We start from the raw sequence: 72,089 nt of genomic DNA, 5'->3' as shown, positions 1-72,089 counted from the left end.
GGCTGTCCTTCCGGTAATTATACATACACTCTTTATCTTCCATGCGGTTACTTTATCTGATGTTCCTTCTTGCATCCTCCCTGGTCAGTAATTACTTGTTTGTACAGCGTCCTTTTGCTGAACAAGACACAATATACTTAAGTCTCTGGTTCTTCTGACCAGGACTTTCTTTTGTATGGTTACATCGCCACCTTGCGGCCGTGTGAGAATATGCACTTTAAACTTTATATTTATACTTTTATCCCAATAGGTGTTTCTATGCCACCTAGTGGCTTTTGAAGCTATTGCACTCTCATAATTTTTTCTCATTCTCCACTGACACCTGGTTGTGAATCATATGCATTGCACTTTATTTTTTCATTCTTTACTATCTATGGCGCTCTTTTCCACTTAGTGCACATGTTAAAGCCTCATATTGTATTTATCTTTTACCCTGTAACATTACGCTTTACTGACACTTGGTTGTTATATGCATTTGCATTTTATGTAACCATATTTATCTATTTTTCCATGGAAAATTGATAGTATTTTATATTTTGTTATCGCTTGGACCTTTTTGATCTGGTGTCCTCTTCTCCCTTTTTAAGTGTTTTTATTTTGAGAATTTAATAAAAATACAAATGATTTTATTTATGTGTGGAGTTTTTCATGTAGGCTTTAATTGACACTTTTTGAACTCCCTTACTTGTTCAGTGTTGGTATATCTATTGGAAGTAGCAATCCTAAAAGTCAAAAGTGGCCTTCTGACAAGCCTTTTCATATGACTTAGGATATACAGTTAAGTCCAGAAATATTTGGACAGTGACACAATTTTCGCGAGTTGGGCTCTGCATGCCACCACATTGGATTTGAAATGAAACCTCTACAACAGAATTCAAGTGCAAATTGTAACGTTTAATTTGAAGGTTTGAACAAAAATATCTGATAGAAATTGTAGGAATTGTACACATTTCTTTACAAACACTCCACATTTTAGGAGGTCAAAAGTAATTGGACAAATAAACCAAACCCAAACAAAATATATTTATTTTCAATATTTTGTTGCGAATCCTTTGGAGGCAATCACTGCCTTAAGTCTGGAACCCATGGACATCACCAAACGCTGGGTTTCCTCTTTCTTAATGCTTTGCCAGGCCTTTACAGCCGCAGCCTTTAGGTCTTGTTTGTTTGTGGGTCTTTCCGTCTTAAGTCTGGATTTGAGCAAGTGAAATGCATGCTCAATTGGGTTAAGATCTGGTGATTGACTTGGCCATTGCAGAATGTTCCACTTTTTTGCACTCATGAACTCCTGGGTAGCTTTGGCTGTATGCTTGGGGTCATTGTCCATCTGTACTATGAAGCGCTGTCCGATCAACTTTGCAGCATTTGGCTGAATCTGGGCTGAAAGTATATCCCGGTACACTTCAGAATTCATCCGGCTACTCTTGTCTGCTGTTATGTCATCAATAAACACAAGTGACCCAGTGCCATTGAAAGCCATGCATGCCCATGCCATCACGTTGCCTCCACCATGTTTTACAGAGGATGTGGTGTGCCTTGGATCATGTGCCATTCCGTTTCTTCTCCAAACTTTTTTCTTCCCATCATTCTGGTACAGGTTGATCTTGGTCTCATCTGTCCATAGAATACTTTACCAGAACTGAGCTGGCTTCATGAGGTGTTTTTCAGCAAATTTAACTCTGGCCTGTCTATTTTTGGAACTGATGAATGGTTTGCATCTAGATGTGAACCCTTTGTATTTACTTTCATGGAGTCTTCTCTTTACTGTTGACTTAGAGACAGGTACACCTACTTCACTGAGAGTGTTCTGGACTTCAGTTGATGTTGTGAACGGGTTCTTCTTCACCAAAGAAAGTATGCGGCGATCATCCACCACTGTTGTCATCCGTGGACGCCCAGGCCTTTTTGAGTTCCCAAGCTCACCAGTCAATTCCTTTTTTCTCAGAATGTACCCGACTGTTGATTTTGCTACTCCAAGCATGTCTGCTATCTCTCTGATGGATTTTTTCTTTTTTTTCAGCCTCAGGATGTTCTGCTTCACCTCAGTTGAGAGTTCCTTAGACCGCATGTTGTCTGGTCACAGCAACAGCTTCCAAATGCAAAACCACACAACTGTAATCAAATCAACCCCAGACCTTTTAACTACTTCATTGATTACAGGTTAACGAGGGAGACGCCTTCAGAGTTAATTGCAGCCCTTAGAGTCCCTTGTCCAATTACTTTTGGTCCCTTGAAAAAGAGGAGGCTATGCATTACAGAGCTATGGTTCCTAAACCCTTTCTCCGATTTGGATGTGAAAACTCTCATATTGCAGCTGGGAGTGTGCACTTTCAGCCCATATCATATATATAATTGTATTTCTGAACATGTTTTTGTAAACAGCTAAAATAACAAAACTTGTGTCACTGTCCAAATATTTCTGGACCTAACTGTATGCCAGATCAGAATCCCAATTTGCAGACACGGAATTTCGGGATGATTGTCCCTCATCAATGCAAAATATGGGTAACTGATCTGAATAATTCCCAGAGGGGCATTGCAGCTATAAGTCCCCTTACCACTGACAGCCAGACTGGTTTGACAGGTGTCCATAAGGAGAATAGTCTTCCCCCGTGGTTCCCCATTAGCTTCTCATAAGCCAGATCACTTACCCATATTTTGCACTGACGATGGGCAGTCACCCCGAAACACCGTGTCTGCAAATTGGGATTCTGATCTGGCATATATCCTAAGTCATATGAAAAGGCTTGTCAGAAGGACACTTTTGACTTTTAGGATTGCTACTTCCAATAGGTGGTGCTAGAGTTTGTCTCCTTTCCTGGAGAGACAATTTGTATAATTCCCAGAGGGCCATTGCAGCTATAAGTCCCCTAACCACTGACAGCCAGACTGGTTTGTCAGGTCTCCATAAGGAGAATAGTCTTCCCCCGTGGTTTTCCTAATGTAGAAAGTTCTTATGATTTATGGGCCACTCACAGATCTCCCTGAAATTTGCCTCCAGAACCTATTTATCAATGTAAGATATGTACATCAGGAGAGAAGACTTTCAGTTATTACAAGTTTTACACTGGTAACACCCATTTTTATTGAAAATATGATCTGAAGGCTTATTCTGAGGCAGATCTGCATGCCCATATAGATGGTTTAGTAGGAGTTATCTTATCCTACTGACATAATTCATGAGGCCAAAAAAGTAATAATGATACAGTAAATTATCTATGTATATAGACTGTTAAGTTATATTTGCCTACACATCTGTTGCATTTCTGCACAAGAACAGGATAAAAGTGATTCAGTGGCCAAGTATGAAGCCAATGGAATGGGGAGTTTTGAAGAAACAAATTGAGCATCACTCTCGATCCAGTATCCAGGCTCTGAAAGAGATTGTACTTTGTAGAAAGTAAAAAGATGTTGTAATATGTTAGCAACTTGTACATTCCACGCCTTGAAGGCTTGATGGTCATGCAAAATACTAGATGTAGTAGTTTTGATGTGGGATCTATTAATTTTGCATCAACTATTTTGTGTAAAACTGAATTTTTTTTTAATGAAAATTGTGTTCCTAAACTTAATTTCATGTTAGGGGTTAAAAAATGTTCTATGAAACACTTTGGAAATTGTTTCTGTGTTCAGTGAGATATTGATTAAAAGCTTACTTCTCAAAAGGTGTGTACTCATTTATGCTGAATGCTGCATATGTTAATGTGTTGCACCACTTTTTGGCCCATTTATTATGAATGCTCCAGTCTGGCATCCATTTTAGTACTCCCTGCTTACTTCTTCAGCCAGTGCTTTAATGCTGGTATCCTGGGCATCTCTTGTGTTTACTAGGCCCTGTGATATGATGATGACTAGGCCCCCTAATGACTAGTGAGAAATCATGACCTCTTCAAAGTCTAGTAATCACCAGAGCTAGCCAGAATACGAACATCCCTGTAAAGGCTGAGGAAGGTTACCATGCAGTCTCAAATTAGACCGTTTCAGGACAGCTGACGGTATATAAACGTCCGGTTGTGATGGGCTTTGGGCAGAGCCGACATTTATCAACGGTCTGCATTCAGGAGGGGATCGCGACCCCCTGCATGCTGCAATCACCGAGTTTACGGTGCAGAACAGTAGTTCTGCCCGGAGACATCACCAGGATCTGATTGGATCAGGTCCTTGTGATATTAACCCTTTGTAATCATCTATCTGCTGTGATCAATAATGATCATGGCACATAGAGGTTTCTGCTTTTCTTACCTCTCCCGGGTCTCCTGTGTTACGTTCACAGAGGACCTGAGGTCACATGAATCCGGGTCTGCCATGCATGGTGGCCTGTGAGACCCAGCAATCAGCAGGATCTGACATGCGATTTGCAACCTGACACTGCCAGTATAATGCAAAAAAAATTACCCAAAAATACATTTATTTGTATAAAAACAAAAATAAATAGAAAAAAAGCACGTTTTTGGTATTGCCGCGTCCAGCCCAACCTGATCTATAAAACTGTCACTCTATATAACCCCTTCGGTGAACAGTTTAAAAAAAAATGCATGAAAAAAGATTTTTCATCATACTACAGAAAAAAAGTGGAATAAAATGCAATCAAAAAGTTGGACATCAACAAAAATGATATTACTGAAAACTACGTCTTGTCCCACAAAAAACAAGCCACCACACAGCTCCATCAGTGGAAACATAAAAAAGTTATAGCTCTGAGAATACAGCAATGCAAAAAACATTTTTTAAATTTTAAAAAGTTGTTTTTATTGTGTAACACCGGCAAAACATAAAAAAATGATATAAGTGGGGTATTGCTGTAACTGTACTGACCTGAAGAATAAACCTGCGGTGTTAGTTTTACCATACAGTGAACGACACAAAAAAAGTCCCAAAAAGGAATTCCTGAATTATAGTTTCATGTTAATACTACCTAGCGAAAATGAGTATAAAAAAACTATCCAAAAATGTTATGTGCTCGAAAATGGTACCAATAGAAATGTAAATTTGTCCTGCAAACAACGAGACCTCACATGGATGGCTCTCCAAATCTGACGTGGCATCCACAGTCTATTACGGACAATTTTGCCCTCTAAAATTCAAATGGTGCTCCTTCCCTTCTGAGCCCTGCCGTGTGCCCAAATATTAGCTTTCCACCACATACGAAGCAACTATGCGTACTCAAGAGAAATTGCACAATAAGCATAATAGTGATTTTTTTTTTCCTGAAATCCTTGGGGAAAAGAAAGCTACCTTGTAAAAGTAACAATTTTGTGGTAAACATGTTTTTTTTTTTTATTTTCATGACTCAACATTACAAACTTCTGTGAAGCCCCTAGGGATTCAAGGGGATCACCAAACATCTAGATATATTCCTTGAGGGATCTAGTTTCCAAAATGGGGTCACTTATAGGGGAACTCCACTGTTTAGCTACCTCAGGGGGTATCCAAACACAGCATGGCGTCCGCTAATGATTCCAGCCAATTTTGCTTTCAAAAATTGAAATGGCGCTCCTTCTCTTCTGAGCCCTGCTGTGCGGCCAAACAATTGATTTCCACCAAATATGAGGTATTGGCAAGCTCAGTAGAAATTACACAATACATTGTGTGCTGTATTTTCTCCTCTTACCCTTGTAAAAATGCAAAATTTGAGGCTAAACTAATATTTTTGTGGGGAAAAAGTAAAATTCTCATTTTTTCCTTCCCCATTACTTTAGTTCCTGTGAAGAACCTAAAGGGTTAATAAACTTCTTGGATGTGGTCTTGAGCCGTTTTAGAGGTGCAGATTTTAAAATGGTGTCACTTTTGGGTATTGTCTGTCACCTAGGCCTCTCAAAGTCACTTCAAATGTGATGTGGACCCTTCTAAACGTCCTAACAAAAAAAAAAAAGTTATGTTTCAGAAATTGTGCTGATGTAAAGTACACATGTGGGAAATGTTATTTACTATTTTTTCTAACATAACTTTCTGGTTTAACCCCTTCACGACCATGGACGGATCTTTCCGTCATGGATCGTGTCCCGGTAATCCCCGCCCCCTGCCGCGGGCAGGCGGCGTGGATCGGCACACATATCAGCTGTTTTCAACAGCTGACATGTGTGCCTACATGTTCCGAGTGGAATCGCATTCCACCCGGAACATTAACCCCTTAGATCTCGCTGCCAAAGTCTGGCAGCGAGATCTATATGCGCGCGGCCATCTATTTTTCTTACCGCCGCCCCCTCCGGACGTCACGTGAGTGATCACGTGACGTTCGGTGGTTGCCATCGTAGCACAGGGTCATGTGATGACGCCTGGTGCTAAGAAGTTTCACTTTCATTCTTCCTCGGCACGGAGCAGAGGAAGAAAGAAAGTGACTATTTCTGCTGTTTACAGCGGAATAGCTGTGATCAGCAGATAGCGATCAGCAATCGGATTGCTGATCGCTATAGCCCCCTAGGGGGACTAGTAAAATAAAATAAAAAAAGTAAAAAAAAAGTTTTAAAAAATTAAAAAAAAATAAAAAAACCTAAAAGTTCAAATCACCCCCCTTTCTCCCCATTGAAAATTAAAGGGTTAAAAAATAAATAAATATACACATATTTGGTATCGCCGCGTTCAGAAATGCCCGATCTATCAAAATATAAAATCAATTAATCTGATTGGTAAACGGCGTAGTGGCAAAAAAATTCCAAACGCCAAAATTACGTTTTTTGGTCGCCGCAAGTTTTACGCAAAATGCAATAACAGGCGATCAAAACGTAGCATCTGCGCAAAAATGCTACCATTAGAAACATCAGCTCGAGACGCAAAAAATAAGCCGTCACTGAGCCACAGATCCCAAAAAATAAAAACGCTACGTGTTTCGGAAAATGGCGCAAAACGTGCGCCACTTTTATTGGACAAACTTGTGAATTTTTTTTAACCCCTTAGATACAAGTAAACCTATACATGTTTGGTGTCTACAAACTCGCACCGACCTCAGGTATCATACCCACACATCAGTTTTACCATATAGTGAACACCGTGAATAAAACATCCCAAAAACTATTGTGCCATCACACTTTTTTTGCAATTTTTCCACACTTGGAATTTTTTTGCTGCTTTCCAGTACACCATATGGTAAAACTTATGGTTTCATTTAAAAGTACAACTTGTCCCGCAAAAAACAAGCCCTCATATGGCAAGATTGACGGAAAAATAAAAAAGTTACGGCTCTCGGAAGAAGGGGAGCAAAAAACAAAAACGCAAAAACGGAAAGTGCCCCGGGGCTGAAGGGGTTAAAGGCATAAAAATTAAAATTTTCAAAATTGCAAAATTTTCAAAAATTTTCACCAAATTTCTGATATTTTCACAAATAATTCCAAAATAAAAAAGCTTAATTTTACCCCTATCGTGAAGTTGAACATGTCACGAAAAAACAATCTCAAAATCACTGGGATGCATTGAAGTTTTTCAGCGTTATAACCTGTCAAAGTGCCGCTGGTTAGAAATTAAAAAATATGCCCGGTCACGAAGACAAAAACAGGTTCTCGTGAGAAAGGGTTAATACTTTTTCTTGAAATTTTTACCGAAAGAACATGCATAATATACTTCTTTACTTTTTCCAGTAAAGTGAAGGACATCCAGCAACATATTTTGTCACCATCATTTTATGGTTCCTTTCTTCATGAATTTCCTTTTTGTTTTCAGAAACAGAACAGAGAAATTAGAAATGAGGTGAAAACATATCATTAGCCATATTTCTCCAATGTGACTTTTTGGACACTTGCAAAAACTCATATCTGCATATCCTCAGCCGGATGGAATAAAATATAAGCCACAAAAATGTTTTCTCAGAACATGAAGCAAAAATGATTTCAGGAACACATTCACAAATACAAAGTCTCAAAGAATTAACAGTAGTATTGTTGATTTTGGCAAGTTAGAAATTAAACAAAATGAGATTAAACACACACATATTAAAATATATGATACATGATGTTACTTTCACAAAATGCATTGCACATATGTCAAAAACTGGCTCTGTACAAATGTATTTAGTTTAGCTGTAATACACTTACAAGTTGGCATCATTTATGCATGTGGTATACCACAGAAGGTTAAAAATGTGAGAAGACTCCCTGCTGAAGCGATTACACTTCTGCAACGACCATGTTTATCTAATGTAATGTTGTATCCCATAGAGTAAAGAAAACACCATCTGTGCTATGAACAAATAAAATAATGATAATACAATTTCTACTAGTAAGACAAAGCAGAAGCTTCTGTCCTTAGACACTTGCAACTTATTTTGATCCTCTGAATCAAACGATTGTTACGGTACAGTAGTTAGGGTTTGATATAAATTCACAAGTGTGGGCAAACGTGGCTGTAGAGCGCTTCTAACAAACTTACAATTGATTACTTTTTATGACTTTGCCGCAGATCACAGTAATTTCTAGAGACTTTAATTTTGGACAATTGCTTTCAGAGCTCTATTGAAATTCACTTCAAAATGATTGAAACCTTATGGTTGCAGGAAAAAATTTCACATGGAATCAGAACAATAGTTATTTAGGTTGGAAGTGTTGGGCAGCAGGGGTTACAGATTGCACAGTATAGCCGACATCTATTTTTACAAAGATGGCACTAATTTTTCTCACTAATACAATCAAATTAATCCGGTAAGCCCTCACAAACAATTTTTATTTGGTCTTTGACTGTCAAACAGAAGCATCAGCTATACAATTTTATTTGTTATTAATTTGTCTGTATATTTACTTGACTGTTTAATTACTAAGGCTGAGAAAGTACCGTATTTTTCGGACCATAAGACGCACTTTTTTCCCCCCAAATGTTGGGGGAAAGTGGGGGGTGCGTCTTATGGTCTGACTATAAGGCTGCGGGGAATGAGGGTGCCGCGGTGCAGCGGGTCATCGGCGGCACGAGCAGGCTGTAACAGCCTGCCGTGACCACGTGGGCCCGCTCATTACATATGCACGCCCATCCTCCCGCCCATCATCTCTCAGCAAAACCGGCGCTGACAGGTGGGCGGGGTGATGGGTGGGGGGGTGCGTGCATAATTAGCACCCGGCCGTGATCACCCCTGGCAACTACAGCCTGGAGTGATCATGTGCGGCTGTATTCACTGCCCCCCATGCATCATTATCAGCGCGGGGTGCAGTGAATCAGTGTACTCACCCGTCACCGTGTGTGGAGCCGCCCCCCTGCAGCATCGCGTCTTCCTGTCTGTGCCGGCGGTCAGCTGATCTGGACACTAGCGGCGCGCACCGCGATGACGTCATCGCTGTGCGCGCCGCTAGTATCCACCAGAATCAATCAGCTTACCGCCGGCACAGACAGGAAGACGCGATGCTGCAGACAACGGTGACGGCTCCACACAGCGGCGCTGCAGCTGAGACAGAGATCGGTGCTTCAGGGAGTGAGGAAGGGTAAGTATAAACGTTTATTTTTTTTTTTCCTGTGCCACAGGATACACGCCATTTACCAGGATGGGGGCATTTCATGAGCAGGATGGATGGGGGTATTTCATGAGCAGGATGGATGGGGGCATTTCATGAGCAGGATGGATGGGGGCATTTCATGAGCAGGATGGATGGGGCATTTCATGAGCAGGATGGATGGGGGCATTTCATGAGCAGGATGGATGGGGCATTTCATGAGCATGATGGATGGGGGCATTTCATGAGCAGGATAGATGGGGCATTTCATGAGCAGGATGGATGGGGGCATTTCATGAGCAGGATGGATGGGGGCATTTCATGAGCAGGATGGATGGGGGAATTTCATGGGCAGGATGGATGGGGGCATATCTTGAGCAGGATGGATGGGGGCATATCATGAGCAGGATGGATGGGGGCATATCATGAGCAGGATGGATGGGGGCATATCATGAGCAGGATGGATGGGGGCATATCATGAGCAGGATGGATGGGGGCATATCATGAGCAGGATGGATGGGGGTATATCATGAGCAGGATGGATGGGGGTATATTATGAGCAGGATGGATGGGGGGTATATTATTAGCAGGATGGGGGGTATATGAGCAGGATCATATACAAGGCAGGAGGATCCTTATCAGAATGGGTTACCTTAGTAGAGAATTTGGGGACATTACCCCCATAACAGTCTCAGCAGCAGATCCTCGCCCCATAACAGTGTGTCATGACCATATTTTTTGGTTAAAATTTTATTTTCCTATTTTCCTCCTCTAAAACCAGGGTGCGTCTTATGGTCAGGTGCGTCTTATAGTCCGAAAAATACGGTAAAACTATAGGACAACATTTGACTAAAGGGGGCTTTACACGCTGCGACATCGCTAATGCAAACTCGTTGGGGTCACGGAATTGGTGACGCACATCCGGCCGCATTAGCGATGCCGTTGCGTGTGACACCTATGAGCGATTTTGCATCGTTGTAAAAACGTGACAAATCGCTCATCGGTGACATGGGGGTCCATTCTCAAATATCGTTATTGCAGCAGTAACAAAGTTGTTCCTCATTGCTGCGGCAGCACACATCGCTATGTGTGACGCTGCAGAAACGAGGATCCTGTCCTTACCTACCTCCCGGCCGTTATGCAGAAGGAAGGAGGTGGGCGGGATGTTACGTTCCGCTCATCTCCGCCCCTCCGCTTCTATTGGGCGGCCGCTCGGTGACGTCGCTGTGACGCCGCACGGACCGCCCCTTTAGAAAGGAGACGGTTTGCCGGTCACAGCGACGTCGCCGGGCAGGTAAGTATGTGTGACGGGTCTGGGCGATGTTGTGCGGCACAGGCAGCGATTTGCCCGTGTCGCACAACAGATGGGGTTGGGTACTCACGCTGGCGATATCGGGACCGATATCGCAGCGTGTAAAGCCCGCTTTAAACAATGAAAACTGTTTGTCTTTTTAGAACCCTCATATGAACTGATGTGAATAATAGTTTATGTAGTACATAGTTACTATTTCCTTTTTGGAAATATTGCAGTGAGTTGCAGGCTGTATTGTATCTTTAACACTAGAAGTCCCAGAGAGGGGTCATTTAACATTTCTACCTTTTGAACCCAGAGATGGGTCGAATGACCAGAAGGATTTTAGCTAACATCCTATAATCACCGTCTTTTGTTCTGTAATTAAGGCCATTACTGTCGCACCACAGGAGGTTGTTGTTTTCCATTGAGTTTAGCCATTTAGTTTCTAGTTAGTTAGGTCAGTTTGGACTAAGGATCATTTGACCCTCTTTTGGGACTTCAGGGGGGAGCTCAAAATTTCTGGGACTTCTAGTGTTAAAAGGGAAAGTAAAAGCAAATTAAATGAGTTTGCCAGTCTTTTGGGCCAAACTGTGCTTTGACTTATATGTGGGACTTGAGATTCACATACACATGACTTTGAATTCAGGATGTTTGGAAGGGAGTGACATCTTGTAATTTATTGATTGTATTTATTTATGTATAAACCTGTGTTTTTAATCAGTGCAATCCCTATTAAAAAGTGAGCTCCCTCATTGACAGTGTCAACCAGGGAACATCTTGATGTATGTATGCAATCTTTGAACCGCCAATTGAAGGTGACAATTACTGTGAAAGACGTGTGCACGTTCAGTGATTGGAATCCAAGATACTATGTTGCAAAATTAACATCCATCAGGGAGATCAGTCCTGTTCTGAAAGATCCCAAATTGTGATGGGCAAAACCGCAGAGATCCAGGATCAGCGGGTTCAACCGTATTTTTTTTTTTTAAAACCCTGGTTTGGACTCAGAATTAAACCTGGATATCTGCCCTGATGCCGCTCCCCATCAGAAATCCATGGGGACCCAAATCATGTGCTTTAAATTTGTGGTAGAAATGGCTAGGGGGGTTAAAGCAGGCACATTATACTTATCAGTTTCTATGCAGCTGTAAAACTACTTCCGGGGCCGCTCAATATCCCTCATGCATACGCACAGCTTCTTTCGCCCACCAGCAGTCACGACATCTGTGATTGGCTGCAGTCAGGCTGCGCACCCACCCTGTGTGACAATGTGTCTGACTGCTTAGAATCACAGACGCTGTGTGCATGTCAATTGTGGTGTAAAAATAGATAAATAAATTGATGTAGGGTCCCCCATATTATGATACCAAGCACAGATAAAACACACGGCCACAGGCCGCAGTCCCCTTCAATTTTGATGCCCAGCTACATACATGTTGAAGTCACAGTGCATGGGAACAGACCATTTTTGCATGCAGTGGGCTTCAGGCAATCACTTAGATTATTTGCATTTTTTTACTAAGAGATGCAGATTTAGGCTGAAATTTATAAACCATATTCCTGCACCCAATATGCATCTCCTGGCAAAAAATCGCATCAAAACCGCATCACAATGTGGTTTTGGTGTGATTTGTTTTGCCAGGAGATGCAGATTAGGTGCAAGAATTTGGTGTAATAATTTCAGCATCAAATCTGCATCTCTGCAAAATAATGAACGCAAAATAATGCACAGAAACCGTTTTGAAACTGTTTTGGTGCTATTTTCTGACAAGAAATTTGGTGCAAAAATCTGGTGCAGACATTTTAGCACCAAATTTTCATCTCCTGGCAGAACTGCACTGAAACGACGTCAAAACTGTTTTTGTGCATTTTTTTGCTAAGAGATGCAAATTTGGCGCTGAAATTTATTTACCAAATTCCTGCATCAAATCTGCATCTCCTGGCAAAAAAACTCACATCAAAACTGCATGCGTTATGAAAAGTTTTGATGTGATTTTTTTGCCAGGAGATGCAGATTGGGTGGAAAAATATAGTTTATAAATTTCAGCACCAAATAGTTGGCTTTGTCATTCCTGTTTATCAAAATTATGGGGACGTAACGCCGTTTTTTAAAAATATTTATTTACATAATTTGAAAAAGATACATGGGGTCTGTCTTATTTTGATACACAGCCAAGATAAACACACATCTGGGGGCGGCACCCTGTAGCGTTATGCTTTATCTGTGCTGGGTATCACAATATGGGGGACCCTATGCCAATTTTTTTTATTTATTTATGTTTACACCATGAAAGAGATGAACACAGCATGTGTGATTTCAAGCAGTCAGACATGTGGTCACATGGTGGGGGCGTGGTCTGACTGCATCCAATCACAAACACCAGGACTTCCAGTGGGAGGGGAAAGCATTGTGTTACAGCAACACGGAAGACTGGTAAGTTTAAAGGGCCATTTACACTCTGCAACATTGCTAACGATATATCGTCGGGGCCACAGTGTTTGTGATGCACATCCGGCGTCGTTAGTGACATCGCAGTGTGTGACAGGCAGGAGCAACCTTAAACGATCGCAAAAGAGGCAAAAATCATTTGGCTCAGAAAGGTCATTTATTTATGAAAAATCGTTGTCTGGTCGCTATGTGTGACACCACTTGAGCGACGAACATCTCCTTACCTCCGTCCACCAGCAATGAGGAAGGAAGGAGGTGGGGGGCATGTTCCAGCCGCTCATCTCGGCCCCTCCTCTGCTATTGGACGGCTGCCGTGTGACGTCGCTGTGATGCCGCACGAACCGCCCCGTTAGAAAGGAGGCTTTTCGCCAGCAACAGCGACGTCGCAGGAAAGGTAAGTCCATGTGACAAGTGTTAGTGATGTTGTGCGCCACGGGCAGCAATTTGCCCATGATGCACGACCAACGGGGATGGGTACGCTTGCTAGCTATATCGGTACTGATATCGCAGCGTGTAAAGTACCCTTTACGTGCCTGCTTTCTTCCCATTTTCTTTCTTTTTCCTTTATTTTTTTAAATTATCCGGAGAGTTACCCGGAGTTCCCTTGTGGACCAAGGTTGGTGCATGGATACTTGTTATCCTGCATTTTCGGACTTTTACAGTTTGGGTTCGCCCTTCAATAATCCCAATAAATGTATTTTTTTTAAAATACCTTTTATGCTATTTACCTAATTTTTTTTAAAAAATGTCAAAAACTAAGGTCAGAAACTATAAGCTTGTAAGTTTGTTATAAATAATGGGAAAAATATTTGAGAATTTTCTAAGAGATCCCATCCTCAAAAAAGTAACTCTATAATCTAGCATCAGTAAGCGTTTATGAGGAATTTGTCACTTAAAACTTATCATTCTCTATAAGAATATACACTCCAGACTGGAAAAGGCTAAGAACATGAATGTTCTCTATCTGTATTTAGACTTTTAAAGTTAGTTTGTTACAGTGCCACATAATAGGTTGGTACATAAAATGAAAACAATGGAACTAGGGAAAAGTATGTGTAATTGGTTTAACAAATGACTCAGTAATAGGAAACAGAGGGTAGGTATTCATGGAGCATACTCTGAATCACATTTAGCAATGGAGTACTACACGGGTCAGTATTGGGCCCTTTCTTTTAAAATATTTATTAATAACCTTGTCAAAGTAATACAGAGCAGAAAATCAATATTTATAGATGATACTTAACATGTCCAGGTAATAAACATAGAGGAGAATAGTTTAACCCTTTTACGACAAATGATGTGCTATGCATGCCATGAGTATGTGTCGCTGCCTTTGATGCAGAGTCACATGCCAAGTTCATATCTTTCCCTGCAGATGAAGGCTGAATCAATTAACTTTCATCGGCCTCTAACAGCCAGGAGTGGAGTGGAAGTCGTGGGACACCAGAGTTGTCATAACAGCCAGGGGTCAGTTGATGACCCCTATGTCTTTCACCACAGTACATTACACAGTACATCACACTGTGATTTCTGCTATATACAGCAATGCTATGGTGCAAAAATGAAAACTCACCCTGTCCTTAATGGGTAAATATTATAATGAAATTTTGGGAACTGGCGTCTTGGCCCCCAGAAATAGGAATTGAGCCATAAAGTAGATAAGTATAAGGATATGCATCTAGGCCACAGGAAAAAATATACAATTATTTTCTAAATGGCAACAACTTGAATATATTAGTTGTCAGCAAACCTTACTTTAGGAACCAGTGCATTTAAAGAGGTATACATTTTCATGGCAAGTATATTGTTTTGCCTCTATACATGTCAATAGTCAGACAACTCTTACAATACTGTGTACAATTTTGGGCTTTAGAGTATAAAAAGGGCACAGCTCAATTGAGAGCAGGCACAGAAATGAGTGCCCAAGGTTAGAAGGGCAATGGTACTGGTATGCCAAGACAAGCTATATTATCATAATGTACAATTGTATGAATGGACAGTACAGAAATCTTTCTAATGATTGTTTTACAACTAGACCTGCAAAAATGACAAGGGAGCATCCTATATGTATAGGGGAAAGAAGATTAACTCATTATTACAGGCAGTGATTCTTTCCTGTATGAGTAGTAAGACTATGCGTAGACAGAGACTGTGGAAGAAGCGCAATAGGATCTTACCACAATTAAAATTAGGAGAGTAATATGGTTTCAACTCACCTGAAGAACTTGTGAGAGTCACAACCCCTATAATAGCCAGACATAAATTATTAATACATTCTGATGTGGTGAAAGTGCGACTGGACTCCCGGTTTCCTCTATCAAGTAGTAAGACTATGGAAGACTCTGCTACAACATGTTGTAATGGTTAATTCACTAAAAGCATTCAAGGATAGTCTGGATACCTTTCTTAAAAAAAATAATATTACAGGTTATGAATACTAGATTTTGGACACGGTGATTTAGTCTGATTGCAATATGAGTCGTGAAGTAATTTTACCTATAATGTGTGGCAATTAACATTGGTCTTATGGGCTTTTTGCCTTATTTTGGATCACTATGTTAGGTTCAAAATGATGGACTGGTCTTTGCGTGAAGTTAATTGGTGCTGGCAGACTTGGGCAAATTTATTTGAGAGGAATTGAATACCTCACCACTCAACTCTATGGCCTTCCTACCACTCCCGGTGTGCATCCGTCATTATCTCTGTTGCACTCTATCTCATACCTGGTGTTCACTCTAGGCCAGAGATTCCTGCCGTGAATAGACCCTGGAGTTTAGAGCTCTGGAAACAATTCACTGTTGAAAGCCCTGGTCTGAGTGAACCCTGGTCTGGAGCGCCGATGCAATGAAAGTACAGAGTCCCAGATAGCAGTCAAGAAGCACTGGGCTGGACAGTTGAGTGGTAAATTGAGTATAAGAATTTTCTTTGATTTTTACATCTTATGTTTATTATCCTCTGGGTTGTTCATCAGTTGATTGGTAGTCTCTTTACACTTGCAAATTATCAGGAAACAAGGGCTCAATGTAATTAACTCTCAGTCCTTGCAATGGATTTGAATCTCTGAAACTAGAGCTCCAACTACAAAAAATATATTAAGAAATAAATTAGCAGAAAACTTTAGCCCTAAAATGAAATGATGTTAATGTGCTAATTCTCTTTAATCTATCCTTAAGGCCGCTTTACACACTGCGATATCGGTCCCGATATCGCTAGTGTGCGTACCCGCCCCCATCTGTTGTGCGACACGGGCAAATCGCTGCCCGTGCCGCACAACATCGTCCAGAACCGTCACACATATTTACCTGCCCGGCGACGTCGCTGTGACCGGCGAACCGCCTCCTTCCTAATGGGGCGGTCCGTGTGGCGTCACAGCGACGTCACTGAGCGGCCACCTAATAGCAGCGGAGGGGCGGAGCTGAGCGGGACGTAAAATCCCGCCCACCTCCTTCTTTCCGCATAGTGGCCGGGAGGCAGGTAAGGAGAGGTTCCTCGTTCCTGTGGTGTCACACGGAGCGATGTGTGCTGCCGCAGGAACGAGGAACAACCTCGTTACTGCTGCAGTAACGATTTTTGAGACTGTACCCCCATGTCACCGATGAGCAAATTTGCATGTTTTTGCAACGATGCAAAATCGCTCATCGGTGTCACACGCAACGGCATCGCTAATGCGGCCGGATGTGCGTCACCAATTCCGTGACCCCCAACGAGTTAGCATTAGCGATGTCGTAGCGTGTAAAGCCCCCTTTAGTATTCCTTTCACAAGATATTTCAGTATGTTTGTAGTGGTATTCTACACATCAGTATAAATGAACTCTTAGAATTGCCAACTGCAACGGATCTGGATCTTGAAAAATGTTCCATGTATTTTTCCGGTTAATCATTACAAAATTAAAATATGAATATTATTTTTGGCCTATACCTAAAATAATAAATATTAAAAAATTTTAATATAAGAAAAATTCCCTTTTTTATATTCAACTGCAAACCTCTTGTTTTGTTTGTTTTTAAGTGTCCTATGGCATTTATGTGACACTTCTCTACAGCACAATATGTTTACCGAGTTTTACTGCTCAGCAGTAGGTTAAAGCAAATCCTTGTTAGTCCCTTTATTCTTCCTATGACATAATACAAAGAACAGTTCATAAACTCTCTCAGGACTGCAGTTCTATGCTGAACAATCATAAATCTAGTGTGGTTTCATAATTCTTATTACTGCACTGCTATATGTATAGCTTGCTCCTGACAGCAATATCTCCTTCTACAAGCATATATCACTAAAGTAAGAAATATATGGCAGCTTGACTGGTGAGATACTGGATATAAATGTAAATGACTTTCTATAGAACACAGAATGTTGTGTTGATAAATCTGTATGACTAATACCATTCTTTCATGACTTAGTGTACAGTACTATAGTGCTCTGCCGTGAACCTTTTATATGTAGATCACAAAAGAAATGTTCCCATTTTTTTAAGGCAATCGACGTACTTACAAAGACACATTTAAAAAAAAGCGTAAAAATGTTCTACAATAATATATTAGAACTAAAATATGCTTAAATAAAACATTATACAAATGCAATTTTCACTGGCATAAAATCTAACTGCTTAGATTGTCTTTTTGTAATATTGTGGATAATGCAACTCTTATATTAGAATTCATTAGGTTGATGATAAAAATAATTTCTATGAATTTAGTGTTTTATCCTTTATGTAAATAACAAGACTGAACCAGAATATCAATTTGCAACCCACCAAGCACTTTCCATGTGCAAATGATGTCTAGCTAGAATGTAAGCTTTTAAAACAAACCTGTCAGGTCCAATATGCATCCAGAACCACGAGCAGTTCTGGATGAATATTTCTAATCTCTACCTAACTGTCTCAGCATATAGTAGCATACATAAAGAGATCTTTAGAAAAAGTATTTCTACAGATCCTTTATGAGATGCAAATGAGCACAGGGATTAGTTGCAAGGGCATTATTTCCCCCGACTAGTCTGCTCTCTCAGCACGTTAGCATGCTCTTGTGAGCATGCTAACATGCTATTCAATGCCCAGCGTCATCAGCATGGACACGCGTACCTGTCTGTTGTCACTGCCTCTGACGCTGGGTTTAGGCTCAGTGCTCATGATCAGAAGTCCTAGCACTTCCAATCATGCACACTAGAAAGCCAGGTTTATGCTTCCCGGCTTTATAGAGGTCTAGTGTGCATGACTAGAAGTACCGGGACTTTTGATCGTGCACACTGAGGCTAAACGCGGCATCAGAGGTGGTGACAATGGACAAATACCTTTCTCCTTGCTGATGACACTGGGCATTAAGTAGCATGTTAGCATGCCCACTGGAGCGTGATAACATGCTAAGGGGACAGACTAGTCAGGTGAAATAATGCTCTAGCAATTAGTCACAGCCCTTATGTTTATCTCATAAAGGATCTTCAGAAATACTTTTTCTAAAGATCTCATTCATTATGTATGCCAGGATATGCTGGGACAGTTATGCAGGGATTAAAAATATGTGCCCAGAACTGCTTGTGGTTCTGGGTGCATTGGGGACCTAACACGTTCCCTTTAAGCAATGTATTCAATACATCCAAAAACAAGATAATAAATTAGAAGGCAAAGTTGGTGTTGGTCATTATCTAATCAAAGTAGGAGAAGAATAATTGACATCAGAAATAAAGCCAGTTATGAGAGGAGACTGGAGTCATCAAAACAAATCTGACTTAGAATTAGACTGACTTAGAATTAAGGCCCCGTCACACTAAGCAACATCGCTAGCAACATCGCTGGTAACGAACAACTTTTGTGACGTTGCTAGCGATGTTGCTGTGTGTGACATCCAGCAACAACCTGGCCCCTGCTGTGAGGTCGTTGGTTGTTGCTGAATGTCCTGGGCCATTTTTTAGTTGTTGCTGTCCCGCTGTGAAGCACAGATCGCTGTGTGTGACAGCGAGACAGCAACAACTAATGTGCAGTGAGCAGGGAGCCAGCTTCTGCTGAGGCTGGTAACTAATGTAAACATCGGGTAACCAAGAAGCCCTGTCCTTGGTTACCCGATATTTACCTTTGATACCAGCCTCCGCCGCTCTCACTGCCTGTGCTGCCGGCTCCTGCTCTGTGCACATGTAGCTGCAGCACACATCAGGTAATTAACCCGATGTGTGCTGTAACTAGGAGAGCAAGGAGCCAGCACTAAGCAGTGTGCGCTGCTCCCTGCTCTGTGCACATTTAGCTGCAGCACACATCAGGCAATTAACCCGATGTGTGCTGTAACTAGGAGAGCAAGGAGCCAGCACTAAGCAGTGTGCGCTGCTCCCTGCTCTGTGCACATGTAGCTGCAGCACACATCAGGCAATTAACCTGATGTGTGCTGTAAGTAGGAGAGCAAGGAGCCAGCGCTCAGTGTGCGCTGCTCCCTGCTCTGTGCACATTTAGCTGCAGCACACATCGGGTTAATTAACCTGATGTGTGCTGTAACTAGGAGACTGGGGGCTGGTCACTGGTTGCTGGTGAGCTCACCAGCAACTCGTGTAGCCACGCTCCAGCGATCCCTGCCAGGTCAGGTTGCTGGTGGGATCGCTGGAGCGTCACAGTGTGACAGCTCACCAGCAACCTCCTAGCAACTTACCAGCGATCCCTATCGTTGTTGGGATCGCTGGTAAGTTGCTTAGTGTGACTGGACCTTTAGGCTGACCATAATTAGAAAATGATAACATCATTATACAATAACATACAGTAGATTCTTTACATTATATTACTTACTATTCACTGAAAAAAGATAAATAAAACTTAACTTTTACTATTTTCAGATACTAAAATTCAAACCTACAAAAGTCTACGAAATAATTCACCCATATAGGAGTGACTAATAATTTGAATAAAATAGTCTCAATAGTCTCAACGCGTTTCTTTGTCTCTATAACTTTAGACACTTCATCAGGAGTATAATAATAATATAGTAGGACTTTATTCTAAGCCTCACTTCCAAAATATACTCTACCAATTGTGAGATCTTGGTGGAAGGTAGAAGGATTTCAAAAATATATTGAGTGTGAGATCATCCCACGGAACCATGGAATTAATCTCGTAACTTCTAGAAGGGTTCATTCAACTAAATTTCAACTTACATGCAAAAATTTAGGGACAGAGAGTTCCCTAAGATTTTTAACTCTGCTGTACAAGAAAAGAAATTTTGGCAAGGAACTCAACTAAACTAAAAGAGTATATTGAGCGGGTTAAGACATTTGCAGGAGATGCAGATTTTGATAAAATAGAAAAAACAATGCAACTAGCTATTGAAAAATATTTAATGGATTTAAAACATCATAAACATGTTCAATTTGCTAGGGATTTGGCAGACTTTAAGGACAATAAGGAATATGATCAGACTCCTTCATTTGCTAATACTGACATGGATGTTAGCTCATTGGATGCAGAGGTGTCTGGTTCTGAGACACCTACCCATTTGTTTGGAGGAAGGACAAATAGAAGATATGGAGGAGAGAATAGATATAGAGGGAGACAACAGCGTGGTTCGAGATCATGTGGGAATGACAGACGTCAATGACCCCATAGGATGAACACCTACCAAGACGGTAATAATAGCAATACTCCAAAATCATACCTCTTTTTTAACTCAGAATCCACCCTTTCTGAAGTACAGTCTGAGGGACAGAAGTGGGAATTGAACATTGAGAGACATGATCTAGGTAATGAGTTACAGGTAATTAATTTATTGGACAGAACACTAAATGAGAATGCGATATCACTGTTAAAAAGGGGGCCATCTTTCGTTTTCACCACTTCATTTGATGAGTTCACATTGGTTAAAGACATCTTTGTTTGTACTTGAAAAATAAGATGGGCTAAGTTTGAGGAATAAGGATAAAGGGAAGTGTAGGGAATTAGGGATTGCAGAAAGTGATCTACCAGATTTGAGGCTCCTCGAAGAACTATGGGAGAGGGGTCAAAAAACATTGGTTACGAACCTAAGGCCGAAAAGCACCAAGTGTTCACCTGCAGCAGGAACTGATTGCATTGACATATTTAAAAAATCTGTGTTGCAAAGTCTATCTGAAATCCAAAAGAGGAGTAGATGGAAGGGAAATCTTGATAAATCAGAGATGGAGACTATGTTCTCTCTTGAAAAAGAGGAGAGCATAATTATAAAAGCGTCTGATAAAAGCAGCAATATTGTGGTCCTAGATAGGACACAATTCAAAGAAATATGTTTTCACATTCTTCTAGACCCTTCCAATTATGAGATCTGGAGGACTGACCTTACTCTTAAGTTCAGAGAGAAATTAAGTTGTATTCTTCTTGATCCTAGAGATTAACGCCTTATCAATGAAAAATAATTTTCATTTATGTTACCCAAATGCTCACAAATTGTCACTTTCTACTGTCTCTTAAAGATACACAAGGGGTATCTCCCTTTTGAAGGGGAGACCTATTGTAGCTGGGATTGATAGCCTTACACAAGTGTATATTTGGACAAGACATTATGACCCTTAGTTTTGAGTTTAACATCTTATGTTAGGGATTCAATGGATGTATTGAGAAAACTGGAGACTGGAGGATGTGCAGATGGAGAGGATACTTGGCTGGCTATCCTAGATATTGAAGCTCTTTTACAGTTTTATACCCCATGAAAAAGGATGTTGCACTGTGGAATATTTTCTACAAACAAGGGCTAACGATCTACGTTTCCATAATACTCTGGTCACAGATCCTTTGAAATTTATTCTGGGAAGGAACTACTTCTTATGTGTCTTCCACCAACTCAGGTGTACAGCTATGGGGAACCCTTGTGCTCCCACATTTCATAAATTATTCCTGGGCTGGTGGGAGGAAAGAACAGTTTTTGCAGAACATCATTCCAAATAGATGGAGAATATTGCATTGTGGATCAAATACATAGATGACGTGCTGATTTTGTGAACATGGGCAATAGATCAATTTTCCAGCTTTGTAGAAGCACTTAATAGTTATGAATTGGGGCTAAGAGTAACCTCAGATATCCAACTCAAAGAAATTTTGTTTTTGGATTTGAAGATTATAAAGAATGTAGAAGGAACTCTGAGAATCATGACCTTTAGAAAAAGAAAAAGCGACTAAGAACCTGTTGAGTTGGGCTAGCCACCATCTTGCTCACCTCGGAAGAGGAATTCCAAAAGGTCAACAGTTGAGAATGAGTTGAAACTGTTCTTCACGTGATGGGGTGTCTCATAGACCCTCCCCATTACTAATCTAGGGCTGAGTAGTAGCTATGGGCTCTTATTAACCTCTTAATATCCCAATTGCCACTGCACAAAAGCAATCAGGAAGAGCTGGGCAAAGTGACAGGCTTGTTGCATCTAATGGATGCTATTTTTATGCTGGGGGTGCCCTCATAACCGTAGGCCTCCCCAGCCTGAGAATAGCAGCCCCCAGCTGTTAGGCTTTATCTTGGCTGCATACCAAAATTGTGGGGGACTGCATGTCATTTTTTAAAATTATTTAGTTAAAGCGAAAAAAAAAATAAAATAGCCGCATGCGGTTCCTCTTATTTTGAAACACAGCCAAGATAAGCGCACTGCTGGGGCTACAGCCTGTAGCCAAGGACTTGAACTGTGCTGGGTATCAAAATATGGGGAGACCTTACACCAAATATTTTATTTATTAATTTTTTTTATACCATGATAGACACAGACAGCATCTGTGATTGGTTGCAGTCAGACAGTCTGGGTGCGTGTCTGACTGATACCAATCATAGATGCCTGAACTGCTGGTGGGTGGGGAAAGCAGTGCATATGGATGAGCCTAATGAGCTGTCCAGAAAGTGAAGTAGAGGCCATGGGAGTAGTGTACTGCTGCGACAGAGACTCGGTAAGTTTGAAGCATATGCTTCATTCTTACTGTTTGTATTTTTCCTTTTTTATTAATTTTCTGAGTGCCAGATCCATATCAGCACCCAGAATCCTGAGCCTGGGCCCAGCATTTGGGTACGTTTGAAATAAACATCTACGTGCAAAAAATAGCGCAATTAAATCTAAGTACAAAAAATGGTGCAATAAAGGGCAATTATAAACAGTGCAATATATATCTAGGTGCAACCAATAGTGCAATAATTATTTGAGTACAATCAACAGTGCAATGAATATGTGCATTTGGAAAGGCAAATGTAGAAAGGTGATATAGGACTATTGGAGAGTTGTATCAAACGTGCAGTTTATTAATATCATATCCTTGTTATGTGAAAATAATATTCAGACTGACCTCCAAAGAGTATCTTTTTAAAAGACAATTGTTGAGGTATATTTTTGAAGTGAGACTTGGAATACAGTGCTATTATTGTTAATCTCCTGATTAATTGTCTAAAGTTATAGAGACAAAGAAACGCATTGAGACTATTGAGACATGGAGACTATTTTAATCAAATTAGTTACTCCTATATTGGTAAGTTACATGCACTTTTGTAGATTCAAATTTTTGTATCTAAAAATATTAAAAGTTAAGTTTTATGTGTCCTTTTTCAGTGAATATTTATAATTTAAAGGAACTATTACAAGTGATTGTTTACTATAGTGTACACCAAATGCCTGTTTCTGCCACAGCATTAATAACTATCCCCCATTGAGTTATGGAGATGCATTACTAAGAAAATCACTATTGTATTTGGCTGCAATTTGCTTGATTAGACACACCCAGCCAGTAGCATGCCGGACCTCATTTCGGTTTCAGAAATGTAGCAATTCATTATGGTATAGATTTCATTAGGTGTTGACATCATACTGTAGGAATATTGTCCCATTGGCACCAGAAAGTTTTTGCAGTTGCTGCAGTCTGAACAATGTGTTCTTTGTCCCATAGATTCTCTTTAAAAGCCAGGGAAACAAGAAAAACTCAATGTCACTTTCCTGGGACTAATCCATAACTTCACAAACCTTATTGCACGGTACATTTCCTGCTAATTAGTGTCCTTTTGCCATAGCCTAAGCAGCTGCCATGATGTAACGGAATTTGTCAGCCACAAAGCTTAGCTTAGGTTAGCCCATTCATCTGAAGATTTATCCATCGATATTAGAAGACCCACAGTATGCCAAGAAAACATCCCCCAAATCAGTAATCCATCTCCTTTAACCCCTTCACAACCGAACGATTTTGCGCTTTTTTTTGCCTTCCTTCTTCCGACAGCCGTAACTTTTTTATTTCCCAGTCCATCTGGTCATGTGAGAGCTCGATTTTTGCTAAACAAGCTGTACATTTACATGAAACCATGAGTTCACGGACTGGAAAAGCGCAAAAAAATTCCAAATGCGGAAAAATTGAAAAAAAAAAATGCGATTGCACTATAGTTTTTGAAATATTTTATTCACTTTGTTCACTATATGGTAAAACTGATGTATGGGTGTGATGCCTGAGTTCGGTGTGAGTTCGTAGACACCAAATATGAATAAGTTGACTTTTATCTAAGTGGTTAAAAAAACAGACGTTTTTCCCAAAAAAAAAGTGGTGTATGTGTTGCGCCATTTTCTGCGACCCATAGCGTTCTCATTTTTTGGGATCTATGGCTCAGTGATGGCTTACTTTTTGCATCTCGGTCTGATATTTCAAATGGTACCATTTTTGCGCCAATTAAACATTTTGTTCGCCTGCTATTGCATTTTGCGCAAAATCTGCGGCAACAAAAAACATAATTTTGGTGTTTGGAATTATTTTGCCACAATGCCGTTTACAGATGAGATTAATTGGTTTTATTGTTTGATATATATATATTTTTTTAACTCTTTAATTTTCAATGCGGTGAATGGGGGGGTGATTTGAACCTTTAAGTTTTTATTTTCTTTTTAATTTTTCAAAACTTTTTTTTAACTTTTTTTTTAAAAAATTTACTAGTACCCTTAGAGGGCTATAAGGATCAGCAGTCTGATCGCGCATTAATTTCTCCCAATCAGGGCAGCATCGCTCAGACCGGGATAAATGATCATTTCTTGTAAGCTACAGTACTCGGCTTCATCTTACAGGACCTTTGTCATGTGAGCTACAGGAGTCATCATATGACCCTGTGCTACCAAGACAACCACCGGATCCACGTGATCACATCACTTGTCTTCCGTTATCGGTCAGTGAGTAAACTTCTACCGCAATCACCGTTAAAGGGGTTAACAGGAAAGGGTTAATAGCGATTCCACTCATACCTGCGAGGCACAGATGTCAACTGTACAAATCAGCTGACATTTGCGCGGATCCCTGCCTGCAGCCCACAGCAGCAGGTGGGGCCTAACACTATGATCGCAGGGATGTAATATTACTGCCTGCGGTCGTTAATGGGTTAAACTTAACTATTGATGTTTTATAGGCATGATTCCTTCACTCATTTATTGATTTTTGCTGCTTCCACCAAACTGTCATCCTCCAATCAGTTTAGTGTAACACAAATCTGCTCTAATTGACCAAAGTTTTTTCATTACTTAGCGATGCAATTTTTGCCTTCTTTAGCTCACTGAAAAACTGGCCTTTTATTATTATTGCTCAGGCATGATAACGAACAACAAAGTCTTAATAAACAGCATAAGATGAACCTGATTTATTAAGAGATGCATTCCTCTTAATATTAGGTATATAATATGCTGTACATGGTCTGGGAATACCGATTTATGGCAGACATAGACTGGCATAAATGTGCTCTGTAGTTGAAGATACCTGCTGATGTAAACTAAAACTATAGCAAATGATAGCCTCTGCCCACTTTTTTAAAAGTCCCATACAAGACAGAAAAAGTTTTAAAAGTAGCAAATCATGGTATGCAAATGATGTGCACCCTACTTTGGGACCTTCTTGTACTGCCAGTTCTAGCATTACTGCATTAATAAATGTAGGTATATATATATGTGTGTGTGTGCGTGCGTGCGTGCGTGCGTGTGTTTTTCTTAGAGGTCCCCTGTTGGATTTAGCTGAAATTTGCTTACTAGTGCACTGTCTGTTCAGAGCCATTTGTAGCATTTTTGTTGCTTGAGGCAGAAATTAAAGATGATGCTCCCAAATTTAAAGATGATGCTTCCACACCTTGCTCAATTATTTCCACCTTCCCTATAGTTATTTATTAGAGTGGCAGGGCACATGCACTATTTCTGCTTTATTCAAACTCCTCTTCACAATGCAGAAATGAGGAGCTGGCATATTATAATGTGGAGGAATGGGAGCACATGATGTCAATTCAAGAGCTTATTGGTCTCATAGAAATCAGACATTTATCACCCATACTACACATTGGGGATAAAATTATTTTCTGGGATAACCTCCTTTTTTTGTATAATTCATTAACATAAACTCTGTGGCTCTGATGCATATACCTTGTTGTACACCTCTAACTCTAGTTGCTACACAGACAAGTCATGAGGCTGGGTAGTTAAATGTTCCAGGCTCAGCTTCCAGGAGACCACATCAAAGATTAAGGGGATAGACAGAGACGTAGTTAGGCCATGAATCAGAATACCTGGAATACAGTGGAACAAAGCAAAGTGACATGTCAAATGGAAGGTTAGATGAGCAGCAATAGGTCAGAACACTGAGCTCAGATTACCTAGGCCAACAAGTACCACTGACCAGAATACTATCATTAGCAGTGTTCTTGAATTAATGGCTCAGTTAAGTAGCTGGGCAATCACAGAAAGCAGGAAATGAAGAAACCCAGCTCCTCTCAAGATTGGAAAACTGAATTGGCAATCACCAAACCAACAGCTCAGCAAGCCCCGGCACCAGATTGAAAGACTGAGCAGTCACTCACCAATCTGACAGCTCAGACCAACCTGATTTCATAGTACAGCAAATAGTTACTCACTGAGTCTAAAATGAACTGAGTGGAGGAATCATAACATTACCCACTCTTCTATGGGGGGCCACCAGATGCCTAGTTTTCCCAGGAATCCTACAAGGGAAAGCTCCGACCAAAAGATCAGCCTTCACAGAACAAGCCAGAACCCAGTATTTCTCTTCGGTTTCGTATCTCTTCCAATGAACCAGATTTTGGAGGGAATTCCAGATCCACAATCCTCTGTACCTCATACTTTAAAGTCCCATTAACAGTAATAAGAGGAGGTGGGGATGAGAGAGACAGCACTGAAGGGACAATGTTTTTTAACAGGGGTCTGTGAAAAACGTTAGGGACACAAAGAGACTGAGGGAGTTTCAATCTAAAGGCAACCTCTAGAATCTCGTATAGCCCAAATAATTTAGGACCCATTTTGACACCTTCAGCTTAATATTTGTGGAAGATAAGCAGACATTTTCTCCAATTTTGAAGATGAGGCCTGCCGAACGCTTCCTGATGGCCTTCTATTTTCGATACAGTTGGAACACCTGAATATTCTTTTGAACGTCCATCCAGTTTCTGTATGGCTACCTCTACTGCAGAACACCCAGAACTCATCCTAGAAAATACACCAAAATGAGGATGAAAACCATAATTACAAAACAAAGCCGAGGTTCCAGTGGTCTGATTGTCCCAAGTGTTAAAGAAGAACTCAGCCAGAGGTAAAAATGATGACCAGTCCTCCTGCTGAGCAATAATGAAACATCTTAAAATTTGTGCCAATGACTGATTGGTTTTCTTACTCTGACCATTGGTATCAGGGTAATAAAAAGAGGAAAATGACAAATCAATCCCCACTTTTCTTGCAAAATGCTTTACAAAATTTGTAGACAAATTGCACCAACCTATCAGATACAAGGTTCAAAAGGATTCCATGCAATCTTACCACATGATTGATAACTTGTGAATTGTTTTAGCATTAGGTAATCCTGATAATGGAACAAAGTAAGCTTGTTTACTGAATCAGTCGACCACCATCCAAATCACTGTTTTCCCAACAAAGGCAAATCAGTAATGAAATCCAAACAAAGCATCACCTTTTACACTATATGTGCAAGTTGCGTAATTTCATCGTTTACGCTGCATATTGCACTGTAACGTAAATACATGCGTCCTACGTCCCCAGCACAAACTATGAAGATTGTACATAATCCATCCGCACGTTGCGTTTGAGAGCGCAGTGATTTGCATGTTGAAATTTTGATCCAAATCACTGCGCTCAAAAAAGCAGCATGTTACTTATTTGGTGCGCTTTGGATGCTGCTCCCACTCGGTCTATGAGAGAGGCAGCATCCAGAGCGCATGAAATCGGCATGTATTCTGCAGACAAACTGCATCCATTATGCAGTATTTCTGCAGCAATTTGAAGCGCACATGCATTGCCAAATCGCTGCAGAATTTTCAGCATGGACACTACTCAACGTGCGCACATAGCCTAAGGAAGACACTGGATACAAAAGCATCAATACTTGGCAGCAATAAAACATGCTTTGTAACTTTTGATAGTACTAGGGAGAAACATTACAAAATGTAAGCATTTAGTTAAAATTGCTTCCTTGTTAGAGATGAGCGAACCGGTCCCGGTTCGGCTCGAGGTCGGCTCGCCGAACGGAGGCCCCGTTCGAGTTCGGTTCGTCGAACGTTCGACGAATCGAACTCGAACCGCATAGGAAACAATGGCAGGCAATCACAAACACATAAAAACACCTAGAAAACACCCTCAAAGGTGTCCAAAAGGTGACAAACAACTCACAACACAACACAAACACATAGGAAAGTGACAAGGACATATACTCATGCGAAAACAAAGGAGCTGGACAAGGAAAAAGAGGAGGAGACACAGATATGAGTATATGCAAGGGAACGTCGATGCCATTACTGAGCAACTTGAGCCCTGCTCATTTTAGGCTTCCAATCTGGATAAATTGCCTGAGCTCGCCACGTACGCCTTGGGGATCTTGTTGTGTCCTGCAGCCAGCGTTCTCTCGGAACCTGTCTTCAGTGCTGCTGGGGGTCTGCTGGCAGATAAGCACACGTGTCTGTCCACTGACAATGTGGACATGGCTCTCAGAAGACTTTTCTTCCCCTGGGTCAGCCAGGGGACGGGAAAGGCACGCGTATTTTTGAGAATGCTTCATGCAAAGCATCTTTTCCTTTTTCAAAAGGGGGGTCAACTGATGCCAGTCAAGTGGGGTGTGTGTGGCCCAATTAGTGGCAACGAGGGAGACTGTGGTTGGAGTCCTCTCGCTGTGTTTCTAAAAGAACCAAGATGAACAAGTCATGGCTTTCAGCGGACTTTTCTTCCCCTGGGTCAGCCAGGAGACGGGAAAGGCACGCGTATTTTTGAGAGTGCTTCATGCAAAGCATCTTTTCCATTTTCAAAAGGGGGGTCAACTGATGCCAGTCAAGTGGGGTGTGTGTGGCCCAATTAGTGGCAACGAGGGAGACTGTGGTTGGAGTCCCCTCGCTGTGTTTCTAAAAGAACCAAGATGAACAAGTCATGGCTCTCAGCGGACTTTTCTTCCCCTGGGTCAGCCAGGGGACGGGAAAGGCACGCGTATTTTTGAGAGTGCTTCATGCAAAGCATCTTTTCCTTTTTCAAAAGGGGGGTCAACTGATGCCAGTCAAGTGGGGTGTGTGTGGCCCAATTAGTGGCAATGAGGGAGACTGTGGTTGGAGTCCCCTCGCTGTGTTTCTAAAAGAACCAAGATGAACAAGTCATGGCTCTCAGCGGACTTTTCTTCCCCTGGGTCAGCCAGGGGACGGGAAAGGCACGCATACTTTTGAGAGTGCTTCATGCAAAGCATCTTTTCCTTTTTCAAAAGGGCGGTCAACTGATGCCAGTCAAGTGGGGTGTGTGCGGCCCAATTAGTGGCAACGAGGGAGACTGTGGTTGGAGTCCCCTCGCTGTGTTTCTAAAAGAACCAAGATGAACAAGTCATGGCTCTCAGAGGACTTTTCTTCCCCTGGGTCAGCCAGGGGACGGGAAAGGCACGCGTATTTTTGAGAGTGCTTCATGCAAAGCATCTTTTCCATTTTCAAAAGGGGGGTCAACTGATGCCAGTCAAGTGGGGTGTGTGTGGCCTAATTAGTGGCAACGAGGTAGACTGTGGTTGGAGTCCCCTCGCTGTGTTTCTAAAAGAACCAAGATGAACAAGTCATGGCTCTCAGCGGACTTTTCTTTCCCTGGGTCAGCCAGGAGACGGGAAAGGCACGCGTATTTTTGAGAGTGCTTCATGCAAAGCATCTTTTCCATTTTCAAAAGGGGGGTCAACTGATGCCAGTCAAGTGGGGTGTGTGTGGCCCAATTAGTGGCAACGAGGGAGACTGTGGTTGGAGTCCCCTCGCTGTGTTTCTAAAAGAACCAAGATGAACAAGTCATGGCTCTCAGCGGACTTTTCTTCCCCTGGGTCAGCCAGGGGACGGGAAAGGCACGCGTATTTTTGAGAGTGCTTCATGCAAAGCATCTTTTCCTTTTTCAAAAGGGGGGTCAACTGATGCCAGTCAAGTGGGGTGTGTGTGGCCCAATTAGTGGCAACGAGGGAGACTGTGGTTGGAGTCCCCTTGCTGTGTTTCTAAAAGAACCAAGATGAACAAGTCATGGCTCTCAGCGGACTTTTCTTCCCCTGGGTCAGCCAGGGGACGGGAAAGGCACGCGTACTTTTGAGAGTGCTTCATGCAAAGCATCTTTTCCTTTTTCAAAAGGGCGGTCAACTGATGCCAGTCAAGTGGGGTGTGTGTGGCCCAATTAGTGGCAATGAGGGAGACTGTGGTTGGAGTCCCCTCGCTGTGTTTCTAAAAGAACCAAGATGAACAAGTCATGGCTCTCAGAGGACTTTTCTTCCCCTGGGTCAGCCAGGGGACGGGAAAGGCACGCGTATTTTTGAGAGTGCTTCATGCAAAGCATCTTTTCTATTTTCAAAAGGGGGGTCAACTGATGCCAGTCAAGTGGGGTGTGTGTGGCCCAATTAGTGGCAACGAGGGAGACTGTGGTTGGAGTCCCCTTGCTGTGTTTCTAAAAGAACCAAGATGAACAAGTCATGGCTCTCAGCGGACTTTTCTTTCCCTGGGTCAGCCAGGGGACGGGAAAGGCACGCGTATTTTTGAGAGTGCTTCATGCAAAGCATCTTTTCCATTTTCAAAAGGGGGGTCAACTGATGCCAGTCAAGTGGGGTGTGTGTGGCCTAATTAGTGGCAACGAGGGAGACTGTGGTTGGAGTCCCCTCGCTGTGTTTCTAAAAGAACCAAGATGAACAAGTCATGGCTCTCAGCGGACTTTTTTTCCCCTGGGTCAGCCAGGGGACGGGAAAGGCACGCGTATTTTTGAGAGTGCTTCATGCAAAGCATCTTTTCCTTTTTCAAAAGGGGGGTCAACTGATGCCAGTCAAGTGGGCTGTGTGTGGCCCAATTAGTGGCAACGAGGGAGACTGTGGTTGGAGTCCCCTCGCTGTGTTTCTAAAAGAACCAAGATGAACAAGTCATGGCTCTCAGCGGACTTTTCTTCCCCTGGGTCAGCCAGGGGACGGGAAAGGCACGCGTATTTTTGAGAGTGCTTCATGCAAAGCATCTTTTCCTTTTTCAAAAGGGGGGTCAACTGATGCCAGTCAAGTGGGCTGTGTGTGGCACAATTAGTGGCAACGAGGGAGACTGTGGTTGGAGTCCCCTCGCTATGTTTTACATGATTTTCGAAGGGCATGACATGCCTAAGAGGTTGAGTTTCATCATCTGCAACTTGTTGGCAACAGAAAGGCTGCCTTTACACCCTTTTGAGACCGAGGATTTTCGAGACCTTATGCCCATTACAGTGCCCCAAGAGCCGATGGCCAGTCGTCACTCCTTCTCCAAGAAAGGCGTGCCCGCGCTACCACAGTAGGTCGCACACAACCTCACTGATTCCTTGAGAAACTCTGTGTGTGACAGGGTGCATTTCAACACAGATACTTGGACCAGTAAGCATGGACAGGGGAGTTACATGTTGCTGACTGGGCACTGGGTAACTATGGTGAGAGATGGAGAAGGGTTTGCTGTACAAGTCTTGCCGTCCCCACGACTTGTGTGTCAATCCTTCCTCTGTATTTACAAGTTCCTCCACTGCTTCTGCCTCCTCAACCTCGTGTGGGTCCTCCACCTCGGCCCAAACCCTGTGTGGTCAGGCCACCCTTCCTTGTAACTGCGCCCAAGGAATCCCACACACCTCCTTACTATGCTGGCAGCATAGCTCAAGGCAATCAGGCGGTCAAATGTTTACTTTGAAATGTAGGGGAAATGTGAGACACCGCTGAGGAATTGTGGACGGTTAGCTCTGGAGAGTGAGACCGAGTTTCATCAATGGTTGTCTCCACTCAACCAGCAGTCAGGGAAGGTCGGGTGCGACAATGATGCAAGCCAGTCTGCGACCTTTCTTCAGGGCAATGTGACACACGTGCCTTGTATGGCTCACGTGTTGAACCTGGTTGTCCAGCAATTTTAAAAACACTATCCCGGCCTACATGGCCTTCTGCAGAGGGCACGGTGTAATGCCTGCCTGGATCGACACACTCAGATGGGCTGTAAAGGATAGGCTAGAGGCAAGCCACTCACCAAGCTGGACACCCAGAACCCTGAAACCCTTTAACCCCTATACAGTGATTTGGAATTACACAGGGCCCAAGTTGATCAATACCTGTGGAAGGCTGCAGTTCCAGAGAATAGTAGTCATTCAGGGTCAAAAACATTAATTGAGGAAGAGGAACAGAATGGGATGGCCAGGACTTAATCAGAAAACAAGCAGAGGTGAAATGCGGATCGGCCAACGAGGTACATAAACAGCAAGCAGGAAACATAGTCAGGTAACAAGCACACAAACTCATAAAACTGAACTGGGGGTAACAGTAACAAGAGGTTCATAGCTTTGTCTGGCAGTGGTCTGCAGACAGGAGGGGCCTAAAAAAGGGTGTGGTGTCTTCCCATTGGGACCAGAGTACAAATTGATTGAGTGGACTACGTTGGTGACTTAACAGCCATGTGCGGCAATGACGCAAACCTGTCTGCGGCCCTTCGTCAGGGCAATGTGACACACGGGCCTTGTATGGCTCACGTGTTGAATCTGATTCTCCAGAAATTTTTAAAATACCATCCCGGCCTACATGGCCTTGTGCACCGGGCACGCTGCTATGTGGTCACTTTCATCCTTCGCACCCAGCAGCTCAACAACTTTCATCGCTCCGGAAGTCTTAGGGTCTGGCGGTTAAACGCCGGAAATGCGATGTTCCGACACGCAGGAATTGGAATCTGCACATGTTGCAGCGTGTGTGGCAGCACCGCAGAGCCCTGCTGAAATACGGTATGACGTATACCCTGGGATAACTTGATCCAGAGGTGGTGCAGATCAAGCTGCTGGAGTGGTGTCAGATCAAGGACCTATGCACCCTTCTACACAGTTTACAAATGTCGACGAAGATGTTTAGCACTAGCGATGCCATTCTCAGCGTGACAATTCTGGTCATCTACAAGATGGAGCACACTGTAAGCATTATTCGGAGTCAGGTGTTGGTCCAAGAGGAAGGGGAGGAAGTACAGGAGGAGTCATATGCAGAAGGGATAATAAGATGTACAAGGTCCATACGTTGAGCGGCACCTAGGCGGCAGTCATGGTGGGGGATAGGGATTAACAAGGGCGCATAGTATCAGCAAAAATTGTTGAGGAAGGTGCAGGAGCCATGAAGAAATGGAGGACGAACTTGCGATGGGCATGGAAGACTCAGCAGATGAGTGAGAGCTTGCTCACATTTCGGTTGTGCGAGGTTGGGGGGAGAGGGCAGAGGAAGGAGGCACGATTCTCACCTCTCTGCCACCAACACACCAAGGACTTGGTCCTCCTGGATGCACAAGACACATGAGCGTCTTCTTGCTGCACTACCTACAACATGACCCTCGGATTGTACGAATTCGAAGTTTTGCTAACTACTGGGTTGCCACACTGTTAGATCCCCGGTACAAGACAAAATTTGGCGAAATAATTCCTGCCATAGAAAGGGACGCACGTGTACAGGAGTATCTTCAGAAGGTGGTACGCAATCTTCGATCTGCTTGCTTTTCCACTAAACACCAGTGCTGCACAGAGTGAATCTCAACGGTTTGTCCTGGATAGGAGGAAATGGTCTTTTTCTTGTCCACATCTGAGGGACCGAGGGCTGGCTGTTGTGCTGAGATGGCATTGAGTACGGTGTCCCTGCAGAGTTGCATTTTTGGTTATATACCAAATGAGTTGAAAAAGGACAGATGCTGGTGGAAAGGGGAACAGGTGTGTTGGAAAGGGGAAAAAAGTTTTTGTCCGTGGGTTTGTTGGTTAAGCAAAAGTAACATTTGATGAAGGAACACCATCTGTTACGGTGGGACTGGCAGATTTGGATAAGGTGGTATATACTATGTTACCGCTATATAACGAAAATTAATAAGAAAAGAAAGAGAAAGGTATATATCCCCATCAGCAGTCAGTGTCCACCGTGCTCCCAGATGGAAAAGGAGAGGTTGGCAACTGGAAGGTTCGGTGGAGGATACAGAGCTGTGTGGCTATGAAACTAATAGTAGCCTGAACCAAGTTAGACGCCACTCGGTTCTTGAGACTGGGAGCCCTGTTAGCGTCACAGGGTCCACACGCCCACCCAGCCCAGGAACTCCCTGTTAACATCACAGGGGCCATTCAGTACGCTGACCGTGTGCATTGGGGCCACACCTGTGGACAGCAGACGCATCAGCAGCAGCAGGCCTGTTAATGCCACTGGGCTGCACAAGCAGGACTTGTAGGACAGGAGCTGGTCTTAACCGTTCTGCGTTACCAACTGTGGTGGTGGCCTGCATCAATGCCCTATCCCTGCCTACCTCTGGCCTAAAGCCGCAATGGGTTCAACACATGGAGGTGTGCTCTTTCGGAGCATAATAGAAGACTGCGCACCTCCTTGTTGTCTCCAGCCCCTTTTATAACCTGGGTCCGCCCCAAACCAGGGTGGACAACAATGCACCTCCTGGAGACAAAAGCAGAGTGATACGTCATGAGTGGCATAACTAGCGTCCTATTTGGAACCGCAACTTCAATGATGACCTCATGGCTGTCATGACCCAAACACCTCACCAGTCATCGTCTGACCATCAATAATGAGGTGACAAGTCATAGGGGCGGGCCTCTGCAAGCCATTTGGGAGTGGCCTGGCCACATCGTCAGGACACCTGATGCCCTGTGGTCTAAATGAGCCCCCCACATCAGGGGCAGGGCCAAAGAGTTCATTACCGGACCTAGTTTCTGATGCAGTAAGTGCCTGACCATGGTCAGTTGCATGAAATACAGTCTCTGAAAAAAGACTATCAGCTTTAGCATGGTGTCTAGGCACAACACAGGACTTAGACCCGGCACGGAGTGCAAGTACCTGTGCAAAAAGGCTTTTCGCACTAAGTGTGGGAACATGCGCTGTAGCCCGAAATGAAGACTTAGCCTCAGGAATGGCACAGTCAGGATGAGCATACTCACTAGGCGAAACACTGGAGTTAGGCTGCAGCTGGGGTAAATCGGCACACGCATGCGCACTAGCTGCCTCTCCACACTTCGACGTGGAGGAGAAAGCAGCCAGCTGGACAACCCGAGGCACAGGCCTAAATGGCAGCTGATGCCTGGGCGCAACTGAAACCGCAGCAGGCTGCTTGCGTTTAAGGCTTCACCGTTTTGTAACAACAAATACCATACAAAAGAACAGGTGTACTTCTTCCCATGGATAATCTGATATGATCCCTTTTTTCATGGACACGACCATCGCTAACAAATGTAGATGAGGCCAAATCAGCAGCTGCTTCAATGGATCTGAAGTGCTCCATAAAGTGGCCTCTCCTCCACCCCAATTTCAAGATCCCAAATACTCCATTCCTCTGTGGTGTCAATCCAATCACACTTGCTTCCTAACAGCTCTCAAGTTTCCACCAGCCCTGCTGAGTATGGGGTAACAGAGATGGTTGAGTTTGCATAGCTATTCAGTCGCACTATAGCCTGGGAATCAGAGGTCTGCTCCAAAGCTGCAGTGAGTACAGACAAGGAAGTTATTATTATTTTTATTATTATTGATTTATAGAGCACCATTGATTCCATGGTGCTGTACATGAGAAGGGGGTTACATACAGAATACATATACAAGTAACTATAGACAGACTGGTACAGAGGGAAGAGGGCCTTGCCCTTGCGGGATTACATTCTAAAGGATTTTTGGGAGGAGACAGTAGGAGTGGTGTAGGTTGAGCGTCAAGTACGTATGGTGGTGGTGTCATTGAAGGTTATAGTCATTTCTGAACAGATGAGTTTTCAGATTCAGTTTGAAGCTTGCGGGTGTAGCAGATAATCTGACTTGTTGAGGTAGCGAGTTCCATGAGACAGGGGAAATGATCTGCGCAGATGGCCAGAAGCTTTGTGAGTGGGATCCAGGCCCCGATGAAGAAGGTGCTGAGCCTAATCTACACCCTCATTTTCAAAAAGTCAATCCTCCTGGTGGAGACAATGGGGAACATGATGAGGAGCACAGATACCTGATTGGAATGACAACTTTACTATTTCGGTCAGGGCAGGAAGAGGTTGCCTTGGAGGTCTCAGGACGAGGGGAATGAAAACACACAGGGTGACTGATGAGGTTGGAGACCACACTTACTGTCAAACCAAAGTCAGCCAGTCGATGAGGTCAGCAGAGGAGGTGGAGGAGGATGCTACTGACGACGAGGTTATGTTGCGTCTTCCTGGCCAGAGACAAACTACTGGAAGCACGTCAACAACTGAATCCTGGGCCACCCAAGTCATGGAATCTATAAAATTTGTCAACAATCTGTAAGTAGAAGGCAAAAACTCACACTTTTGAGTACTTCCTCCATGAAGTATCACATGGATATGAATTGACAGCGTGAAGGTGTATTGCTCAGCTTTAGCAACTGCCAACGCAATATGCTTATTTGCCGTTCATTGCATGCATTGTTGCAGACTACACACAAGGGGCTGCTGTTTTTTTGGCTCTGCCTTTGGTCACTATAGCAATATAAAATTGCTCTTCGGGGGTGGACTTGGAGATGCTGTCTATGAACAGAAGGAAAAGCTAAAGGTGTGTGTTACAGCAAGGAGCCACCGCGGAAACACTTCGTTCAATTGTGAGGGGAGTTGTGTTGTACTTTGATGATGAGCACTGTAACGTCAGTGAGCAGCATCCTGTGCCACAGACCAACATTCTTACGGTGCTGTCTATACTGTTTACCGTGAGAGGAGCGTAAAGTCTGTATTTCTGGCAACTGGACATCACAGTACCCGGGTACGGTAGGCTGTGCCCAGACAATAATGTGGGCACGCAACACTTTGTTTTATTAGCAAAACACATATCTGTTCTGGGTAGGCCGACTATATAGACAATAAGACTTGCTGCCTCTGCACTGTCAAATTGTCACGTACAGTTTAAATCATAGAGGGACAGCAACACATGTTTGCATTGACATTTGCTTTTCAAGATTTCCATGACTGTGTTGCAGAGCTGTGTGGTTTGCATTCACACTGTTATCATCTGTATTATCTGTGAGGCTTCAGCTAACAAGGGTATTCAGGGGGGGTCATGTGTTTTGTCTATGTTTAGGTAGATAACTTGGAAGCTCTTGTGATGCGCCACTGGTAAGTCGTGTTCGCACACACACACACACACACATGCACAAACACACAATTACTGCTACACAGAGGGATTAGCAGGTAGTAGGCAACAGAATAGATTGTTCAATTATTGAAATTGTATGCATGGTTCTTATTGTTTGTTTTGGTAAAGTTAAACAATCATTTATCAACCCAACTGCCTAGAGTCCTTTTCCTGTTGCCTGGTTTTGCTGCATACTGGGGAGCCCACCCTGTACACGACTTAAAATGAAGCATAAGTCGCAATGTGAATTTCACTGTGCTACAATGCGGCCTAGCGTGCCTGTGCAACCACCGCCTGCCCCATCAAGTGCATCTGCGTGCTCTTCATCCTCTGTGACTGTGGGGACAGCAGTCACACATGGTTTTTCACACTGAACTTCCACTCCTTTACCCGCAACAGGGAGTGTGATTGGCAGGTCATCACTTGTTTTGGAAGTGGAAACAGATGGTATTGTTGAGCTGTCAGACATCGAGAGAACCATCATTGGATGCAGGCTACATTATATCCACGCCTGCACTATCGTCACAGATTGCCTGGACTACCTGCAGTTAATAATTGCATTCCAAAAATGGAAAGGAGTGTAGAATGCACACGTGTTGTACCTTGCTTGGCAGCAAAGGAACATGAACTTAGTATTCAAGACAATTTTAGGACGGCAGAAAAAGAGTCAGCTCTTTGGGCAAATTAAATAGCGTGGCAAAAGTGGACAGATGGGTACAGTGGCCGTGTTCTGTGGGTACCAGGACAGTAAAAGAAGCCTCACTTTCTATCCCTCCTAATGATCAAATGCAGCAAGGAATTCCCTGAGTTTGCTATAAAATTAGCATAGCTAAATGTGCATGAGGGTAGAATGCAGAGGTGCTTGAGATTGCTTGGAACAAGTGGCACAATAAAGGAGTCCAACAGCCAGTTCTATGATGCCACTAAATGGCAGTATTTTTTGCTATCATTATAGCTTATTAAAAACAGAGCAGGAGGGTGTCATGCAGAAGTGCTAGAAATAGCTTGGCACCAGTGGGGCACTAATGGAATACAACATCCAGTTCTATGATGCCACTAAATGGCAGTATTTTTTGCTATCATTAAAGCTTATTAAAAACAGAGCAGGAGGGTGTCATGCACAGGTGCTAGAAATAGCTTGGCACCAGTGGGGCACTAATGGAATACAACAGCCAGTTCTATGATGCCATTAAATGGCAGTATTTTTTGCTATCATTATAGCTTATTAAAAACAGAGCAGGAGGGTGTCATGCACAGGTGCTAGAAATAGCTTGGCACCAGTGGGGCACTAATGGAATACAACAGCCAGTTCTATGATGCCACTAAATGGCAGTATTTTTGCTATCATTATAGCTTATTAAAAACAGAGCAGGAGGGTGTCATGCAGAAGTGCTAGAAATAGCTTGGCACCAGTGGGGCACTAATGGAATACAACATCCAGTTCTATGATGCCACTAAATGGCAGTATTTTTTGCTATCATTATAGCTTATTAAAAACAGAGCAGGAGGGTGTCATGCACAGGTGCTAGAAATAGCTTGGCACCAGTGGGGCACTAATGGAATACAACAGCCAGTTCTATGATGCCACTAAATGGCAGTATTTTTTGCTATCATTATAGCTTATTAAAAACAGAGCAGGAGGGTGTCATGCACAGGTGCTAGAAATAGCTTGGCACCAGTGGGGCACTAATGGAATACAACAGCCAGTTCTATGATGCCACTAAATGGCAGTATTTTTTGCTATCATTATAGCTTATTAAAAACAGAGCAGGAGGGTGTCATGCAGAAGTGCTAGAAATAGCTTGGCACCAATGGGGCACTAATGGAATACAACATCCAGTTCTATGATGCCACTAAATGGCAGTATTTTTTGCTATCATTATAGCTTATTAAAAACAGAGCAGGAGGGTGTCATGCACAGGTGCTAGAAATAGCTTGGCACCAGTGGGGCACTAATGGAATACAACAGCCAGTTCTATGATGCCACTAAATGGCAGTATTTTTTGCTATCATTATAGCTTATTAAAAACAGAGCAGGAGGGTGTCATGCACAGGTGCTAGAAATAGCTTGGCACCAGTGGGGCACTAATGGAATACAACAGCCAGTTCTATGATGCCACTAAATGGCAGTATTTTTTGCTATCATTATAGCTTATTAAAAACAGAGCAGGAGGGTGTCATGCACAGGTGCTAGAAATAGCTTGGCACCAGTGGGGCACTAATGGAATACAACAGCCAGTTCTATGATGCCACTAAATGGCAGTATTTTTTGCTATCATTATAGCTTATTAAAAACAGAGCAGGAGGGTGTCATGCACAGGTGCTAGAAATAGCTTGGCACCAGTGGGGCACTAATGGAATACAACAGCCAGTTCTATGATGCCACTAAATGGCAGTATTTTTTGCTATCATTATAGCTTATTAAAAACAGAGCAGGAGGGTGTCATGCAGAAGTGCTAGAAATAGCTTGGCACCAGTGGGGCACTAATGGAATACAACATCCAGTTCTATGATGCCACTAAATGGCAGTATTTTTTGCTATCATTATAGCTTATTAAAAATAGAGCAGGAGGGTGTCATGCACAGGTGCTGCACATAGATTTGCACCAGTGGGGCACTAATGGAGTACAACAGCCACTTCTTGTATGCCACTAAGTTTACTCAATTTTTGGTATTATAACAATGAGTTTGAGTGTGCAATGCAGGCAGACGTGCTGCAAATATCTTTGCACTAGTGGGACTAGACAAAAGTCCAATAGCCACGTTTAGGATGCCACTAGGTACACTCAGTGTTTGCTAGTATAATGGCTTAGTAACAATGAGTTTCAGTGTGCAATGCAGGCAGACGTGCTGCAAATATCTTTGCACTAGTGGGACTAGACAAAAGTCCAATAGCCACGTTTAGGATGCCACTAGGTACACTGAGTGTTTGCTAGTATAATGGCTTAGTTATAATGAGTTGGAGTGTGCAATGCAGGCAGACGTGCTGCAAATATCTTTGCACTAGTGGGACTAGACAAAAGTCCAATAGCCACGGTTAGGATGCCACTAGGTACACTCAGTGTTTGCTAGTATAATGGCTTAGTAACAATGAGTTTGAGTGTGCAATGCAGGCAGACGTGCTGCAAATATCTTTGCACTAGTGGGACTAGACAAAAGTCCAATAGCCACGTTTAGGATGCCACTAGGTACACTCAGTGTTTGCTAGTATAATGGCTTAGTTATAATGAGTTGGAGTGTGCAATGCAGGCAGACGTGCTGCAAATGTCTTTGCACTAGTGGGACTAGACAAAGGTCCAATAGCCACGTTTAGGATGCCACTAGGTACACTGAGTGTTTGCTAGTATAATGGCTTAGTTATAATGAGTTGGAGTGTGCAATGCAGGCAGACGTGCTGCAAATGTCTTTGCACTAGTGGGACTAGACAAAGGTCCAATAGCCACGTTTAGGATGCCACTAGGTACACTGAGTGTTTGCTAGTATAATGGCTTAGTTATAATCAGTTGGAGTGTGCAGAGGACAGGAGGGTACAGTGCCAGGGTTGTGGGGCTCTGGGTAGAGGAAAGGAAGCCTGCCTTTCTATTCCCTCCTAATGGGGAAATGCAGCGACGAAATCCCTGACCTTAGCTACACAGATGCTGTCTCTGTTTTCAGGTCCTGTCACCTATGGCTCTGACCCTGCCGGTACGAGCCCTTAAAAGGACTTATAGAAAGTGCTATCCCTAAGCTGTCCAGCGCTGTGTATGGAGCGCATACAGCAGTATCGGCAATAGGACAAAGGACGGAGCTGCGCCAGTGATGTCTGACACCAAGGACGCAGAAGAGATAATGGCATGCTGGAGGAAAATGTCCGGTTTTATAATGCAGGGACATGTGACATGGACATCCTATCACACATGCCGTTGCTTCTCTGGCTAAAAGTCCACTTAGGTGTGTGTGTGTCTGGGATTGGCTGACATGCTGGCCCGCCCCACAAGACGCGCGCGCTTAGGGAAGGAAGACAAGGAAAAAAAAAAAATGGCGATCGCCATTATACAAACAGCAGTGATCTGAAGGCGCTGTTCACGCACACTATACACTGAAATTTCATAATAGTGTGAGTCACAGAGTGACTTACACTATTACAGCGGAAAGCCAACTAGGAATTAGCTGTTTTTTTGCTTCTAGAACCATTATCGAACGTTTCTAGAACTATCGAGCTTTTGCAAAAAGCTCGAGTTTTAGTTAGATCTAGAACAGGCCCCAAAATCACTCGAGCCTAGAACTGGAGAACCTCGAACCTAGAACCGCGCTCAACTCTATTCCTTGTGCCTTAGCCTTCTATACCTTTTCCAATTGTCCGAATTGTGGTTTTAGGTGTTATCAAAGCATCCGAAAACATGCTTAACAAGATGTTTTAAGAGGCTTTGGCTGCTCCTTGAAAATTTGCCAACTCAAGGCAGTCTCCACCTTTCTAGGAGCCTCCTGGACTTTCTAGGGGAGATGGAGATGGTGTGTATGTAGTACAAGCAATGATGATTATTGCCTATGAAGGGAGAGATGCTTGTCAGGAATACAAGCTTTTATAATGTATAAATGCTGTGTGGGAGATTTGTTAAAAATGCAGAGTTGAATGGTTGGCAGCATTTCAAGTTCAAATCTTCAACAGGGTTGCAGAAACTCATGGTATGTAACCAGATTTAGGACCAATTTGCATGCAAATAGGATGCACAAATCTTTTATCCTTTGATGATCCAAAAAAAGAAAATGTCTCCCTTGTTATTTCTTTCTGATTTGACACCATAACGGTAATTTGAATGATAAAATATTGTATTGTGCTAGTTCAAATTACATGTAAGCTATAATTAGCTTGCCTATACACATTCATTCTGGGTATTTTCTCGGGTCTTTCCATAGCATTTTAATGATTTTTTATGTATTTTTTTTTATACAGCCAATTGTTACTTTGAACTGGCTAGTGCATTAGTAGAAGCACTGAATTCAAAGCGTTTTCAGGATGCTTTTATGTTGAATTTGCGTGAATTTTCCTATAGTTGTCTCTATAGAATTTAAGGAAAGAAGAAAAGTATAACACATTACAAAATATGAATAAAACTTTACAATGTCTTCTAAAAATCCCTAAACTCACAGTGTTTTTTTTCTTTTTTGAGATTTCTGTCTTGTAAAAATCACAGTGACTTTCATTTTTTTGCATGTTTTTTCTGTTTTCTTTCTGTGTGTAAAACCACGCTTATTATGTTTTCTTGGCATTTACCTTTACATTTCACTAAATACGGAACAGGTGTCACAAGACAGTTACTATAGTTACTGCCAATTTATTTTGCAAAACTGACTTTAGTTCTGTTTAGGAATGTTTTTAAGAGCGGATGCTTCTCAATTTTACAGGCTTTTCAGACAAATTATCAGTTTTACCTACAGGCTGATGGTACAAATGTTCCAGTGCTTTTTGTTTTGTTTGGCTGTTACCCGATATTCTAATTATTTATATACTGATCCAAATGCTTTTGCTAACTGTACAATGCAAATTCACATTAGTCTTAAAATTTCACTGTTGTTATTACATGACAGTAAACAAATTTTATTCCTACTATACTAAAAGAATCTTAAAGTCCATGAGGGATGTCTATTTTTCATACAATCACTATATCAATTTAATAAAATTGAGTGAATCACATAATTAAAAGGCCTTTAATTGACAATATGTGTAGAACACTGTGAGTTCCCCCTTAAGGGGGCTTTACACGCAACGACAGCGCTAACGAGATGTCGCTGGGGTCACAGAATTCGTGACGCACATCCGGCCTTGTTAGCGACGTTGTTGCGTGTGACACCTATGAGCATCCGCTAACGATCAGAAATACTCACCAAATCGTTGATCATTGACACGTCGTTCAGTTGCCAAATATCGTTGCTCATTCTGGACGCAGGTTTTTTGGCATTCCTGAGGCAGCACACATCGCTACGTGTGACACCCCGGGAGCGATGAACAACAACGTAACTGCGTCCTCCGGCAACGAGGTGGGCATGTCGTTAATACGGCTGCTCTCCGCCCCTCTGCTTGTATTGGTGGGCCGCTGTGTGACGTCGCTGTGACGTTGCATGAACCAGCCCCTTAAAAAAGAGGTTGTTCGCCGGCCACAGCGATGTTGTTAGGAAGGTAAGTACGTGTGACGCGTGCCTGCGATATCGGTCACCATTGGCAGCGATTTGCCCGTGAGGCACGAACGACGGGGGCGGGTGCTAGCGCTAGCAACATCGCTAGCAATGTCGCAGCGTGTAAAGTGGCCTTAAGAGGCTACATTCATGTGAGCACGCTTTTATAATGAGGAGAACACAATACAACTGTAATACACAAAGACATGGTATCAATATTTTATTTTTACATTTGAAAAATTGATTTTGGAAACTATAGCGAAAAAATAATCATCCAGGGAAGTGTAGATCACTTCCCTCTTAAATAAACTATATGCAGTAGGATTACCATGATTATCCAGTCACCATAATAATTTAGATGCAGTCTGCCTTCTTGTCTGAGGTTCTTTTATAAATTACATCTCAGACATTGAAGTAACATTTTGGTAAGATTAAATTGCTCTATGTTTAAACAAGTTATTTAAATAAAATGAAGGTAATGCAATTAGGGATTATAGAAAAATACACTTGTTTATTTTAGCTGACATGATTCAGAAATGAACACCTGGCATTGTAAAGACCATCGCTGTTACATTTAACTCAATTACTGATATTTATGCTGTAACCTTTGATGAATAAAATTGCTGTGCTCTTTGCATACACATCAAGTGAATACAAGATCATTGGAGCAGTTCTGTAAATAAGGATTACATTTATAAAAGGCTATGACAGCTCCGGCTATTCTGAATTGTTTATCCTTTTTCCAAAAGCAAAGAGCGCAATGCAGGCAACAAAGATGTATTGTTTGTTGCTTTTCTTCTGGGATTGCCTGCATTGATTGTACATCTACAGACTTAGTGGTACCTATTGGGATTCCGTGCATTTATCAAAAAGGCACAAACTGGATGTTTTAAGGGTAAAGTGTTCCAATGTAAATATGTTTTGTTTGCTTTTTTCCAAATGATTACTGAAGCTTCATGTGTACAATAACCATTTCATCTTCAAAAAGCTGGAATAGTTTATTCATTTCAATACTACAATTACACTTTTGTGCTACTTTCTTCCCTTGAAATCTGTTTAGTGTACCAAAGTCCTACAGTTATCACTTGAGATGAGCGAACCTCTAGAGGCGTAAGTTCGGTTCGGTTCGTCGAACGGACGCCGCGTTCGAGTTCGGTTCGACGAGCCGTTCGACGAACCTCTTGAACCCCATTGAAAACAATGAAAGGCAATCACAAACACATAAAAACACATTATAAATGTACACATACAGTTAATAAACATTGCCATAACACTTCCTTCCGATGATCGCTGTGTCCTCCCGGTAACCAGCACTGATGATAGGACCTATCGTGACGTCAAAATAGCATGTGACCAGTCACGTGTCTGTTATCTCATTGGCTACAGACTAGTCACATGGCTTTGACGTCATGCTAGGACCTGTCAGTGCATCTCTCCAGTACGCGGTGATCGTTTGTGTATCTCTGTGTACCGGCAACATGCTCTGGCACAAGGTCGGGTTCCCGGTCTGCTTCCCCATTCCGTTATTCACTGGCTGCCACAGCCGGTCAATAATGGAGATCACTGTTGCTATAGCAATGCGCCTGTCAGTGGTGACGTCACCGCTAACAGCACGCAGCCTCTGATCACTCACGGAGTGAAAAGACTGCACGGGAAGCAGCACCGTCTTCTTCCAATGCAGCGCTGCTAAAGTAGCAGAGCTGCATGTGTTGAAGGAGAAAGAAGACAGAAGAGCACGATCGTGGAGGGATAAGAGGGAGTAATAAACATGGAGTCTCTAAGTGTGTCTGTGTATTTATTTCTATTAAAGTATTTTTTCTCTGTGTGGTGTCTTTTTTTACCCCTTTATTGGAGATTCTTAATGGCCGGGTCAAACTTGCCTGACATTAAGAATCTCTGGCTTAATACTAGCTAGTAAAACAAAGCTAGTATTAACTCATGATTACCCAGCAAGCCACCCGGCTCCAGGGCTGTTGGCAGAGTTGGATACAGCGCCAGATGATGGCGCTTCTATGAAAGCGCCATTTTCTGGGGCGGCAGCGGATTGCAATTCGCAGCAGAGGCGCCCAGAAACCTCGGGTTAACCTGTGCTGCGGATTCCAATCCCCAGCTGCCTAGTTGTACCTGACTGGACACAAAAATATGGCGAAGCCCACGTCATTTGTTTTTTAATTATTTCATGAAATAAGTGAAATAATAAAAAAAATCGGGCTTCCCTATATTTTTTGTCCCCAGCTGGGTACAAATAGGCAGCTGGGGGTTGGGGGCAGCCCATAGGTGCCTACTGTACCTGGCTAGCATACAAAAATATGGCGAAGACCATGTCATTTGTTTTTGAATTATTTCATGAAATTCATGAAATAATTAATAAAAAAAAGGGCTTCCCTATATTTTTGGTTCCCAGCCGGGTACAAATAGGCAGCTGGGGGTTGGGCGCAGCCGTAACTGCCTGCTGTACCTGGCTAGCATACAAAAATATGGTGAAGCCCACGTCATTTTTTTGGTGGGTAAAAAACTCCTGCATACAGTCCTGGATGGAGTATGCTGAGCCTTGTAGTTCTGCAGCTGCTGTCTGCTATCCTGCATACACTAGTGAATGGAGCATGCTGAGCCTTGTCGTTCTGCAGCTGCTGTCTGCTCTCCTACATACAGACAGACAGCAGCTGCAGAACTACAAGGCTCAGCATACTCCATCCAGGACTGTATGCAGGAGTTTTTTGCCCCCCAAAAAAATTATGTGGGCTTCACCATATTTTTGTATGCTAGCCAGGTACAGCAGGTAGCTACGGGCTGCCCCCAACCCCCAGCTGCCTATTTGTATCCGGCTGGGAACCAAAAATATAGGGAAGCCCTTTTTTTATTATTTCATGAATTTTATGAAATAATTAAAAAACAAATGACGTGGGCTTCGCCATATTTTTATGTCCAGCCAGGTACAACTAGGCAGCTGGGGACTGTAATCCACAGCACAGGTTGGCCTGAGCTTTCTGGGCCCTCTGCTGTGAATTTCAGTCTGCAGCCGCCCCAGAAAATGGCGCTTTCATAGAAGCGCCATTTTTTGGCTCTGTATCCAACTCTTTCAGCTGCCCTGGTGACGGGTGGCTCTCTGGGTAATAATGGAGTTAGGGCTAGCTGTATATTATCAACTAGCCCTAAGCCCGAAATTCATGGTGTCACGCCAATATTAGACATGGCCACCATGAATTTCTAGTACCGATAAAAAGAACCACAACACACAGAAAAATATTTTTATTATAAATAAAACAGCACAATTAGTGACTCCATCTTTATTGAAATAAAGAACCCCCCTCTGCAGTAATCCTGGGTCAAGGGTCCCGCGCCGTCCAAACCAGATCCAATATCATCTGATCGGTTTGCTGGATCAGTGCAAAAAAAATCAAAACAAACTACACACTTCAGTGCAGACTCCTGTTGAAAGCATCAGCTGATAGTTTAGCCGGCCGGGCGGTAAAAAGCCGGCCTTACCGCTAGACTTATATGTCAGCTGATGCTGTCAGGTGACCGCATCAGCTGATCATCGACAGGTCTGAGAAAGAGAGAGAGAGAAAGAAGAGAGAGAGAGAGAGCGAGAAGAGAGAGAGGAAGAGAGAGAGAGAAATAAGAGAGAGAGAAAGAGAGAAAGAAGAGAAAGAGAAAGAAGAGAGAGAAAGAAGAGAGAGAGAAAGAGAGAAAGAAGAGAAAGAGAAAGAAGAGAGAGAGAAAGAAGAGAGTGAGAGAGAGAGAAAGAGAAAGAGAGAAAGAAGAGAAAGAGAGAAGAGAGAGAGGAAGAAGAGAGTGAGAGAAAGAGAGAAAGAAGAGAGAGAGAAAGAAGAGAGAAAGGAGAGAAGAGAAAGAGGAGAAAGAAGAGAAAGAAGAGAAAGTAGAGAAAGAAGATAAAGAAAGGAATGAGAGAAAGGAGAGAAAGAAAGGGGAGAGAGAGAAAGGAGAGAGAGAAAGGAGAGAAAGAAAGGAGAGAAAGAAAGGAGAGAGAGAAAGGAGAGAGTGAAAGGAGTGAAAGAAAGCAGAGAGAGAGAAAGAAAGGAGAGAGAGAAAGGAGAGAGAAAGAAGAGAGATAGAAAGAGAGAAAGAAGAGAGAGAAGAGAAAGAAAGGAGAGAAAGGAGAGAAAGAAAGGAGAGAGAGAAAGGAGAGAGAGAGAGAAAGGAGAGAGAGAAAGAAGAGAGAGAGAGAAAGAAGAGAGAGAAGAGAAATAAAGGAGAGAAAGGAGAGAGAGAAAGGAGAGAGAGAAAGAAACGAGAGAGAGAAAGGAGAGAGGGAGAGAGAAAGGAGAGAGATAGAGAGAGAGCTCACAGCTGATGTCCGGCTCCTCCCCTCAGTGCATAATTAAATAGTAATTATAAATATTTTATAAATATAATTTAAAATTATAAATAAAAAAAAAAAAAATTCTTTACCGGGTCTAGAACTCACAACTTTATGCTTCTTAGGTGAGCTCTCTATCCACTCAGCTATTGCCTCTAATGTAAAAGATAAGCAGATTTGTAATCTTGAAGTCTGGATTGCTGAAGTCTCAGCTGACCACGTGATTCACTTGATTGCTATGTGGAGCTCATACAGAGCACTTGTGTTCTGTAGCAGAGATGACAGTGTCGTGTGGGTTACGTCGGACCTGGAGGGGTATTGGAGGATTTTAAAAAATTGGTGAAACTGTGTCTTTTTGTCTTTTATTGCAAATAAAGGATTTTTCGCGGTGTGTGTTTATTTACTTTCACTTTATAAATAGATAATAATTATAATTTAAAATTAAGAATAAAAAAAAAAAATTAAATTCTTTACTGGGACTGGGACCAGAACTCCCAACATTTTGCTTCTTAGGCAGTCGCTTTATCCACTAGTCTAGTACCTCTAATGATATAGAGAGGCAGATTTGGTAATCTTTAAGTCTGCAGTGCTGACTGAAGTCTCTGCTAACTGCGTGAGTCACTTCATTGCTACGGTGCCACTACATCTTCAGGGAGCAGAGCTGACAGTGTCGTGTGGATTACTTCGGACGTGGAGGGGTATTTTTGGGATTAATAAAGGGGTGAACCAGGATATTTTTTGCCTTTTATTCCAAATAAAGGATTTTTCGCGGTGTGTGTTTCTTTACTTTAACTTTCAGTTTAATCATAAAAGGTATCTCGGGGAGACGCCTGGCATGATTAAACTCATTATTACCCCGATTGCCACCGCACCAGGGCAATTCGGGATGAGCTGGGTGGAGTCCCCCGGGACTGTCGCACCTAATGGATGCGGCTATTCCGGGTGGCTGCTGGGTGATATTGTTAGGTTAGTGGAGCTCTCCATCCTGACAATACCAGCCTCCAGCCGTGTGGCTTTATCCTGGCTGGTATCAAATATGGGGGAAACCGCATTTTTTTTTTTTATTTATTTATTTTACTGCACGATATAGACCCGCCCGCCGGCGGCTCTGATTGGTTGCAGTGAGACAGCTGTCACTCAGCGTGGGGGCGTGTCTGACTGCAACCAATCATGGGTGCCGTTGGGCGGGGAAAGCACTGAATAACTAATTGACTAATAAAGTGGCAGCCATTTTCTAAAGAGGAAAGACACAGCAGATTTGTGATCGGTGAGTAGGAAAGGGAGAGGGATTGTGCTGGGGACGCAGGACGCATGCAGATAGCAACATGTGCACAAGGCCTTAAGGCCCTGTCACACACAGAGATAACTCTGCGGCAGATCTGTGGTTGCAGTGAAATTGTGGACAATCAGTGCCAGGTTTGTGGCTGTGTACAAATGGAACAATATGTCCATGATTTCACTGCAACCACAGATCTGCCAAAGATTTATCTCTGTGTGTGACGGGGCTTTTACAGTGAAAAGCCACGTTTTTGCTGATTGAACGTAACTCAAACTGTCGAGCTTTTAGCAAAAAGCTCAAGTTCGAGTTCGATCTCGAACACCCCCTAAAATCACTCGAACATGAAATTGGCGAACCTTGAACTTCGCTCATCTCTAGTTATCACCTGGATGGGTTATGCTCAGATTTAAGGAACAGCAGAGTCTAGGGCAAGGAAATATTCAGTAATTTTAGTACACATGGAAGTAAGCAACTTTGTAATATATCTTATTAGACAAATATGCTTCTTTCTCATCCTGAACAGATTTTTGTATTACCAAGATCCTATGCAGAAAGGATGGGCAGGGAGAAGCTAGAGGCAAAGCTCCTCCTTCTTCCTCTCCCCTTTTATCTGCTTAGAATTTTATAAAAAACAGCTGCTATCTCCTGGCTCAGTAATACACAAATTTGCATTCAATTAAAATACAATTTTTAGAATGAAAGATCAGTCCAGGATGAGAAAGAAGCAAATTTGTCTGATAAGGCTTATTACAAATTTGTTTATTTTCATGTGTACTACTGATTTATGAAAAAAAAAAAGTTAAAATGATGGCTAAGCTTTAATGAGGTTTGCTACGTATCCCCTCAAAAATGCTTTTTTTTAGCCTTTTTAACAGTTTGTAAGAATAATGGCCTGAATTTTGGGAGCCTGTCATTGACTTGATATACAGAGGTTTCCTTCTTTAAAGGTAATCAATCACCAGGATTTTTGTATGTAACATAAAGTCTGGCATTATCAGGCTGATTCTCTACATACCTTTAGTGGTCAGCCCGGATGTATAGGTTTTGAAATCCAAGAAAGTAAAGTTTATAAAATCATCAGCTTTTTGAGTGACAGCAGCTGAGGACCAGATAATAGCTGGGCGGAGTATTCATAGTTATCCCCTCCCCCTGTTAGAATTAGCATAAGTATTATACAATCGATTTAATTTTTGACTTGCAGGACCTATGTTGAGGTCTTACCTGTCACGTCCACACCGGAGTCCGCTCCTGCAACTTCTGCTTTGGACACTAGGCGTCGCCGCATTCCCGCCATGGACTGTGCTAGTGATAGGAAAGGAGTCAGTGCCAGTGGCTCTGGTGGATGCAGACTCCACTCATCCACTAAGTGTCTTCCATCTGAAGTTACCACCATTCAGCTACAGCCAATAGGAAGACACCACACCCTTCTAATTCTCCCTCTTGTCTGCTGGTCTCTGCCAGAGATAGTTTTCTATTCCTGCTAGTGTCTGGTCCCTGTTCTGTTGTGACTATTGAGTCCTGTGTTTTGACCTCTGCCTGCTTATTGACTACTCTCCTGCCTGCCGTTTTTGTACCTTGCTGCCATCTCCGGTTTTGACCTCTGCCTGATTTCCTGACTAAGCTTCTGCCTGCCGATTTTGTCCCTTTTAGTGCCTCCTGGTTTGGACCCTGCCTGAAGACCACTCTTTCCTGGATTGGAGCCTTCCATAGGTAGCAATTTCCTGGACCTTGTGTAATTCCAAATCCCTGTACAGGGGTTAAGGGGTTTCAGGGTTTTTGAGATCTTGCCGACTTGGTGGCTAGCCCTAGTCTGTCCATGACAGTCATCCTTAGTCTGTAGTCAAGGGAAGATGTTACAGTACCCATGTGCCCAGGAGGGGTGGGGCCTCAGCCAATAAAACTGATACCAGGAAGCAACATTTTTCTGTTAGCTAAGGCCCTGCCCCTTTTGGTCTCATGGGTATTACCCCAGCACAGGTCCTGCAAGTCAAAAATTCAATTGTATAATACTTATGCTAGTTCTAACAGGTGGAGGGGATAACTATGAATACCCCCAGCTATTATCTGATCCTCAGCTGCTGTCACTCAAGAAGCTGAAGATTTTATTAAACTTTACTTTCTTGGATTTCAAAACCTATACATCCGAGCTGACTACTAAAGGTATGTAGAGAATCAGCCTGATAGTGCCAGTACAGCACTGGCTTTAGGTTATAAACGAAAATCCTGGTGAATGGCGCGTTTTAACTTGTCTCTAAATGCATTATATCACAAGATGTATAGCACGGTATACAACATAATGGTAAACAAGCATGAAAGAAAAAGATGCCATCCACTGTCCATATGTCTTTTAGGCTCTTGTATTAGAAAACCACATGCATTTAAAAAATTTATTTTTTAAATTATTATTGTGACAAATGACTGAGGGATGCCATCCATTACCCATCTGTCGCCCATAGGCTTCTTGTTAAAATATATGATACGTGCCTTATTATTGGATGGTTTAAGATTGTATAAAATTATATAGTTTCAAAATATTCAAGAAAATGCAGGGTCATCAATAAAATCCTGCATACCATCTTTGTCACCTTCTAGACCTATTCTCCAAGCTAGTTTAACACAAGCATAATAGAAGTGATTTTTTTTTTTTGCAACTGCATTATAGTCCCAGGCAAACTACAGGTCTAATTACTCATACAGACAGCATCATAGATATATTGAATTTACTTGACAGATACAGTTTGTAAGGTTCCATTCACATTCATGCATTCATTTGGACTCCAGCTGTAATTTGATAGTTAGAATCAGTATACTTTTAATGCATAGGCATCCTATGTGTAAAAATAATAAAATTAGCCTTCCTTCCCCTGACTCGCAAAAGCTTCTCCTCGGCTATTGCCTTTTGGCTGGTGTCTCTGGCCCTTTTTGACATGACAGTGTGATGCCCTGGACTAGCCAGGTCGTCCCAGGTAGTCCCATGCACACACACCTTCCCCCCCCCATTAGTAAGGTGACAGCAGCCAAACTAAAAACCTTTGTCACCTCCCTCCGGGTTTGATGTTCACACCAGGGGCGCGGAGCCAGGCAGTTGGCTCCACCCACCGAGGAGTTCACAGGCCCGGAGGCGGGAAGACAGTAAGTTGGAGTTGAGCTTTGACAGTGGAGTGAAGTGAAGTCAAGTTCAAGGGCAGACCTGTGCTCAGGCCTGCCAAAGTCTACACCAGGTGTCTGGGTTGGAGCCCAGTCACCTCTGGCAAAGAGGCAGACGGTGGTGGCCACCTGCAGTAGCTGGGATTACAGCCGGTGGTACCATAGGGACCGGGGACGGGCGGTGGCCCGCCAGTACTGAACCAGGGAACCGATTGGAAACCGGAGCACCAGGAGGGGTACTCAGACCCAGTACGAAGCCCAGAAACAACCGGGCTGAGTCAAATCAACTGGCTGAGGACTGGAGTTTAGGACCTTTCCCACATAAGACCCGACTGAAGACAACAGCCCAACCATTGGGGTAAAGCCACCGCCCAGGCATAGAGACCCGAGGGGCCAGCGTCTGCGGGCAAAGAGGGCTCTCCCGACACATAGCAAGCCGGGGAGCGGACTACCATTGCTTAGGCATAAGAGTCATAACTTTTACATTAGAGAGGAGCAGGAGAAAGGCGGAAACTAGAGTATGCCCTAAGGTTATACTCTACTAATACATTTGGGGGTTCGCCAATTACACATTTGGTAGAGCCCTCAGGCTACACAGAGTCATTATGCAGCCCTGAACCATATCTTTTGGAGGGCCATCAGGCAAATCTCCCTCATACATTTGGGGGGCCCTCTCTCATACATTGGTAGGGCAGCCCAGTGGCTAAATGATTAGCACTGCAGTCTCTAGACACACTGCGCAAAAGATGCAGTCTGCGGATCTTTTTTATTTATTTTTTTGCCTCATCCTCCTCCACCATATTCACAGAGTCATGATGCAGCCCTCAATTATAATTTTTGGAGGGCCATCAGGTGGCCTCACTTACACATTTTTTTTAGTGGGTGACCTGATGGAACTTAATCAAATTGTACAATGTTCAGTTAAAACTAGAAGTTTACATGCACTATCTAAAAAGACATATATGCATGTTTTTCTCATTATCTGGCATGAAATCACAATTAACTTTTCCCATTTTAGGTCAGTTAGGATTACCAAAATTATTTATATTTGCTAAATTCCAAAATAAGGTAATACTTACAGTATGCAGGTGACAGGAACTGTTGCTGAGCTCAGGTGAAGGACCTCATAGGACTGAGAGTGCCAATGCTAGTGTTCCAAAGTGAAAGGAAGAAGTACGGGTTGAGCTGCACTAAAACCACAGAAATCAAGAGTTAATTAATTCCTTTTTATTTGTTCACAGGTCTATGCATTTCATAGACATAGCTAGCTCCTTCATCAGGACATCCAAAGGAATCAAGTATCAAGAAGCAGCTCAACCCGTACTTCTTCCTTTCACTTTGATTTAATTTTCGGGGCTGCTGCTGACCACCACTATCACATGTGCTACAAGTAGTTGATATTTTCACAACCCAACAAGGTGAGTACAACTCTAGTACTGCCATCACTTTCCCTACTGGGTAAGACCCTATTACGCTCTTATAGCAATAGGTTTTTCATCAATTCTAATGTTCCAAAATGTGAAAGGGAGGACAAAAAAAATTAGAAGGAAGATCTCAGGTACACATTGGTAGAGATGGCAAGGAGGGCCTTCTAAAACATTGTGTTACCATTGGTAAGGAGTGGCACTCCTAGAGTGGTAGAGCCAATGCATTATGTACAAGGCTGGACATAACTCAGCACTGAGTTATGATGCTTCTCTAAAAGCTTGAGGTGCAAAAGTAAAAGGCACAAATGAATTCCCTGAAGTACCGGAAAGCCGGGCATTCTCTTGAGCCTTCAATACCTTATAGTCTTCAGAATTATCTTCTCTAGGAAAATCCCAGGACAAAGCATCAGCTTTATCGTTTTTAACCCCGGGATGATGAATGACAATAAAATTAAACCTGCAAAAAAATAAAAACCAACTGGCTTGCCAAGGATTAAGACATTTAGCAGATTCGGGTTATAGCTGATTTTTTTGATCAGTAATTACTGTGACTGGGTGAACTGCCCCCTTCAAAAAATGATGACACTGGTCAAAAGCCAACTTAACCCCTTAACGACCATGGGACGCACTGCGGTCATAGTGTAATTACCGGTGGCTGCTGCAGGCATCTGCCAGCGACACACGCACATATCAGCTGATTTGAATAGCTAACATGTGTGCCTTGCAGGCACGAGTGGATCTGCGATACACCCGTGCCTGTTAACTCCCTAAACCAGCTATACAGCTGTAAACAGCAGATTCAGTCACTTTGTTTTTCCCTCTGCTCTCGGCCGAGGGAAAACGAAAGTGAAACATCATAGCTGCAGGCGTCATCACATGACCCTGTGCTACGATGGCAACCACCGATAGTCACGTGATCACGCACGTGACTTCCGGTGGGGGCGGCGGTAAGTAAAAAACATGGCCTCGCGCATTTAGATTTTGCTGCCAGACTTTGGCAGCAAGATTTAAGGGGTTAATGGCCGCGGGTGGAAGTGATTCTGTGGCGCCCCTGACCTGGTCAGGCACCACTGAGTACTGCACCCATGCTGGGGACAGTACAATACAGGTAATCCAGAAGGCTGACCGAGGTGTGACTACACAGGCGCATAGTGATCAGGTCTCACACATGTACCTTTGGGAGGACCCCTGGGGATCCCAGGAGGGGGCAAAGCCTTCACCTCCACTGGAATAGTGGAGGGGGCCAAAAGCCTCCATCTCCACTCAAGGGGTGTGGTAAGAGAGCCTGGTTGCTAGGTGGCGTAGGCAAGAACAGGAGAGGAGGAGCAGTGAGCCGGTTTAGTGCAGAGTCCAGGGAGCTCCGAGGAGAGCAGACCCCTGGGGCTGTTGCAGTCTAACAGCGCCCGCGCAGTGGCTACCGACGGGGGAGAACGGTCACCTAGGAGTGCTACCCGAAATCCATCTTCAGCTAAAGAGAGAGCACGGAGTGGGAAGTAAGGAGACTGCTAGGGAGTACCAGGCCCAAACGGGCGGCAGATCCCGGAGCGGGGATAGATCTACCTTTCCTCGCTAAACCTGCCGGTGTGGGGCCCTCAAAGCCCACACCACAACACCCAAAAGCCGCAGCCACGTAGCCACAGTTAGGGCCCATAGTTCACAGGAGGCAAGCAGCTGGAGTGATCTGGTCCAGGCGACAAGCAAACGGCAACCAAACGAAGGGGAGAGAGGCTTCAGCAACTTCCCTGGGTGACCCCCATAGGGACTAAAAGTCGGGGTTACCCCAAACCACCAAGGGCTAAGGAAGGCGAGTCGGTAGTCACCATCATCAGTCAGCCTGAAGGATACCTGGTTCCAGCCTGGTTCATCCCAGCTACGCCCGGGTTACTCACTCTGCCACCTTCTGTGAGTAAAACCCCTGAAAGACATTCTGCTTGTGTGGAGTTATTCTGCGCCTTGTGGTTCTACACACCTGCACAGGGCCCTGGGGCTTGCCTCACTCTCAGGAGGCTATTACAACTAACTGCACCCACCATCAGCCCCAGGCGTCCCTTAACCTGCAGTGGCGGTCCGCACTGACCGCAATTCTGAGAGTGGCGTCACGACAATCCTACAAGAAGGTTTCCTACCTGTGACCAGACAGGATCCAGCCGAGTGGAGTCCCTGAAGGTAATGCACCAACACTGCACCTGTGGGGCTTCACATCTGGCGTCACGAACAGGATAAGGACTAGACCTGTTCAGACAGGTGACCATGTGCCTGGGCGGTCCGCTTGAAAAATTGGAAGCGCCGCCATATTGCCACCATGAAAAGCGCGCTGAAAAACAACAGCAGCCCGCGCTGGGAGAAGTTACCGCCCACGAAGAGGTGTGGCTACCCAGAGATCCCCTGCAGAGTCCTGACCTCGCAAGTAAAGAGAGCGGAAGCGTTCAGAGACGTCGGGACAGAAAGGGAGCCAGAAGTCTGCTGCTAGAGGAGATGGCGTCCGAACACAGAGACCCAGAGCCAGGCTCCACTGCCTGGTGGTGTCGGGAGCTTGCCGAGTTCTGCGATCAACTGGAGGCCAGGGTCGGAAGGCAGATCAGAGAGGGACGTGCGGAGTTTCTGGAAATGACCGCGGCGGTTCAGGCCTATGAGGGGAGAGCCGCGCGCCGAGTGCCAGACCGGGCGGTGACGACCCATCCCCGGCGCTGCCACATTGCTAGCGCATACCAGCCTCTTTCTCCTTGATGCATGGTAAACTGCACTGTGTCTCCCATCTTTAGGTTCCTTCCAGGATGTCCTCTGGGCAAATGAGCTCTAACGTCTCTTCTGTTGACAAAAATGCCTTCTTTCATACCAGGTGCAACTATGAAGCCGTATCCTGATTTTAGGCTAAAATCTTCCACTACTCCTCGACAAAGGGGTCCTCTGACCTGGGCTTTGGCTCTTCTCAGGAACCGTTTCTCCTCTAGGTCTCTGGCCGTTATTTCATCTCTCTGCTCTGGGGACTGCGGTGCAGGGAAAGACTGGGTTCTGTTACGGCGCCGTGTCTTGCGGGCTGGATTCTGCGAGGTACAGCTTACAAGCTCCCAGGTGAGGCTTTTGGGCAGATCTTCTTCAGCGGAAGGTATCGGCCAACGGGAGAGGCAGATTGGAGGAAAGGTCTGGGGAAGTAGATGGCCCAGATCTGGTTACCAAAAGGACCGGTGACCTGCCTCCTGAAAGGGTTTGGGTGGGTTAACGGACTTGTGGGTGGAGGGTGGTGATGTATGGTACCTGGTGGTTTTAAATGTTTTACCATGTTTTTACTGTTTTATGCATTTTAAAATGTTGTCTTGCAGCCCGAGGACGTGCTGGTGATAACTAAGGGGGAATGTGGCGCCCCTGACCTGGTCAGGCACCACTGAGTACTGCACCCATGCTGGGGACAGTACAATACAGGTAATCCAGAAGGCTGACCGAGGTGTGACTACACAGGCGCATAGTGATCAGGTCTCAAACATGTACCTTTGGGAGGACCCCTGGGGATCCCAGGAGGGGGCAAAGCCTTCACCTCCACTGGAATAGTGGAGGGGGCCAAAAGCCTCCATCTCCACTCAAGGGGTGTGGTAAGAGAGCCTGGTTGCTAGGTGGCGTAGGCAAGAACAGGAGAGGAGGAGCAGTGAGCCGGTTTAGTGCAGAGTCCAGGGAGCTCCGAGGAGAGCAGACCCCTGGGGCTGTTGCAGTCTAACAGCGCCCGCGCAGTGGCTACCGACGGGGGAGAACGGTCACCTAGGAGTGCTACCCGAAATCCATCTTCAGCTAAAGAGAGAGCACGGAGTGGGAAGTAAGGAGACTGCTAGGGAGTACCAGGCCCAAACGGGCGGCAGATCCCGGAGCGGGGATAGATCTACCTTTCCTCGCTAAACCTGCCGGTGTGGGGCCCTCAAAGCCCACACCACAACACCCAAAAGCCGCAGCCATGTAGCCACAGTTAGGGCCCATAGTTCACAGGAGGCAAGCAGCTGGAGTGATCTGGTCCAGGCGACAAGCAAACGGCAACCAAACGAAGGGGAGAGAGGCTTCAGCAACTTCCCTGGGTGACCCCCATAGGGACTAAAAGTCGGGGTTACCCCAAACCACCAAGGGCTAAGGAAGGCGAGTCGGTAGTCACCATCATCAGTCAGCCTGAAGGATACCTGGTTCCAGCCTGGTTCATCCCAGCTACGCCCGGGTTACTCACTCTGCCACCTTCTGTGAGTAAAACCCCTGAAAGACATTCTGCTTGTGTGGAGTTATTCTGCGCCTTGTGGTTCTACACACCTGCACAGGGCCCTGGGGCTTGCCTCACTCTCAGGAGGCTATTACAACTAACTGCACCCACCATCAGCCCCAGGCGTCCCTTAACCTGCAGTGGCGGTCCGCACTGACCGCAATTCTGAGAGTGGCGTCACGACAATCCTACAAGAAGGTTTCCTACCTGTGACCAGACAGGATCCAGCCGAGTGGAGTCCCTGAAGGTAATGCACCAACACTGCACCTGTGGGGCTTCACAATTCCACCCGCGGCTAGCAGGCACACATGTTAGCTGTTGAAAACAGCTGATATGTGTGCCAACCGCCGCCGCCTGCCCGCGGGAGGGGGCGGGGCTTAACGGGACATGCTCCATGACGGATATATCAGTCCATGGTCGTGAAGGGGTTAAGGAATCATACTGATATATCAGTTATACCATATAGTGAATACGGTGTATAAAATATCCCAAAAACAATCTTATAATTGCACACTTTTTGCAATTTTTCTGCACTTGGAATTTAGTTGCAATTCTGCAGTATACTATATGGTAATAGTTTATTTAAAAGTACAACTTGTCCCACAAAAAACAAGCCCTCATATTGCAAGATTGATGGAAAAATAAAAAAGTAATGGCTCTCTGAAAAAAGAGAGCAAAAAAAAAAACAAAAATGAAAAATTGAAAATTGGCTGGGGGTGAAGGGGTTAATGGCTAAAAGTTCTCTATTGCCAATATCATAGTTCTTTTCTGTCAATGAAAATTTGTTTAGAGAAAAAGGTTTATGGATGACACTTACTAGAAAATTAAAGAATGTACGTTTGAAACACCAATGGTGAGAACAAGGTGCAAGACTCAAAAACATATACTGTAACTATCTGAAAAAAATGAAAAACATGAATGTGGAATATGCATAACTGCTATGAATAATAGGAATATAAGAGATGTTTAGCCATTGTATTCGTCAATTCAAAAGAGCCCCCAAACCACGCCAAGGTAATCTCTATTTTTGGGGTCCCTAACCCATGTGCAACCTCACCTGCAGTTAAAAAAAACTTGCTCTGCATGGGAAGCAAAGGACCAAGCTATATATGTGAAATAAGACACATGGCTATGGGTGGTTCTCAGACATGGAGTGCATACTAATTAAAGAATGTACGTCTGGAACACCAATGGTGTGAACAAGGTGCAAGACTCAAAAACATATAACTATACAATAGGATATAGAGTTGCACACTAGTCACAATGTATAGGGGAACGATGAAAAGCAGAACAGTTATGGGAATACTAGACTGAAAAATACAATGAACTATCTGAAAAAATGAAAAACATGAGCATTTGTGATTCCAACCAACAACAGACACAGTCTCAGAGGGTGTGGGTGTGGTCCAATAACAGCTAATCAGAGACTTTGGTGAAAGGGGAAAGCAGTGAATATGTATGAGGGATAATTAGCAGACCTGGAAGTAAAACTGCAGCTGTGAGGAGACTCGGTAAGTATTTACTGCTTTAACATTTTTTATTTTCTTTCTTTTACAGCCCCCATACACCATTTTACAACACCACACTTTTGCCTCCCATTGAATTTAATGGGTTCGGCTAGGATCGCCGATCAGATCAACGATCTCAGGTGGTTTTGGCGATCCTGAACCAATCTAATCCTTCACAGGTTCGTTCATCGAATAGTTAACAGATGAGGGGCTTGCATTTTTGTTGCTTGGATTGAATGCTATTTGGTAGCAATATGGGTACAGAACATTTTGTAGCAGGTCACATTTATATTGTGCTCTATGCTGAGCACTTACATCAGGGTTTCCATCTACCATATTTTGCGGATTATAAGATGCACTGGATTATGAGACGCACCCCAAAACCATAATTTGTTAGGCCACATGGCAGAACTCGGAGAGGAATGAGCACTATTTGGTTTTAGAGCATAAACATGTCCAAATTGATTGTGAATGACATATCACATGTGGAGAGGCCCTGACATGCCAAAACAGCAGAAACCCCCCACAAGTGAACCCAATTTGGAAACTAGACACCTCAAGAAATTCATCTAGATGTGTTTTGAGAATTTTTAACCCACAGGTGTTTTTAACCCACAAAATGTTATAACATGTAGATGTGAAAACAAAAAATTACATTTTTTTTCCACTAAAATATTGTTTTTGCGCCAAATTTATAATTTACACAATGGATAATAGGAGAAAACTGATTACATAATTTGTTATGTGTTTTCTCCTGAAACACAACGATACCTCATATGTGGTAAAAAAAATCTAATCTTTGGGCACATGCAAAACTCAGAAAGCAGAGTGCTATTTAGTTTTAAGAAAGTAAATTTGGACACTGTGTTGCATATGCAGAGCCTCTAAGGCAGTGTTTCAAAACTCCAGTCCTCAAGGACCAACAACATTGCATGTTTTCAGGATTTCCTTAGTATTGCACAGGTGATTTTTTAATAACCTACACAGGGGATTATTCCAACACCCGTGCAATGCTGAGGAAATCCTGAATACATGCACTGTTGGTGGTCCTTGAAGAGCTGGAGTTGGGGAACATTGCTCTAAGGTGCCAAGAAAGCAGAAGAAAAAGCCCCAAAAGTGACTCTGTTTAATAAATTACACCTCTCGATGAATTAATTTATGGCTGCAGTGACATAACTTTTTTCTGGAGAATTTAAAATATGCCAGTTTAGTGCCATACAATGTGCTTCATATATCGTAGTACATTGTGACCAGCTTGTGTTTCTAAAGACACACTCCTTTTATATTGTCACAATAATGGCACACACATGGTCTTTTACTGTGGTTTAGGCACTGTAGGGCTCAGAAGGAGGTGGGCATTTAAATTTGGGTGCGCAGATTTAACTGGACTTTATTTGTGGAGGTGAGATTTGGAGCATTTCCAGTCTTTGTTATACCAGTAACATGAGATAACCCTATATTTCCAGTGACAAATGACAGACCTTAGTTGGGCATTTTTTTTTATGGAAAAAGATAGGGGTTTTCTTGGTAACATTTTGGGGTACATATAATTTTTTGATTACTTTCAGTATAAGGCTGGGAAAACATTCTTGTGTTCTACATTGTGTATTTACGTGTAAATCCTCCAAAAATACGATTGAGAGGAAACCCCGAAGGAGAACAACTTACTATAATGAGACAGACGGATGTCATTTGGACTCCATTTGGCATCTGTTCCAGTGGTATCCATCATTTTAGGCATGAACAGAACTGTGGTCAGCCATACTTGTGTGAATATATATATGCATAAAATGATGGGACATTGCCAGAACAGAAACCAGATGAAGTCCAAAATGACTCAATTTGCCTCATTATAGTGAGTGGTTCCATAGGGCTTTTTTGTCTGAATGGCAGTGTTTGGGATTTACACAGAAACCCAGGCATAAGTGATCAGCGTAGAGCGCATGATAAATGTTAACTGAGCCTTAGGGCATGGTTCCACTTGCGCACAGCTTATGATGCAACACCATCGGAAGCAATATGCTAATGGCCCTCTGCTGCGAGCATCAGCCGAGGGTCATTTGACTGGGATGCTATCTTGCGATCGGATCACAGTTGCGGAGAAGAGGGAGAGACCACTTTCTCCCCATCTTCTCCACTGCCTGTCTCTGCGTACCTCGCACTGCAGTCGGATGACATATGAATGCAGTGTGATGTTTCACACGCTCCCATAGACTGGTATGGGAGTGCGAGAGCCGAGAATCGCTGCCAAACGCAACAGGCTGTGATTCATTTCTCAGGCCGATATGGCATGAGAAATTAATTGCAGATGGACACTGCCCCATTGTTTTGCACTTGTGCAAATGCAATCTGATGTGTTATCGGATTGCACTCATCAATGCAAAACGCAAGTGGAACCATATGCTAACTCTGGTTTTTGGAGGATAGGATTATTGAATAGTCCTTATTCTTATTTTTGCATTATTCTCCTTGCGGTATAAGTGATAAGATGGCTTCATTCCTTGAGTTGTTTTTATTTTCTAAGGGCTCGCTGGACGGTTTGCTGTTTTCAGTTTTACCATTTTTTTTACATAACTTTTTTATCACTTTTTATTACATTTTTGTGTGTCAGTCTGATGAAAAAAAGCAACATGTATTTTGTATTTTTATTACTTTTTTACTTTGTTAGTTGTATGGAATAAATAACATGACAGTTTTATAGCTCAGGCACTCTGGATGTGGTGGTAACCACATGTGTATTTTTTTTGTTTATTTTTAATTTAACACAAAGACTGTGTTATAGTGATGAAATGGGTTTTTGTGATTTGTGTGAGCTTTTTTGTTGTGTTGCTTTTCCTTTTTTACATATTTTATTCAACTTTTTAAAACTATTTCACTTAGTCCTGCTGTGGGAAAATTAACATTTTTAAAATGAAAACTAGTCAGTTGTTCACTGACATAGCCTGCTAGATCCTGTTTATAGCAGAATCTAACAATACCCTGGGGTCATCAGATGATCTCAAGGTACCATGACAATGATCGGCAACCATGATTACGATTGTGAGAGCTGATCCAGTCAGAGGGGGGCTTTTTACCTCCTTTTCACTACTTAAATACTGCTATCATGGTTGACAGCATTATTTAAGGGATTAATCATCCGCGGTTGGTTATTAACCTGGCATAGGCTGATGACCATGGATGCCAGCTGTAATGTACATTTGCAACCCACAGGATTGTCGGGAGCACTATACAATTATTTCTGATCATTTTAAAATGGCGTTTAGGGAATAAGGTTCATTAACGACCGCCATTTTTATGAGTATCAGTGGATGTTATGGGGTTAAATGCAGCTGTTTAGCTGGCACGACCAATATGGTGGTACATAAATAGTACAACAAGGTCAACAAACTTCCTCAACTTTATGTTGTACTTATATGCCAAGGTGTGAGAAAAAGGTAAATTTGAAAAAAACACAGTACAATGGAATCTACTTACTTAAACAAACATTTCTGTGTACTGAGTTGCACAAAGGGTTAAAGGTAGAATGTTATTATAAAGTCATTGGGGATTTTGCAAGAATCTGAAAGAATTGCTTTTCAAAAGTTATTTTTTTTTCAAAGCATTTTTCGCATTCATTGCAGTAGAGAACTATGCAGTTTGATGTTATCTGGTGAGAATTCCTTACACTAGGCATACTTTCTCCCTCAGGGCTCTCATCACAGTTTTTCCAGTCTCTTCTTGGCATGTGGCTTACTCTCATGTCAGTTTATTCACTACGCCACGATCTGACTCCCATGAAATCAGGACATCAAATAAAAAAAAACCTGGTACCACTGTATGTGAAACACATTAGAAACTGACAAAATTATTTATACATATACAGTATTATATGCAAATATATATGCTGTGTATATATATATATATATATATATATATATATATATACTAGCTGTACTACCTGGCTTCGCCCGGGTTAATAACTGTTGTTAACAAAATAGAATGTATTAACATTCCCGGGATAGAATGTATAAATAGAATGTATTAACTCCCGGGAAAGTAACTGTCTCTCTGTCTCTCTCTCTATCTCTTTGTCTGTCTCTTTCCCTGTCTGTCTCTGACTGTCTCTGTCTCTTTCTGCGTCTGTCTCAATCTCTTTCCCTGTCTGTCTATCTATCTCTTTCCCTGTCTGTCTATCTATCTCTGTCACTTTCCCTGTCTGTCTCTTTCCCTGTCTGTCTCTTTCCCTCTCTTTCCCTGTCTGTCTCTTTCCCTCTCTTTCCCTTTCTGTATCTTTCCCTCTGTCTCTTTCCCTGTGTCTCTTTGTCTTTCTCTTTACCTGTCTTTGTCTGTCTCTTTCCCTGTCTGTATCTTTCCCTTTCTTTCCCTGTCTGTCTGTTTCCCTGTGTCTGTCTCTGTCTCTTTGTCTGTGTCTGTCTCTTTGTGTCTGTCTCTTACCCTGTCTATGTCTGTTTCTTACCCTGTCTGTGTCTGCCTCTTTCCCTGTCTGTGTATGTCTTTTTCCCTGGCTGCATTGCGACACACCAACATTCCATATAAGGGCATGGCTGCGCATTCTTCTGAAGTTCTAGCTGCACTGTGGCTCCCAGCTCCATTCGCTTTAATGGAGGCAGGTTTTTTGGCGAATAACTGTAAAGCGCGGGGTTAAAATTTCCCCTTAAAACATAGCCTATGACGCTCTCGGGGTCCAGAAGAGTGAGTGTTCAAAATTTTGTGGCTGTAGCTGCGACGGTGCAGATGCCAATCCCGGATATACACACATACATACACACATTCAGCTTTATATATATATATATATATATATATATATATATATATATATATATATATATAAAAGTATATATATATATATATATAGATATATATATATTATAAACAGTGAAGAAAATAACTATTTGATATACTGCCGGTTTTGCAAGTTTTCCCACCTACAAAGAATAGGGAGATCTGTAATTTTTATCATAGGTAAGCTTCATCTGTGACAGACATAACAAAAAAAAAATCCAGAAAATCACATAGTGTGGTTTTTACATAATTAATTTGCATTTTATTGCATAAAATAAGCATTAGATACAATAGAAAATCAGAATTTAATATTTGGTACAGGAACCTTTGTTTGCAATTACAGAGGTCAGACATTTTATGTAGTTATTGACTAAGTTTGCACACACTGCATCAGGGATTTTGGCCCACTCATCCATACAGATTTTCTTCAGATCACTTTGGTTTCGGGGCTGTTCCTGGGCAACATTGCATGTTAGCTCCCTCCAAAGATTTTCTGTTGGGTTCAGGTCTGAAGACTGACTAGGCCACTCCAGGACCTTGACACGCTTTTTACAGAGCCACTACTTAGTTGTCATGGCTGTGTGTTTTTAGTTGTTGTCATGCTGGAAGGCTATTCTATTTGTTGCGTCTCTCAGTAATCACACTCAGTGGAGATTTTCAGGCTCTTTATTAGGTGGTGTTGTCAGCAATTACATCTCTCTCTGCTACCTCCACTCTGTCTGCAGAACAAGCGAGTTCCCACTTGCTTGTGGTTCACACATACAAGTAGTGAGACCCCTAGAGGTCCCTAGAGGCCATACAACATATTGCTACATCCTTTCTCTTAACTAAAAGAACAATTAAACATAATAAACACAACAGTTATCAGACCTAGTAAGAGATAATTACAATATATACTGTTAAATATAATCCTTGAGGTGCGCAGTCTTTCTGATCATTCTGCCTGCCCTATTAACATAAGAAGAGTCCCTGTCCACCTCTGGTAGTTCTCTGATTCTGGTAATATGCCTTTTGATATTGTCTGTCTCTGGCCAGCATCCTCAGCCTGATGGTCAGCAGGCACTGTTGGTATTTGGCTTGTACATGCTTTTATTCCCAATAATGGTACATGGTTCCCACCATGCAGCACGGTAAATTAAACTCTGTAACTTTTCCTGTTACATGGGTTCCATATTTTAAGCTTACATGTCCCCATAGGTTTCAGGACACCTTTGTTTTACATCACTAGTACCTTGCCCGTTGGCTCAATGGAAAGCTGTTTGTTCAGCAGAGCACTTGGAATTACATTACAGCTTCCTCAACAATCCAGCTGAAATCTAATGGGCTTCTCACCCAACAGGAAGGTTGCATGGAGCTGCTTGGCATCCTTGACTACTGGCTGCCTGATTAAATTGACATTGTCTGTTGCAGGTCACAGCTGTAGCCCTGTAATGTCCTCTGCACTGACCATGTCTTGTGTCACAGTGTGGACCTGTCTATGCTGCTTGCCTGTTCCCAGCCTGCAGACAGCTGAAAAATGATTCTTCTTGCCACATGACCTGCACGTTTCGCCATATGCTGGACACTTGGTTTTGCCTCTCTCTTTTAACACAATATTTGAAGTGGATCGTGCTTATAGGGGAGCTTGGTCTTGTCTTTCCTTTCGTAGATACTGCTTGTACCTTATCATCATCATTATTACTGGTGCCTGCCATCATCTTCAGGCTGTGTTTTGTCAGCTCTGCAGATTTGCATGCATCTCTCCAAGTTCAACTCTTCCACTCTGAGTGATCTTTCTCTGAGGCGAGTATCTTTGATGCCACATACAATTCTGTCTGTTATGAGGCTATCTCTGATTTCCCCAAAGCCACACATTGCAACAAATGTCCTCAGCTCTGTCACATATCTGTCTATATTTTCACCATCCTTCTGCTGTCTTGTGAAAAACTTGTATCTCTCCACAGTCTCATGTCTCTTCGGGTCACAATGTTTATCAAATCCCTCCACAATGTCTGCTAGGATGAGATAGTCTGTGTCTGGCAGTAAGGTCTGGGCTAGTTCTCTGCCTTTTTCCCAAATTAAGTAATAAAACAGCAATTTATGTTTTTCATCATTGGGGGCCACTCTCAGATCCACATACAGTGTAAACTCCTCTTTCCAGCGTCTCCATGTCTGGGGTAGATTACATGATGAGACATCCAATTTCTGAGGGTGTTTCAGACGAATCTCCATCTTTTAGTAATGACAGGAAATCTGTACTCACAGTTGCTATGATGTTCTGTACAGTCCCAGTCTCACACACAAGCTCTGAGGATTTGCAGATGCTTCACATGAAGGTTCAGTGCCCAGCTGCCACCATGTTCTGTTTGTTGCGTCTCTCAGTAATCACACTCAGTGGAGATCTTCAGGCTCTTTATTAGGTGATGTTGTCAGCCATTACATCTCTCTCTGCTGCCTCCACTCTGTCTGCAGTACCAGCGAGTTCCCACTTGCTTGTGGTGCACACATACAAGTAGTGAGACCCCTAGAGGCCCCTAAAGGCCATACAACATATAACATATTGCTACAGACCCAGCGAAGATCCATCTTCATTCTTCAATATTTTTACTGAGGGAAGAAGGTTGTCATCCAAAATCTTGAGATACATGACCCCATCCATCCTCCCTTAAGGTTGCACTCATCCTTCTTCCTCCGAACATGGCGAGTGGAATTGACACCAAAAATGTTCTATTTTGGGCTCATCCAGATGGTCATTGGTAAATGTCAAAAGGGCCTGGACAGGTGCTGCCATGAGCAGAGGGACCTTGCGTGCCCTGCAGGATTTTAATCCATGATGGTGTAGTGTGTTACTAGCTGTAATCTTTGAGCTCTATGCAGATCATTGACCAGGTCCTCCCATGTATTGCTGGGCTTATTCCTGACCTTTCTCAGAATCATCCTTCTCTCACAAGGTGAGAACCTGCATGGAGCTGCAGACCGAGCAAGATTGACAGTCATCTTGTGTTTCACCCATTTTCTAATAATTGTACCAACAGTTATTGCCCTCTCACCAAGCTGCTTGCCCATTGTCCTGTAGCCCATTCCAGCTTGTCCAGATCTACAATTTTGTCCCTGGTGTCCTGAAACAGCTCTTTGGTCTTGGCCATGGTGGAGAGGTTAAAGTGTGATTAATTGAGTGTGTGGACAGATGTCTTATATATGGTAACGGGTAGAGATGAGCGAATCCGAGGTTTGGTTTTCGAACCGAACACCAGCTTAAAAAAACAGGGTTCATGTTCGGAGTTCGGATTCTTTATGTGCGAACTTAACTCACACGAGCAATGCTGTGCTCAGGTTCGCTTGGTGTCAGCCGCATGCAGTGTTTGAAAGGCTCGCACTGGGGGTAACAACAGCATGATTACATGCTGTGTGTAAGAAAAAAAATTAAAAATGCCGCCCACCCTCCCCTGGAAGTAATCTGCTTATGGCTGGCTGTATGTGGGCGGTGAATCAAACTGCCAATCAGTGATTCCGAACCTCCGTGGGCCAAGTGCAACACGTCGAGGTTCGGTTTGTTGCTGCCAGCGAACTTCCAAAGGTTCCCTCATCTTTAGTCAATAAGGTGCAATTAATATAGGTAATGAACCGAAAGTAGGAGGGCTTCTTAAAGAAAAAAATAACAGGTCTGTGAGAGTCAGAATTATTGCTAATCGGTAGGTGATCATATCTTATTTTATGTAATAAAATGCAAAGTAATTATTTAAAAATCATACAAAATGTTTTTTTCTGGATATTTTGGATGGATTCTGTCCGTCACAGTTGAAGTGCATCTCTTAAACAAATTACAGACCTCTCTGTTCTTTGTAGGTGGAAAAACTTGCAAAATCGACAGTGTATCAAATACTTATTTTCCCCACTGTATAATGAACAAGAATATATACACAACACTTTTGTTTTTGCTCACATTTTTCATGAGCTGAAAGCAAACATCTAAGACTTTTTCTTTGTAAATAAAAGGCCTTTTTCTTTCAAATATTGTTCATAAATTTCACTAAATTTGTTTTAGTGAGTACTTCTTTTTTGTAGAGATAATCCATCCACCTCACAGAAGCTGCTTCTTTAAACGCTGAGTTTTTGCCCAAAAATATGCAAATTAAACGCTGCATTTTTAACAGCATGGTGCGCACAAGAAATCCCCATTTCCCATAGACTTTGCTTGAAAATCAAAACACATGCCTTTTGGCATTAAAACGCTGCAGTTCAAAACGCTGCGGAAACGCAGGTAAAAACGCAAAGTGCGCACATAGCCTAAAAGTCAAATGGAGCTCCTTTCCTTCACAGCCTAGCCAGGCACTCTAACAATAGAGTTCCACCACATATAGGGTATCGGCGTACTTATGAGAAATTGCACAACAAATTTGTATGGTGCATTTTCTCTTCTTACCTTTATCAAAAATGCTAAATTTTGAGCTAAAGTAAAATTTTTCTGGGAAAAATTAACATTTTCATTCTTTCCTTCCATATTAGTTCCTATGAAGCACCTAAAGGTTTAACAAACTTCTTGGGTGTGATTTTGAGTACTTTGTGGGGTGCAGTTTTTAGAATGGTATCACTTATGGGTATTTTCTGTCACCTAGGCCTCTCTTAAAGTCACTTCAAATAGGATGTGATCCCTAAAAAAATGGTTTTGTAAATTAGTTGGAAAAATGAGAAATTGCTGATAAACTTTGAACCTCATTATCTTGCTTAAAAAAATTATGTTTCAAAAATTGCGCTGATGTAAAGTAGACATGTGGGAATTGTTTTGCTTTACTATTTTGTGTGATAGAATTCTCTGGTTCTAAAATATAAAAATGAAAAGTTTGAAAATAGCTAAATTTTTGCCAAATTTCTGAATATTTACAAATAAACAAAAAATATCTTCTTAAATTTATAACTAACATAAAGTCCAATATGTCACAAACACATTCTTGGAATCACTGGGATCCATTGAAGCCATCCAGAGTTATGACCTCATAAAGTGACACTGGGTAGAATTGAAAATATTGGCAGGGTAATGAAGGTGAAAACAGCTGGGTGGTAAAGGGGGTTAAAAAAATGTCCCTGTGCTAAGATAATCTTAGAAATGTGTCCCTGCTGTGTATTATGAAATGGATGTGTCCTTCCAAGCAGGAACATGATCTGAATATACCACAGCTCCTGGGCAGGGAAGGATGCAAAAGATTATGCAAATATCACAGCTCAGGTTCATAGTGATTCTTTATGTGAGGTAAAGCATTTCCTTGCCTGTTCTTTAAAAAATGTTTTACCTGAAAGAAAGAATAATTTGTGATTCCATGGTGTAATGTCTGTATACTTTTTACTTTCTCCTCTTCAGAGGAGCTGTGGTATGATCAGACCATGTTTCTGCACAATCAAAAACAATCCTTAGGCCATGTGCGCACTAGAAAGTGACTTTTTCACAATGAAAATCCGGACCTACTTAAAGAATCCCGCACCTGTGGTAAAAAAATTCACCAAAACCGCAACGAAATCCGCATGTGGTTTATCCGCAGATTGGTCCCTGTGGATTTTTACCATTATCTATGGCAAAAACCACAGGTACCTGAGGAAAAGAAGTGACATGCACATTAATTCCGCAGCGGAAAATCCGCAGGTAAATCCGCGGGTATAAAAAAACGCAATGTGCGCACAGCATTTTTTTATACACATAGTTTTGCTGGGATTTGACTACAGAAATGTTAGACACATGTTCTGCAACAAATCTGCGGCAAATCCACGGTAAAATCAGCGTGCGCACATAGCCTTATAGAGTGCATAGCACTGATAAATTGAGATTATATCAGAATTGGATTTTTTTTTTTTTTTTTTAAACAAATCTAATTGTGGAAATTATTATTATTCCAAGATCTATTGACTAAGATCAACTTTGTTCATGGGACAACCCCTGTAACTTGGATGCTTGCTTTTGACCCAAATAATTATCTGATTTGCATCAGAACTCCTAAAATGTACTAAGCATGAATATACTGTATGTGGATATATACATTTTAACAAAACTAAAGAATCTGTGCTATGTGAATAGGCACCGATCTCCAAGCAAATGATCTTCCATATGTCACCTAACGCTGGCAAAGCACAAGAAAAATGGATGGAAATCGCAGATCATGACAAGAAAGTTAGTCTTTACAGCAGATTTCAAGAAATGTAATTTGATTGATGATTATTTTCAAGAGCAACAAATAAATAACAGTGAATACTTTAATTTCACATTGTCATGGATCATTGTGCTTTTTCTACAGATTCAATTTTATTTCTTTTATCATTCTCAATGTTTGAGGACTAGGTCCACACGGATGTATAGCTCAAACTAATGTGGAGTGGCATTCAATGGAAAAAAAACCCAGAAGATGTGCTTATTTCTCACCAAGTAAACATTGTTTTCTGTTCTGCAATTTTCTATGCAACTCGATAGCTAAAGAAATACTGTGAATGGCATCGGCAACAGGCTTGATTAAATGTCTGACCCAATGTATTGGTGCAACAAATTACCAATCAACTTCAAGCAGACTGAGATACAACACAGGCAAATGCTCAGGAAAGACGGATAAAGCATCGCATATATTACATATTTAGCATGTGCTTCTAACTTTATAGTTTTCTACTATGACAGTTTGCAGGCTATCTAAAAAAATCTAACTTTTTGTTTATACATTTTTATTCATTACTATTTTAACAAAAGTAGTTAGCTTATGAAAGTGATAAATGTGAGACAACCTCTTAAGAGAACTAATTTTGTTAAATAAATAAATAAATAATAATAATCTTTATTTCTATAGCGCCAACATATTCCGCAGCGCTTTACAATTCAGGAGGATCATAAACAAACAAGTAACAGTTATAGAAAATACAATATTTAGAGGGAAAAAAGACAACCCTGCTCGTGAGAGCTTACAATCTACAATAAGATGGGGGGGGGGCAAGGTACAATTGCTTATTTACAATGACAATCCAACCGTCTCAAGGAAATGGGGGATAGATAATGGCTTCCTGGGCCAGTCAGCCAGAACTTTGAGATGCATTTGGGGGCCATGGAATTTGATGTGGGATTATGTTCTGAGAAGTTGTGGAGGGACTATGCGAATTTAGTTTGGCTAGGGAGTGTGATAGGCCGCCCTAAAAGGATTGACTATAAAATAAAGCTTAAAGGGTAATTCCCAAAATTATTATTCCTGCATTTTTGTTTTCACAAAGCACAGTAAATGCAAACTAACTGGTAATATACAGACCAAGCAGAAAATAAAATATATTTCTTGTACTTTTGTGTGTTTTTCCATGATTCTTTTTTTAACTTAGTCACGTCCCCCGCATTGTAATTGATTACACCACAGGTCCTTCACCACTGTTACCATCTTCTGCTGAGCTCCGGCCATTATTGTCACATGGTCGTGACATCACCACAGGTTCTTCATCACCACTTCTCCAATGGTGAGCTCTGGAGATTAACAGAGAAGAAATAGTGGTGCAGGACCTGAGGTGATTTCATGACCATATGACCGTAATGGGCGAAGCTCAGCAGAGAAGTGGTTGTGAAGGATCTGTG

This window comes from Anomaloglossus baeobatrachus, chromosome 2 (assembly GCF_048569485.1).
Source record: "Anomaloglossus baeobatrachus isolate aAnoBae1 chromosome 2, aAnoBae1.hap1, whole genome shotgun sequence".
Lineage (NCBI taxonomy): Eukaryota > Metazoa > Chordata > Amphibia > Anura > Aromobatidae > Anomaloglossus > Anomaloglossus baeobatrachus.
The sequence above is the reverse complement of the archived record's forward strand: the minus strand, read 5'-3'. Positions refer to the sequence as shown.